Genomic DNA, 64293 nt, shown 5'->3' on the forward strand with positions numbered 1-64293 from the left:
AATAATTTGATTTTTATCTTCGAGGAGAAATCTGAAAGAGAGAAGAATACCATAAAGAGATGTTAGAAGTCCCTTGGATTTGAGTCATCCCTTTGCTAAAACACCAAGGTCAGGACAGACATGAGTTGTTGCTTTTTATTGGATATATCCTAGCCTTTCACCATTTGCTCTCCTCACCTCCTATCAAGGTCCTTTTTTAATAATCAGTCTCATGAATGTAGCCCTGTAATAGACACTGAGGGTTGGCAGCCCCAAAACCATTCATAATGGCCTGTTCTCTTGCCCTTTTCTACTATTGAGGTGGGAAAGCCAACTACTTGGTTTTCCCTTTTTTGCTGCTAGGGGTGGCCATATAATTCAGTTCTGGCCAATACAATCTAAGCAGAACTCTCTTAGACATGATTTCCAGGAACTTTTACTTTCAGATGAAAAAGGATACAAGCAACTCTCAGAGCCCTTCTTCCCCTTTCACTCTGCTGTCTTTTCACTTTTCTTCCTGCCTAGAAAACAGACATGAGACCTGGCATCAGGGGGTGACATGAGGTGACAAGCATGAGGATCAAAGCCCATAAGCTAAGAAAAGTGGAGCAGAAAGACTGAAAGAGCCTCAGTCTTCGTCAGCATGTCTTAGCGGCTGTACCAGTGCTGGACTGCCCAGTTCTGAGTTCTCATTATATGAGAAAAAGAAAACTCTCTTTTTGTTAACCTACAGTTACTTGCTGTTGTAAACAGGAGTTCTGTTACTTGCATCCAAAAGCACTCCTATCAAGCCAATTATAAGACTTCCATATTTTAAAATTATTTAAATATGTTAGGGTCAAAGTGGGTTTATTTTACTGTCAGGAGCTGCTTCTTGTGAAAAGACAGTTTATAGTTAATTGGTGTTTAAATTATTATACAATTTATTAAAGACACACATTTTCTTTAAGCCTTTAAATTTAATTTTAAAATATTTTATATTTCTTATTGAGAAGATAAGTGTCATACTAGAGATCTGTGCAGATATAAAGAAAAAGAAAACATTGCTTCACAGAGAAGCATTTTGACCTAGGCCTTAAAGAATGAAGAGAAAAGACAGTTTTAAACAGAAAGAAAGCAGAAACTCAGAGGCATGAAATGGTATGATGTGTTCGATGGGCCTGTGAGGCTGGAGAACGGGAGATGAGACTGGACAGCAAATTGAGGTCAAATTGTTCAGACTGAGCAGTTTAAATGTTATTCAATAGGAAACAGGATGCTTTCAGAGGTTTTGAAGGAAGGGAGTGACACAATCACATGGGTATTTAAGAAAGAAAAAGAGATTGGAGAAGGCCGTGGTAGAGAGGCTATTTGGAGACTACATATTGCAATAGAACCAATAAGAGACGATAAGGATCTGAACAGAGAGAGGACCCCCTTGCAGAGTCTGCAGTAGACCCCAGGGCAGGGGGCCAATGGAGGACAAACCAGAGATGCAGGGTCCACTGTCATAGGGAGCTGAGGAAAAGCCACGTCTGCGAGGGACAGGGGTCAATGTTCCCAGGAAGCATTGCCAAGGCTGTGAAGGACCACGTGAGGCTGCAGCTTCAGAAACCAGCAGGGCACATAGCAAACAGGTAGACAAGGGGACAGAGGAGGCAGAGGACCCTCCCAGCCCAATGACCATGACTCTCCCTGCTGTGACCAAGACTTGTAAGCCATACATCCTTCCTTCCTTTTCACAATTTTAGGAAAACAAGTCCAGAGAAGGGGAAGTCATCTAAGAATTATATTATTTTTATCTGAGCGAAACTGAACATACCTATTAAATTAATTAAGCCAAGAGGCCATTAGACTGAGTGGCTCTAATGCCATGGTGGCTTACATAAGTCCGCAAATTCCTCAATGTTATAAAATCAAAACCTAAGACAACTGGCCACAAACAGCCAACTGGGCTTTGCTTTGCTTCTTTCTGCCTTTTCTCTATAAAAGCCTCTCTCTAAGCTCCTGTTGAGGGATGCTACTGACTACTTTTGGTTTGTAGCTGCCTTGATTCCAATCAATTTTTGCTCAAATAAACTTAAAATTTTTCATATACTTCAGTTTATCTTTCAACACACCTGAAGGGATCATTTCTGTTATTGGCATTACCATGCTTTAAAACAATTCAGACATTTAGATAATCACCAACAACAACTAATGGAGTAGGTGGGAGCTCAGGATGAGCCTGGATCAGTTATAAACAAAATAAAAGGAAGATCCATTTTCTCTGCACAATAAAGTCATAGCACAAGTTAAATTTTGCAACTCTGATGCAGAAGCACAGAAAAAGCAAAGTTGAAATGCAAACATTGGCTGATTTTATTCAGGGTGCATCAGCAACCTGGTTATCAGAGATAACTCCCACTTGTGAAGCAGGTGTGTTTTGTGGGGTGTGGCTGGAGCCCTAGACCCTCCAGCTCCTTGCTTCAGTCCATGCTCATCAAATGACCCTTGATTACTAATTCATCGTCATCAGTTCTTCAATACTATAGGCTGGAAAAGAGTAACCACCTTTGAAAGAAAAAACTGGGTTTTTAGTTTATGCATCAGTCTTGTAAAAATGTAGTTGATATCAGTCTCCCTAAACCAGGACAAATCCTGGGATCCTGACAAGACTCAATGTCTTGCCTCACATGACTGAGTGTCTTGCCTAAAATGTCGAGGACCAGACCCTGGACTCTTGGGTCAATATACCCTGGTGATCGTTTGGCCAGCCTCTCTGATAATATACCACTACCTGCCTGTCCTACTCCTTCTATCAACATCATGTCACACTGCTGCCTCCACCCAAGATGGACAAGAACCTACATAGCAGTAGAACACAGGCCGGCTAGGTGCACATATTTCCTGTACCTGCCTTATTACATACTTCAGGTGCATTGGCCAAGCTGTCCCTTCACTGACTCATCCCTGAACCACTCCTCATCACCTCATCCACTTTCCTCTAATCTATCCTTAAAGTTCTGCCTGCTGGTTTTTATATTCCTTCTCATAATTTTTTTTCCCCACTGTTACCAGCAGATTTGACCTTGGCTGACTCAGAAAGCACTGGCTGACACATTCCTATTTCTCCCTCTACCCTACCCCTGAACAGAAGGGCTGCTCTCCCACCTGGCCTGCCCTGGCCTTACAGATGAGACTGAGACCCATTGAACGACCCAGGGCACACTTGTCCTGTCAGAAGAGGCACACATTGGCATCAACCATGCTAGATTCAGCATGAGATGTGTATATCGCAGCAATTTCCAAAACTGTTGGCTGGGCTGTACCCTAGGGTCTAGAGTTCAGCAGAAAGGCAGAGAAACATTCACTCAGCAGGACTGGTGATTTCCCAGGGGGCTCGGAGAAAGTAGCTGCTTCAGTGAGTAGCATCTGTGGGCTGAAGCTTCTCCTACTTGACATCAGAGAGCTGCCATCAGTACTGCCATCTCTAGAAGGGATGATGGAGTGATTGACACTCTGTACTGTGGCAGTAGCGACTTTAGCTCACAACCAAGTCACACCAACTCAACATGCTCTCTTTTAATTAGTTACCACTTTGAGGCAGGTTTTGGCATACCAGTCATACCCCTTTGGCCCCAGTTTTCTCTGAGTTTTAGTTTTCCCAGTCATGAAATAATAACGGTTATACCTCCCTCACAAATAAATCACACAGAAGTATCTAGCACACATTGGCCGACACACATCAGACACTGACCAGTGTTAACTCTTGACTCCTTTTCCTTTGATTCTGAGGCAGAATCTCCAGAATCCTAAATCTGCTTCACCTAAGGGTGCTCTGTACACTGCTGTAATTCTTCTTTGTCCTTAAATCAGAAGACCGCAACCTGCAGTCAGACATGGGCTCTTCCTTCACGGCACGATCAGTTGTTCTTCTGGAAGGGAGTGGTGTTGCAGCGGGTGGGAGGACTCAAGGAAATGCTTACTCCATGGTTCTCAGACTTCAGTGAGCATGGGAATCATTCAGAGAGTTTATCAAAAACACAGATACCCAGAGGAGGAGTATCTGCAGAGGAGAAAAAAAAAAACAACAAAACACAGATATCCAGGTCCCTTCCTCATGGACTGAGAGTCACTGAGTCACTGAGACTCAGATACAGGAATCTATATCTTTAAGTTTCCCAGAATATTCTAATGTGCACCAGAGTCTAAGAATCACTGCCCTTTCTGGAAGTTTCTCCCTTCTACTCCTTGACCTGGTTGCTCTGGTAGACAGAGTAGATGGTGGGGCCCATGGTGTGTATGTATATATATAAAATCAGTCTTTGTCTCCAGTTCCTGGCACAGAGCTCCCCAAACCCTTAACATGTCTTGAGTGACAAGAGTGTTATGCTAATGAGCTTCCAGGTTGATGAACCCATCCTGGTGCTGGGAAGATGGCGTGACAGGAGAGAGTACGAGAGCTCTGTACCAATCCCTGCAACTTGCCCTATGCATGTCTTCCATTTGGCCATTCCTGGGTCATAGCCCTCCTAATGAACCGGTGAAGGTAAGAAAGGTGTTTTTCCTGAGTTCTGTGAGTCATTCTAGCAAATTATCAAACCTGAGAGGAGCTCATGGGAACTCTCAACTGTATAGTCAGTTAGGCAGAAGTGTGGCAGCCTGGGCACCCCATCTGCAGCTGGTGTCTGAAGTAAGGAGAGTCTTGTGAGACTGAGCCCTTTAACCAGTAAGATCTGACCTGAATTCTAGATAGTATCAGAATTGAATAAAACTGTTGGGCACCCATTTGGTGTCACAGAAGTGGATGGTATGTATTAAAAAAAACAGACACTTAGTGTCAGAAAAATATCCATGCAGCGGCTCTGTTGCATTTTGTCTCCTCTGACTTCACTTGGCCCTTGTGCTTCTTCATAGAATGTGGTTAAACCCAGAAGAAACAGCCGATTCTGCTGCAATACTCTGACCTAAATTCAGAGGTGTAGACGTGGGGTTTAATCTTCCCCGTCCAAGCCTACCCAAAGGAGAGCAGGACTTGCCTGCAGGCCTCTGACCTGCCGTCAGTAGGGCATGCCATAGCGAGGGGGCAATCTCCAACAGGCCAGGGAGCAGAGGATGCTCTAGAATAGGAGACATGCCCATTTGCTGGAATCTGCTTATGGACTTGCTGACCACCTTCACACTGGCTGACCTGAGCCGCTTCTTGACTTTTTAAGCCTGTTTAGAGGTGTCTGCCAGGCCCCTTCTATCTAGCTAGATTCTTTGCCCTAATTCCACTTGGCTATTTATCAGTAGGCAAGACTGTCTTCATGCCCCAGAGTTGCTGCAATAAACTCACTCAGCCATTTCCACTAGCATGTGTCCCAGGAGCCCAGGGAAAGGCTTTTCGGATGTGCCTTCCCATCCCGGCTTCACTCCTGAGATGCCAGCTGTGCGGCTGTCCCAACTCTTGTCGTTAAAATGCTACCCCTCCCTTCCTTGCCTTCTGTTCCCTCTCCTAGAGAAGCCACACAGTTTTGCCAATCAATGTCACCCATCTTGGTATACCTGCTGGCATATTTGAAACTACATATTTAAACTAGTCTTTAAAAAAATGTGATGAGTTTTGACAGGGGCTTCCTCTGCTATGTGACCCTATCCAAGACCAAGTTAATCTAGCCACTGATGGTCTCACCCAGCTGCAGGGAGGGAAACAATCAATTTGGAACAAAAAGACACTAAATCAGGGGACATGATTGAGGACTTGATGGGCTGGAGAAGTCCACGTGGAATAAACTGGCCAAGTGCTTCTACTCTGAGCAGAGGCTCAGGCCATCCATGAAGGAGAAGCTTCCCTGGCACGAGAGCACTATTTTTCAGGGCCCCCATGAACTAGTGGAGAGTACGTTTCAACTACAAAGTCATCCCCGAGGACCTTAGCGGGGCACTACTTGGGATAGTGCCCCCCGCAGCTCCCAGTCACTTGGCCCCAGGAAATTCCTTACCATAACTATACTGGGTCAGCACTGACTCATCAAAACCCCTCCCTCCAACACTGGCTCAGTCTCCTCTTCCAAGACACAAACAGCCCACGTGGTGCTGGCTGACTTGGGGTTCCCCATGTCCTTCTTGGGAGCCAGTTCTGTGAAGGTTGTGGGAGGGGGAGGGGGAATCCTGTGTGGCTTGGGTTCTTCCTCCCTTGACAAAGCCATCACCATCAAAGTGGTTCTCCCCCTGCACTACCCACCTTCTGGGCGTAATGAACTTCTCCCACTAGAAATCTTTCAGTCCTTGATGCTATGATCCTTGAGTCTCTAGCTCTGTAGTTACAAATTCACCATCATCTCGAGTAGAATTCCTGTCTTCTTCCAGATCCCTGGGAATCATCTTAATCCTCTGGGTTCTCACCTTGTCAGTGTCTGAAATATATCTGATACCTGTAGTCTCTCCCCAGCCGTGTGCTTGTAAATATCCTGCTTCAACCAGACACCCTGCTGTTCTAAATGTAGACATGGTGGCATACCTCCTTGACCCAGTGGACTTCAGGACGTAACCTGCAGGTGGTAAAACAATAAATTAAAGGGTACCTATGTCCCAGATGACCGCATTGAGAAGAATTGCTATACTAACCTTGAATACCTGTTGAGAGAAGCAATCCACCATGGCCCAGAGCATCTCTGAACATCTTTCCTGGGTCTGCCAGGAATGCACACTGCTGACTGCTTGTTAGCTGACCATTTGTCAGGGTTGAGTCTGCAGTGAGCAAGCTCAAGGCATGAGGTAACATCATCTCTCAGACAAAGAGCAGACTTGCTTGCCACTTACTATAAAAGTGGTAGATTCCAGCTAGAATACAAACCCACTGTATGCAGAGTGCCCACCTTGGTCCTTTCATGTTGGCCTCCATGGGCCTTAGGGGGCATGGGGAACCAGCACCAACATGATGTGCTTGCTTCTTTCTATGCAGTGACTAATAAAATCCTCAGACCTAGGAATCTGTGTTGTCAGCCAGCATCTGTGAAACAGTAATTTATTAGCCTGCAAGTAGGGTGAAATCTCAGAAGCAAACATCCCTATCTCTGGACTGTTCTTAGGAAAAAAATCAACTTGTAGCTCTCTTAAGCCACTCTTATTTTAGATCTCTGTTATAGGCAGTCAAACCTAATCCTAACTAATCAAACAGTAGTAACTTTTCAATGTTTTGGTTTGGCAAAAAAAAAAAAAAATGTTTATAATATCTCATCAGAAATTTATTTGAGCCCTGGCTGCTGTGGCTCAGTGGATTGAGTGTCGGCCTGTGAACCAAGTGTCACTGGTTCGATTCCCAGTCAGGGCACATGACTAGGTTGCACGTCAGGTCCCCAGTTGGGGGCGTGAGTGAGAGGCAACCACACAGTGATGTTTCTCTCCCTCTCTTTCTCCGTTCCCCTCTCTCTGAAAATAAATAAATAAACAAACAAATAAATAATTTTTTTAAGGAAATTTATTTGAGCCAAATAAGATCCATACAAAAGCCAGAACTTATAAGAGTGAGACATGACCGTTACTTGGGACCTCTTGAGCAAGTTATGTAGAAATTAAAAAGATCAGACTATGATTGGTCCTTATGGTTAGTAGATATCAAAGGTAGTGAATCAAAGGTTACTGAATCATGCTGGCAAGACCATGACAGTGAATTCTCCACATTTATTTGAGTGAGATAATTTAAAAATACTGCTCAAATGTTTCTTTCTGCCATGAATTATATTAACCTATGCTTTTTGATACAAGATTCCACATTGTAAGGAATGGAGTCTAGATAAACTTGGAGAGCAATTAATTCCCTGTCCTGCAGAGATGACTCTGCTTCAGGCTAGGCTGACTCTGAGCTAACATTCATTCTAGAATGTTGGCAGCTCTTGTCCTTTGAAAAACAGTGGGGTGAATGAAAATGTGCAGAAGGGTTCAAGCAAGGTTGCAGCACTACCACATTAGTCAGGAGACCAAGGCAGACAAAGATAGAACAGAAATAGAAGTGAGGATGTGGCAACACTTGCTACTGAGCCACTGACAAAATGTTGAAAGCTCTTTCGAGAAGCAGATATCTTGATGTGTCAAAATAGTCTAGATGCTTTAACACTCTGATGAATTTAGCCCCATTACTCTTTTTGGTGAGTGCATGGTCTTTTTGCCTGATCAGCATCCCTTCTCTCTTTGGGAATAGGATCTAGATTTTCCCTTGGGGAGTCACCTTTCCCCACTCTCTCCGTTCGTATTGTTGAGTGAGGCTGACTACCATGCCAAGCACCAGGTAGTGAGTTCAGAATGGCACACAACTGAGTGAGAGTCAATGCTGGAACTTTCATTGCTTCTACTGAGATTTTTATTTGAATACCATAAGCCTGGGAATGCTAAAAATCATAAGAACAAAGAGCAGTCCTGAAAATAAGGCCATTACAGTGGAAAACAGAACCAGGAGGAAAAGAAACACCATAGTCTTAGCCCAGATCCAGCCATGCCTGAAGGCAGACCCATTCCTGGACTTTTCACCTTGTTAGCCGATAAGTTCTCTTTTTGCCTAACCCAAGTTTGAGTTGGTCTCTACCTTCCAGAAATAAAAGAGTACTGACCCTTGAAGGTACTGCTCTCACAGGGATACCAAAAAGTGGCTATCTAGTTTGTATAAAAGAAAAGAATGTGCTCAGACCAGTTGTGGCTCCAAATTTCTATAAGTAGGTGCCACATTCAACTCAGAGGGAATGGAAGAGGGACTCGTTCTGCAGCTACTTTATATAAAATCGATTAACATCTATTAACATCTTTGATATTATTCATATCAAAGAATGGAGGGAAGAAAAGACCCCCCCCCCTAGCCACTCCTTTGGCTGGCACCACCGCTGACTCATACTAAGGAAAGATCAATCAACAGGGTTTCCAGGGTCTAATATATGTCTGACTGTCAATGCTTACTAGAGGCAGGATGATATAGCGGAAAGTGTTCAAATCCTGGCTCTGCAACTTACCAAGCTAAATGGCCCTGGACTTGTAATTTAGATTCAGGGAGATCTAACCAGTTTTTGGCATTTGATATAAATGACATATTTGTGTCCTTCTGCCACTGCTTTTCCCCCTTAACATCATAATTATGAAATCCATGCCTGTGGACTGGTAGAGCCCTCATGCGTTCATTTGCCTGTTTTGTCATGTTCCATTACATGGATATACCATTACACTTTAATTCATTTTTCAACTGATGGACCTTAAGTTGTTTCCACATTTTTATTCTTACACATAATACTGCTATAAATATTCTTATGCCCATATGCAAACCATCATCTAGGGTATATTTCAAGGAATGGAATTGATGGGTAATGGCCATTGCTGAGTTATGTGTAAATGGACTTTATTAGATGTTGACAGGTTGTTGTCCAGAGTGGTTTTATCAACTGAGACTTTCACCAGCTTTGTATGAGAGATGCTTCACATCCTTTCTAGCATTCAAACATTCAGTCAACAAATATTTTTTAGCTACCTACTAATGTGTTCTAGGTACAGGGATATAGCAGTGAAAGTTCTCGCTCTCTTGGAGCTTCCATTTTCTCAGGAGGAGACATGATAAAAAATAAATAAATGGAGATATATATAAATAAAATAGGCCCAGAAGTGACGAGTGCCTTGTTTCCAGGGTATGTGGGTGCCAGGGACTAGCGCTTCTTCTTACGCCCTTCTTTACCCTTACTGTAGAAGTGAATGCAATAACTTATTGAGCTCAATGTGACCTAATTCCAGAAGCTGTTTTATAAAAACTTGTAATTACCATAAAAATTAGAAGATGACCATTTTACATTGATGTAATGTGTTAGAATTTACAGAGTGCTTTAGAATCCATGCTCTCAGTTGACCGCAATACTAGGCAACATATAAGGAAGTGGTTAAATGCTCCTATCTCTGCAGTCAAGCTGCTTGGGATCAAATCGTGGTTTCCTGACTTACTAACCATGTGACCTTGAACAAGTTACTGAACCACCCTAAATCTCAATTTCTGTGTCAGATAACAGTGCCTGACTCACAGGGATGCTTATCATGGTTCCCAGTAAATTTTTAGTACTTTATGTTTACTAGCAATCAATAATAATTGGACCGGCCAATCATGTGATATTACTTCCATTTTATAGAAGAGGAAACTGAGGTTCAGAGTAGTTGAAGAAATTGCCAAAAAGTTCTAGTGCCTCATAAATCAGGTCTTCTGACACCAGAACCAGTTCTTCACTACAGCATTGTGTTACCCAACAGCAAGTTAGGGTCCTGCTGCCTGCTGCCACCATCTGGGAAAAATTCCAGAGGCAAAGATTTGGTGATAAAGGAAAAGAGTCTTTATTCAAAAGCAGTTACTTAAGCCTATCAAGTCACAGCTTTAGTCACTTAAGCCTATCAATTATGGCTAAATTCTAACACCTGGAATTATAATTGACATCCTATTTCACCTGTGTGGTCTTCCACTTAGGGTCGGCCTCAAATCTATGGGATTTATCACAAATATATCTAGTTAAGTTGAGTTTACTATTTTTTTATTAGCCTGTAAATAAAGATGGCATCTTCTACATTAAAAAAATAATAATAATAAAAATAAAAATAAATAAATTCTAACACCTGGGTTTCCCTAGCTTTTCCCCTGTTAGTTTCTATAGAGTTAGTTTACAAACCAAAACAACATAATACACAAAAGTTACACAATTCTGGAAGAATGGCAGGCTTCTGCCTCACAGTCTGTTCTCTATAGAACGCCCAAAGAATAAAACTGCCATCCTCTTCCAGGCCAGCCCGATACTAGGCTGTGCCCGGAGTTCCTTCCCATCCAAAATACCATCTGTTGGGAAATGAAGGCAGCTGCAGAAAGATCATCCAGGCATCCTCAAGGAAGAAGAGCCTAAGAGCCAGAGCCAGAGGCTAAGAGAGAGCCAGCCCAGGAGCCAGAAAAGCTCATAAGCCAAAGAGCCAGCCCACTTTTTATTTCCATTGGCTCTGGAGGTATTCACCTTCTCAGCCAATCCCGTCATAGGCTGTTTTCCATTGCCTCAGCAAACTCCTCCTATGACGCCTCCTACTTGTCTCCAATGATCTTAATCAGATCTCTCTGTACCAATTTATGAATATATCATGTATTCATTCAATAATTATTTATCGAGCATCTAAAATTGCCAGTCACTGTGCTTGGTGCTAGGGAATTCTGAAATAATCCCAATATGACTGATCATCTTTGGGCAACCCTGAAATTATAACTACCTTGAGACCAGTATAGCACTTTGTTTCATCCAGCATGGACTAGTAATAAATTTTCAAGATTTTACTGAAGTTTTCATGGAGAATAGAGATGAGCATTTATTACATTAGACTGTCAACTCCTTGAAAGACAAGGATAATATTTTACTTATCAATATACAACTGACAGCACAATGCCTGGCACATACTCGCTGAATTTGACAAATGAACAACAGCTAAATTTAATCTATCCTCCTCAGTAACTTCTCACCTGCCCCCATAATATCTTCCCATCAGCTGCTCCAAAATTGTTAATGACATAGAATTTAATTGAATTGTGAAGAATTCCACTTTTCATTAACCTGATGGGATTCTCTCAGGTATTCCTGTTTTCCAGATACAAGTAGTTTCCATCTGAAATCAAGTATAGTGATGTTTAGGTTAGAAAAAAATATATACAAGTCAAAATATTGAGTCAGGGAGCCAAGAGTTGAGTAAACAATTGCAACAACAAAATGTACTCATAGGAAGATAAGGAATGATCTAAGACAGTGCATGCTGAATGCCCAGTGAAGAAAACAGGCAATAAATGCTACTGGAGTTCAAAGCAGTAAGAAAGAAAACAGGAAGGTATCAACTTGATTGAAAAGAATCTAGTCTAGGTCTCTTCAGAGATAGACTCTGAGATATGGTGAGCTGTTTTTATTGTTATATCTCAGAGTTTCCTCTGCATAGCAGCCTGTCAACAGCTTAAGGCTTCGGAGCCAGCTGCTTCCATGGGCCCAGAGTCTGACCGCTCCCAGGAACGCCACACCTGCAGTTTCTGTGTAGAATGAGGAGGTGGAACCCAGGGTCCTGGGGCTCAGAGCTCCTCATTTCTGGCTCCCCAGCGCTCAGCCCTGGGGGTAACCTCCAGCTGAGAACAGTGACAGATCTTATTCTTCACCTGCTCACCCATCTCTGATGGAAAGAAAAATTGTCCACTCTAAGTAACTCCTCATTGACATAAATGTCACAATTCCTGCTCCCTTCATCTCATAGCCTTACCCTCGACCCCTACCTCCAAAGTAAAAATAAATATCTCCTAGAATATCACAATGTTTCCTTTTCAAGATTACTACTTTGTTTCTGATCGAATCCAACCTTGGGACTAGGAAAATGGGCTATTTGGTGAGAAAAATCAAGGTTTGTGCCTCACAGATGCCTTCGCACAAGGCAGTTCTATTTGGCTCAATATGTTAAACCCTTAAAAGCAAAAGGAAAATGAAATCAAGAACTGTGCTCCTTACATCTTAGACATCATGGTAGGTTTCATTTTCTACCAAGCCAAGCTAAAAGACCTCCCCTAGCGATATTTGGGTTTGGCCATTCAAATGCATTTATTTCTTCCCGGTGACAACATGAGCTTGGAAGAACGTTGAGAACTGGCCGCTGCGAAAAGCAAAAGTAGTCTTCCTGCTCATAGAAGAGATTCAAAGACATCCTTGAGAACACACAGCATAAGCAAAAGGGCTTGTGTATGAATCAGCCATGAATGTTAAGCGGACTGATGAGAGCTGCAGGGTGCATGAGAATTTCTGATGAAGCCACATGCAATTGTGCTAATCGGTTATTGTATGTGTGGTGCAGGCTGTGATTTGACTTGTTTGGGCCTTTTTGTTTTTATGTGTTATGCTTCACCGAAGCCTGTTGCAAGCTCTCGTTTTCCTTTGCTCTCAGAATTCCCCTGCTTCATGAATGAGAATTGAGGCTTTGTGGCAAGAATGCTAAATATTCCTTCCCACTACACAGATAGAAAGGGCTAAGAGACAATTATGTTTTATTAGTATCTGATTCCAGAAACATGATTCCAGTTCCCCTAATTTCTTAGTCATAGACGCTTTTGGCCTTCAGCACAGTCTAGTTGGGTCCCCTCTGAAGCACTGAGGAACCAAACCAAAAGCAGCATCACGCAAAGATGAGAGGAGTATGCAGACAGTCCAGTGAAACATGTGTTCAGGCTTCCAGCACCCTTCCTTCCTTCCTAGGCCCAGACTGCTGGGCTTTGCCAGATTTAGCAAAGAAATACATACACAGGCTCCTGCGTTTTATCTGACAATCCTAGTAAGGCCTTTAGTAGCTCTATTTTGGTCCTCTGCTATCAGAGCCTATTGGGGAAGAGGGAGTATTAAAACACCGAGATTAGTCATCAAAACTTAGAGCAATATTTTTCAAGGTTTGTCTCCAGTTAATCTGCATTAGAACAACCTGGGGAACCTGAGAGAAAGACAGATGCCTGAGTCTCAGCCTCAACTCACAGAATCAGAAAGTCCAGGGACAGGCCTGGAAACATGCATTTTTTTAAATCTCTGCAGCCCTGACCAGTGTGGCTCAGTTCGCTGGGTGTAGTCCACAAATAGAAACATCACTGCTTTGATTTCTCATCAGGCCCATGCCTGGGTTGCAGGTTTGGTTCCGGTTGGGGCATGTGAGGAAGGAAACCAATTGATGTTTCTCTTTCATGTCAATGTTTTTCTCCCTCTCTCCCCCTTTCTACCCCTCTCTGACTGTGGGATCGGGGAGAGGGGACTCAGGGAGAGGAGTGGAAAGCAATGAGGGGGGGTATTGGGACAACTGTAATAGAACAACACAAAATAATAAAATTTTTAAAAATCTCTGCAAATAATTCTGAGGCATACTAAGGCATGACAATTCTTAAATGACTTCAGTGTCTTTCCCAGCAGTACCTACTTGACCCCTTTTCCTGTTTGTGGAAAGGAGATAATAAAAATACAGCATCAGAGGTTTATGAGGACCTTATTCAATATTTGTTTCCTTAATCCCATGTTAAAGGGACTCTGGGCTTCAGGAATGAGAGAGAGCAGATAGCCTTTCCCAGTCCCCTGAAGGCAGAAGGCTGCCTCTGATCACCTCCGTACACACCTGGCCATCTATCACTGGCCCTGTCCAGTCTGCTACTCCAGGCCAGCAGGCAGGAGAGCCTCTGGGCAGGGGTTCCAGCAGAAACATGTACAGGGCCTTGCCCTGTGTGACAAACAAACAGATGGCTCTTCAGTCAGTGTGCAGTGTGCCAAGAAGCCTGCAATGATCATACCTACCCCTTCTCTAAACCAGCCCTGTATTCTTTTTCCTCGGGATCAAAGAGTTAACTTAAAGCCAAAATTTCCCTCCAAGATCCGTTTCGCTGTCCCTAATTCTGCTCTCTGCATTTCCCAGCATTTAATCTGTAAGTCAGCCACTGCTATTAATGAACAGCTCACTCTAAATTGAGAACCTAGTGCCGGAACAGAGATCCGGGTAGAATCCTGCAGGCTCAGGATAGAGTTTAGTAAGACTACAGGCCCCAAAATGCAATTTCACCTCCCAAAGACTACCATTCCCAACATGCAATGCAGTCAGGGTTTGCAAAGGAAAAGAACGGCAAGCAAGGGTGGAAGTTTTGCATTCAGATGACGCTTAGGCAAATAAATTATTAGAAAGGCCCCAGAGGATATTTTTTGCAGGAGTGGTCACTCCCTGAATCCAGGCAAGGAAGGGGAGGAGTCTGCGCGGTGTCCCACCCCTTCTCCAGTAAACTTCTGTAGCTACAAGTTTGCCTGCAGGAGTTCGCAGCGCTAGGAGCAGCTGCATACCCTGAGCTTTCCCCATGGTTTCGGTGGCCAGATCCGTGTTTGGAGAGCTGCCCTCGGGGGCAGGGACAGTGGAGAAGTTCCGGCTGCAGTCAGACCTGCTGAGAGTGGACATCATTTCCTGGGGTTGTACCATCACGGCCCTGGAGGTCAAAGACAGGCAGGGCAGAGCCTCAGATGTGCTGCTCGGCTTTGCCGAGTTGGAAGGTGGGTTGAACTCTGCCCGGGCCGCCGGCAGCGGGCCTCCGGCCCACCCTGCACGCTCTGCGGATCGGCAGCTCACGGAGCAGGGATCAAGGGGAAGGACTGAGCATGGGGCCATCAGAAGTGCTTGGCTCCCGCTAACTCACTGTGTTATGACCCCGTGCTCGGAAAAAAAAAAAGACAAAATGAATGGAAACAGCTGTAAGACTTGGCCTCTGGTTATCCATTCAGGCTTTGCCTAGATTGATTTTAAAAAGTCAGTTGAGGGTAAGATTGAACTCCAGCAATCCTGGAGTGATCTTTGAACTGCCTGATCTTTGAGTGGGCAGTAGAAGAAAACTCCGGCTAGAGGGGGTGTGGCTCCCAGTCCCTTCCTGGTGCCCCTTCTCAAGCAGCAAAGTCAAAGACGTGAGTCTTCTACTTCCTTTTTCCTTGATCAGATTCTCTTTGAGGAGTGGTTGTCTCAGAAATGCTCAGGGGGTGCAGGCAGCTTATCCACTTGAGTCTGGGTGGGGTAACTGCTCAGCCCGTCCTGGCTGCTTAATAGCCATGCACAGAATAGAACGAGAAGATCTCATTGTCTAGAAATGAGGTCTCCATCTAACGAGGGTGGACTTCCATTCTGTTGGAATCCCTGGGTAATTAAGATCAAGTATTAATACATGCATTTAAACACTGTTAATTCAATTATCACATCCAATGAGACAGACAAGGACCCCACCTCCATAGACCTGCAGTTGAGCTAGAGACATAGCCGTTAGCCAAATAATTGCATAAATAACTAACTACAATTGCAGTTTGACCTCAAAGCATAGTTAGCGTTCTCTTTGAGGTAGGGGTGCAACTAGACAGAAAATGAGGTTTGAAATAAAGTTAGCAAAGGGACACTTGAGAATTAATGTCCTCTGCTCAGTGGCAGAGGCGTGGACAAAATCTGCTTAGAGAGGCCTTTTGAGGTTTTTCCTTCAGGTGTGCCTTTCTGTCTGTTTGGTTCTTTAGATCTGTAGCGTGACTCATGGTTGGAGGTCAACAGAAAACTCAAAAGAGTATCGTTTCCCCTTAGAAGGCTGAAATTTGCTCCCCATATCCTTAATGTATTATAAGAATATTCCTGAGGGTCCTATTCCTTGCCCTCTGGTTGTCATTAGCTGCCTTGGAGCTTCCACAGCTTGGCTTGGAGAGGGGACAGGTAATCTTCAGCAGAATTTCTTTGGTAACTTCAGCAAATCTCTACAGGAGACTCCAGGTGGGAAGGTGCAGGGGTGTGGGGAAAATCAGCTCCATGTCCCCTTGAATTTCTGGAGGTGGGGGTTCACCTCTGTCTTCAAAGTCAGAAGGCAAGAGGGTTGACAAATGGTGAAAGAGGATTCCTTAGAATCCTTTTTGCCGAGTCACCTCTTTCTGTTAGTAGCATAACTATTTTCTAGACTGAAACAGAACTGTAAAGAGATTACTTGACTGCTGCAAAATGGCCAATGGCATCAAAGAATTGGCTGTTTGGCCTACAGTTGCAGAACCAGGAAAGAATTGGAGACGATAAGCTCAGAGCACCTGCTTGTATCATCTCATTTCCATCTTTTCCTTATCACCTTTCAAGAGGCAACCATCCTCCGCCTATACACACACACTCAATTCACACCATTTTTAGTTCTGATCTGATTCACATGGATCTTAAAGAACAACTGTCTTTCTGGAATTCATATGAACTGTGTGTCACAGTGACATGGCACCTGGGAAGCACCTGTCATAGAAGTGCCAATTTGTGAGGGCATTTATGCAGTTGTCTCTGAGTCTATGACTCTTGTGGGAGTCTGGATGAAAGAAAATATTACCGCCGAATGTTCTTAAAAGGAAGAAAAAAACACTGATCCCCTCAGATCCACTGACTTGTATTATTCTACATGTTATTAACATCTCTTGAGAAAGTTAAATAGCAGTTTTGGTTTTTTTAAGATTTAATTTATTTTTAGAGAGATGGGAAGGGAGGGAGAAAGAACTCACACATCCCCAACCCAGGCATGTGTCCTACTGGGAATCAAACCAGCAACCTTTGGGTTCTCAGGCCAGCACTCAGTCCACTGAGCCACACCAACCAGGGCTAAATAGCAGTTTCTTAACCAGGATGCATCACAGTCTTCGCAAAAAGCATAGAGAGAGACATTTTCATTCCTATGCTATAATTTAGATCATTCATTTATTTTAAAAGGAAATCAAGCTGTTTTCAAAAGAGAAGTTGGAAAAAAGCCCTCTGGCTGTAAAGTAATACTTTCTAATATATGCAACCCTCTTCGAGGTTATTGCAGGTGGCCCCTTGTTCCCTTTTTAAGGACCTGTCCTCAATTTTTATTTTTTTGTAGATTCGTTTAGTATTTTCAATAATAAAGAAGCCTTCCTAACAGGAAGCATAATTGGCTCAATCAGCATACAGTCATAGCTGCATAATGATGTTTTGGTCAAGGTCGGACTGCACAGACTATGGTAGTATACCAACCATATAGCCTAGACGTGCAGTAGGCTCTACCATCTGGGTTTGTGTAAGTGCACTCTGTGATGTGTGCACAGCTACGAACTCTGTCGGTGTGTCCCCACCATTAATAAGCTGTGCATAACAGTGATATGAAATGGCTCTTGCTATTTCGATCAATTCTAGTGTATTAAAACCTGTGTTAAGAAATTGACAACAGTGGTTGTCCTTAAGCAAAGACTCTGGGTAGTTGGGGTACAGGGATAGGAAGGAGACTTAATTTTCACTATATAGTCTTTAAGAATGCCTGAGTACGTAAATGTTATATAAAGACACTGAGGCAAATATCTTAAAGCAACAAGATGTGACAGAGTAAGGGATTACCTTCATTACCATGTCTCCAAAAATGTTTTGAGCTATGGGCAAGAGCTAAGCATGGATAATTCCATGAGACATGGTCCTTTTGTAACTGCGGGGTGAGATGTGAACTATTTCCAACTTCCCGGATAGATTATATAAACTGCTTGGCTGATGGCCATGACCTGAGGTGAGAATGGTTCAGTTTCTCCCTGGGAAAATGAGATCTTTCTTCTGTTGAATTCTAAAGAGGTAGCTCATATGATCTTTTAGTTATAGGCTGGGAAAAAGTAGTCATGCCTCCTGTGAGTTTTTCTGCTATTTTTTTGTATTTAAAGTATTTTTAATATTTTTCATTTACATGTCCCACCTGCAATCATTATGACTTCTTTCAAAACTTGTGATGAGAATATTTGCTTATAAGCCATAGGTACAAACAACCTACCCATACAATCAATGCAACTCTTTCTCTTCTGCCTTCCTTCGCCCCAGTTACCACCAGACACCCAGCTATTACTGCCCTGAGAGCCATTATGGAAAAACTAGAAAAAATAAATTTAGTGCTCTTAGAAAACCTGAGTTCATAAGAGGGAGTACCCCTGAGGAAAAGGGACCAGCACAGAGGCTGCAGTTTAATATTATAAATGCCCAACAATGCCCTTACAGGAACATTGAAGATTCCCGGTTTAAATCTGCTCTGTCCCTTAAGGCACTGTGGCCTTGAGCCAGTTATTTAGCTTCTCCAGACCTATTTCCTCACCTAAAACAAGTGGATAATGATGATTAAATGTGCTGTTGGCTGTGATAGTGTCTAACTATAGTGAACAATTAATAATTTTTATCTTCTTTCCTTCCTTTGTCCACCCCCACCCCAAATATTTTCCCTCACACTATTTGAACTTTATATTTCACTTTGTTAACACCAAAAAAAAAAAAAAAAAAAAAGGCATAGAGAATCATGTGGGACAACCAGCAAGCCTTTTAAAAATATATAAAATATTTGGGATGCTTAAAGTGCTTGTCAATTAAAGTGATGTTTGTTTTCCTCAAAAAGCCAAAGGAAAGTGGATCAGGGTGTGGAGGTGTTGGCTGAAATTAGTGAGCAGTTTTACTTGAGACTTTAGGGCACTCTGGCTAAGGTTTGGCTGTCTAAGGTGGAGGTTGCAGCTGGGATCCTTGAGGTGTTTGAGGAATGGAAAGGAATGTACCCCATGGTTAAACATTTATGACTATATTCTGGCTGGTCCCTTGCTCAAAAAAAAATGGACAAACTTCCCCTGTCCTTGATTGTACGTTGGCATTTGATGCTATTAAATCAGCATACCTGGTTTGACCTAGAAACTTTCCTTTTTTCATAGAAAATAGTACTTTCTGCATTTCAAACAAGCTTTTTAGTCATGTCCTATTCATTCACATGTTGTAATTTTGATTTGATATAAAAGTTTAGTAACATATGAAGATAGTATAAAATCCATTTGTTCCAAAGAGTTTTCTAGCCCTGGCTGGTGTGGCTCAGTGGATTGCATGCCGGCCTGTGAACTGGAAGGTCTCTGATTTGATTCCCAGTCAGCGCACATACCTGGGTTGTGGGCCAGGTCCCCAGTTGGGGACGTGCGAGAGGCAACCAATCGATATTTCTTTCGTACATTAATGTTTCTCTCCCTCTCTATCTCTCTCCTTTTCCCTCTCTCTAAAAATAAATAAAAATCCTTTTTAAAAAAATTTTCCAGAGACAGTTGGGAGCAGTGCATTCTGCTGTCTTTACAGTTTAATCCTTAAAAATACTTCATCTAAATCAAGGACCAGCAAGTACTTCTTATCTCCGTGAGCTTATTATTAACCATTTCTAGAAAACAGTCTCTTCCGAGGAAGTTCTTGCAAGCCCGTGAGGCAGCAACCTTGATGTTGGATTTGTCAATGTTGCTAAGCATGTGACTGACAGGGAGAAAGGGCCCAGTGTGTACTTGTTGAATGAATCATTGTAGGAGTCAAAAATAGATACAGCCAAACAATTTTTGAATAGAAATTCTGCTTTCTTCCCATTTTTGAACTGAAAAATGAATGAATGCTCCACATTATGTGTCATCAGGAAAGTGCTAATTAAAATGAGACCTATTAGAATGGCCAAAGTTCAGACCACTGACACCACCAAATGCTGGGCATGGATGTGGAGCAAGAGGAGTGCTCATTCATTGCTGGTGGGAATGCAAAATGGCGCAGCCACTTTGGGGGACAGTATAGTAGTTTCTTATAAAACTAAACATACTCCAACTATATGATCCAGCAATTATACACCTTGGTATTTACTCAAAGGGTTAAAAATGTATCCCCACATAAAAACCTGCACATGAATGTTTATAGTAGCTTATTCATAACTGCCAGCACTTGGAAGCAACCAAGATGTCCTTTAGTAGGTGGATGGATAGATAAACTGTGGTACATCCAGACAATAGAATACTATTCAGTGCTAAGAAGAAATAAGCTATCAAGCCACGAAAAAACAGGGAGGACCCTGAAGTGCATATTATTAAGTGAAAGAAGCCCATATGATTCCAACTATATGACATTCTGGAAAAGACAAAATTATGGAGAAAGTAAAAGATCAGTGGTTGCCAGGGACTCAAAGGATGGGAGGGGATGAATAGGCAGCACACAAAGATTTTTAGAGCAGTGAAAAGACTCTGTAAGATATTAGAATGGAGGATACATGTCATTATACATTTGTCCAAACCCATAAAATATATACCACCAAAAGTGAACTCTAGTGTAAACTATGGATTTTAGTTGATAATGATTAATCAATGTAGATGTATCAAATGTGCCATTTGCTGGGGGATGTTGATCATGGGGGAGGCTATGCATGTGTGGGGGCAGGGGGTATATGAGAAATCTGTACTTTCTGCTCAGTTTTTATGTGAACCTAAAACTGCTCTAAAAAAAATAAGGTATTAAAAACAAAAACACATGAAGGAAAACCAACTGACCTACCCAGCCAGGGCTATTTAGTGCTCTTTAAAGGGCATTTTAATGTACTAATTGTATGATTTTTTTTTTTTAATGAAAAGAGAAGAAAGATGAGATTAGTTTCTTCTCAAGACTACACAAAAATGTAATTTTTAGTTAAAAAAATTGATCGGCCTAGGGAAAAAAAGCAGATTACCAAACAGCATGTATACTAAGACCCCAGTTTATATAAAAAGAAGAAGAAAAGCACTTGTAGGCATATGCTAGAAGACAGAAGGATGTACTTAAGAATATTAACAGTAGTTCTCTCTGGTGATAAAATTAGGATGATTTAAATTTCTTCTTTGAGCTTTATAAAGTTCTTTTAAAATGTTTACTACTCTTGGGAAGGGAAAAGTCCATGTGTAGAGAACACCATTTTTCTGTGCTTCCATGAGGATGTGCTCCCGGGAGAAAGTGGTGGGTAGCAGTGTGAGCCTCACGTTAAGTTTGAAGTTTTAGAAACCTCTGTCATGCCATGTCCTCGCAGGCTACCTCCAAAAGCAGCCCTACTTTGGAGCAGTGGTGGGCAGGGTGGCCAACCGAATTGCCAAAGGAACATTCACGTTAGACGGGAAGGAGTATAAGCTGGCCATTAACAACGGGCCCAACAGTCTGCATGGAGGCATCAGAGGGTTTGATAAGGTGAGTTGGGGCATTGGGCCGAGTCCTTACCTGGCACACTTCACAAAGTACCTCCAAGCATACCTTCTGTCTACCAGGCACAAACCTAGGCCCTGGAGCGAATGCGTGGAAAGGTGATTCAGGGAAGAGGTTGCTCCCATGGTTCAGAGGAGCAGGTGCCCTGGCCCTGTTCCAGGACCCATCCTTGTTCAGCTCATATGACTGTAATAGGCAGCAGAGCCCCGAGAGAAAGAAAGGACAGTGGCCCTTGACTTAGGAAAGATAGGGAAGGACTTTCTCACAGCATTGGGACCTGGGAATTGACCTTAAGCACAGCAGGAAAGTGTATTGAAAATAATACCTGAACACTTACTTATTAAACAAGGCATGTTCATGTATTCTCTCTCACCCTGTATTATCACCAGATGAGATGTTGGAGGCTCTGGAAGGCCACCTGCACCTAAGTCAGGCTGCCTGGCCAGAAGCCCTCATTCTTGCACTGCGTGTGCTGCTATCCACCACGGCCACCATGGGGCGGGGGTGGCGGGAGGAGGGGGGGGAGGCTCCAATCCACCCCTCCCCCTATGTCTGCCCGTAAGCCCTGCTGCATTCAGGCCTGCCCTCCCATGACTCCACATTACCTCATATTCTCCCCATCTCCCCCTTTCCACATTAAAACTCCCATTCCCCAAGTGCCTCCCTGGAATAAAAAAGGCCAGAAAAGCACATGGATCAAACAGCTTCTCCCTGAGGTGGGAATGCCTGGCCTTGTGCTTCCTGGCCAGGTGGGAGCCTGCTGGTTAACCCCAAGTGATTCTCTTACTAGTCTAATTTCAGGCTGTGGGGGAGATCATTTCGGTAGTCAACTTACCGTTCGATTATAGTACCCAGGTTATTTCCTGGAGAAGACAGGGACATGTATGTAGTTAGCGTCACAACTTCTTCTTTCCAGCCTCTTACTGCCAGTACCCTACAGAAGGAAGTTGGTCACTCTCTGCTTCCCCTGACCACCAGCTTCCTGTCTGTGGCCTGGAACCAGTCTGCCCCGTCAGTTTCCTTTTATTCAATGATTGCGACTCCTCATGCCAGGGAGGCACAAAGCCAGAGGGTCTCTGGAATATGCCAGGTCTGTGGGCAAACCCTGACCAGAGGAAGTTAGGGCCAGCTCTGCTTGGACAGGGTCTTCAAAGGAGCCTCAGAACAGCACCTTGTTCCAGCCTGTTCCTGTTCCCTCTGTTCTCCTGTGGCATTTTCTGTGATGTTTGCCCTGTATGAACGGAGCAAGTAATGAGCACACACATACATATCCTCAAATGCAGTGTGCCTGCTGAGCCCCTTCTGTGAACCAGGGCACATGATAGGATGGGGGTTTCTGAGGGAGTGGGACCCTTCCATAAACAACTGTTAGAGGGGGGCCACAAGAAACCCATAACATAGCCACCAGTGGTATGGTAGAGGAGCTGGGTATGAACAAGTTAATAGCAACTGGGGAGGTGGCATTTGAACTGCCCTTGAAGAAAGGAGAGAGTTTCATTCACTATGCTGCTCTTGGAGAGAATGGCTATGCAACAGCCCAGAGAAAAGTGGGGAAATACTTGGAATGTTATTATGGAGCCGCTGAAAGTTTTTGAACAGTAGGTTTCGATATAGTATCACGAACAGTGTCAAGTGAACTTTGTTTTGTGTTTCACCTCAACAGTTACTGAGTAATTGTTCTTTTGGAGGTATGTGTTTTCTATTTATTGAATATATCAACACATTTTTTAAAAAAATGTTATTCATTGGTATTTAGAGAGAACCATCAATTTGTTGTTGCACTTATTTATGTACTCATTGGTTGATTCTTGTATGTGCCCTGACCAGGGGTTGAACTCACAATCTTAGCATATTGGGACTACACTCTAACGAACTGAGCTACTCCTCCAGGGCCAACACATTTTTTTAGAGATGAAATTTGAATAACCTGACAGGATTAGAAATGGTATATAGACTTCCAGCCAAGATGGAGGCCTAGACAGACGCACTGCGTCTCCCTTCACAACTAAGAAGGAATACAACTACCTCAAAACTAGAGACAACCAGAAGTTCCAGAAAGTCGAGCTGCATGGAAGTCCAACAAACAAAGATATAAAGAAGAAATACTCATCCAGACAGGTAGGAGGGGTGGAGCCAGAGCGGAGAGAATGCGGTGTGGTGGCGGTGGTGGCAGCAGCAGCAGTGGCAGGCGGGTGGAAAGTGCAGTCACACATTTTAAAAAGTCAGGAGGGACAACAGGGGAGTGTTCCCAGCACCAAACCAGACCCCACAGCTCACGGTTGCAGAGCCAGGGAAAGTAAAGCCTCATTGCTTCTGACTGTGCAAACCAGTGGGGGTTGGGGCGGAAGCAGAAACTGCCAGTCTCTCGGCAGAGTCTGCTTGTTTAAAGGGCCCCCACTGTCCTAGAACGTCTGCAGACCCACCCACTCTGGGAACGATGGCCAGGGCAACAACTGGAGAGGTGCCAGTCCCATATGGAAATGGGAGAAGTGCCTGGAAAAGGGGCGGGTGCTGAGCAAGCAGCATTGTTCCCTCTCAGGCCCCTCACCCCCACACAGCGCCACAACATGGTGAATCAGGTTGCCCTGTACTGATGAATACCTAAGGCTCCACCCCTTACAACATAACAGGTGCAACAGCTCTACCTAAGACACAGAGGCAAACAAACACAGGAGCCTGTCAAGATGAGGAGACAGAAAAGTATGGCTCAAAGGGGGAAACAGATCAAGGTTCCAGTGTGAGAACTAAGCTACGAGGAGATAGCCAACCTAACAAATGTAGAGTTCAAAACACTGGTGATAAAGATGCTCACAGGCTTGACAGATATGCTTGAGTATGGCAAATGCATCGGGAAGAAGTGAAGGCTATGCTAAATGAAACAAAGGAAAATCCACACAAAACCAATGGTGAAGGAAAGGAAACCAGGATTCAAGTCAATGATGTGGAACATAAGGAAGAAAAAACAGTCAACTAGTATAGAATGAGGAAACAAGAATTGAAAAGAATGAAGAGAGGCTTAGGAACCTCAGGGACAACTTTAAATGTGCCAACATCCAAACCACAGGGTGCCAGAAGGAGAAAAGGAAGAGCAAGAAATTGAAAACTTCTGTGAAAAAATAATGAAGGAAAACTTCCCTCATTTGGCAAAGGAAATAGACGTACAAGTCCAGGAAGCACAGAGAGTCCCAAACAAGCTAGACCCAAAAAGGACCACACCAAGACACATCATAACTAAAATGCCAAAGGTTAACGATAAAGAGAGAATCTTAAAAGCAGCAAGAGAAAAACGGAGAGTTACCTACAAAAGGGTGCCTATAAGACTGTCAGCTGACTTCTCAAAAGAAACTTTGCAGGCCAGAAAGGACTGGCAAGAAATATTCAAGGTGATGAAAAGCAAGGACTTACAACCAAGATTACTCTATCCAGCAAAGCTATCATTTAGAATGGAAGGGCAGATAAAGTGCTTCCCAGACAAGGTAAAGCTAAAGGAGTTCATCATCACCAAGCCATTATTATATGAAATGTCAAAGAGACGTACTTAAGAAAAAGATCAAAATTATGAACATTAAAATGACAACAAACTCACAACTATCAACAACTGAACCTAAAAATTAAAAACAAAATCTAACTAAGCAAACCAGAATAGGAACAGAATCATAGGTATGGGGATCATTTGCAGGGTTATCAGCTGGGAGGGGGAAAGAGGAGAAATAGGGAAATCGTGCAGGAATTAAGAAACATAATTGGTTGGTACCAAATAGGGGGAAGTTAAGAATAATATAGGAAAGGGTGAAGCCAAAGAACTTATATGCATGACCCATGGACATGAACTAAGAGGGGTGGAACTGCTGGAGGGAAGGGGGCTACTGGACCGAGGGGAGAAAAAGGAAAAAGCATTGGGACTACTGTAACAACATAACCACTAGAGTATACTTAAAAAAGAAAGAAAGAAAGAAAGAAATGGTATAAGTAGACCTAAAGATGCAAATTATGAAATTTTCTAGAAATTTGGAAACAACAAGTTCCAGGAAATCTTTCCATGAACAGGAATTACACTTCCCACACTATTATACTTATCTGATAATATTGGTTTACACAAAAATCTTTCCATTGCATTCTTTCTCTAAAGGAGAAAAGCTAGGTAGCAAGCTAAGTACATGTTATTTCATTTCTAAAATTTTCTACTTGGGATTTCTTTTTTCTTCCTTTAAGCACATATGCAACAGGCTTTATATGTTAAGTGTCTTGAAAATTCAACCCTTTTAGGAGGTAATTAGGGTATAAAATTAATTTTTTACTAAGGTCAATGAATAAGTTTCAAATACCAGCTGCTTTCAACATGGGTGGAGGCAGAGGCCTTTGTTCCTGCTGGGCTCCCCTTCCTGGCAAGTCTATTTGGGATGACTGTTTTGGCCTCACCTCATGGAGACTTGAACAAAACATTCACTGAAACCAAGATGTGAATTTGAATCCCAGCTCTGTCACTAATTACATGTATGACCTTTTTTTTCCCTCCCTTTAAGCAGTGGACATGAAGTAGTAAAGGTGTCTACTCAACTCCCCTGGGATGTGGGAGGTGCAAGTGAGCAAGTTAACTCCACTGAACTCAATTTGCTCTTCTGTAAAATGGGGGTAATTATATTAATTGGAACCATGTGAAATTGCCACCGTTCAACTATTTTGACCTGCAAAGAGAGTTGTTATTGTTGTTATGTTCCGCCAAATTCTTACCTTGTGCAATGATTTGTGTAAAGCACCAGGTCAGTGACTGGTGAGCACTCAGCAAATGGCAGTCTCGTGTCTGCAAAAGGCCCCTTTACCCCAGGGCTCCCCAAAGGGACTGAGGGGTCTCTGGCCACCTCATCGTCTAATAGTGTAAAGAACGGGAACAGGGTCAGACCACTTGGTTCAAATGCAGTGTCTTACTAGCTGTGCGACCTGGAACAGCAGTTCAGCCTTTCTGAGCCTCAGTTCTCTCATCCCTAAATGAGGACAATGGAACCCATGTTAAGTCAGCTCTGAGACAGATAAGATAGTGTCTGCGAAGTTTCTAGACACCTGCCTTGGCTCATAACAGGCACTTAGTAAATGTTGGTTTTCCCTTCCTGGTAAGGGTCATCTTAGGGCCTCTAAGGCAGAGTTGAGAGGAACCACTGCGTTAATCCAAGATTCCTATTTCTATTTTCAAAAGCAAAAAACTTTTAGAAAACTTTTCTTCATGTTTTTCTTTCTACTCTTAGAATCATATTTTCCAGAATGAGAAAAAACCTTTGAGATCATTTTTCAACCCCTTTATTTTATGGACTGAATTGATGTCCAAAGTCACACCGTGGGCTGGGACGAAACTTGGCCCCCAAATCAGGACTCCTGACTTGTGGGCTAGAACTCTTCCTAATGGAACAAGTGTCCAGGGAACCTCATGGAGTTTGTTTATAAATATTTGTGAATAGTACCCCTAGGAGAGAGGGGCTGATTTATTAATGTTATTTTTAATAGTATTAGCAAATAGCAGATATTGCTATATTGCTACACTTAGAATATGGTGATGAGATTTCAAAAAAATAAGTTTCAAAGTAGGGGAAGAAAATGTAGACATACATATAAATTTAAGGGAAAACAGGATAGGAATTGTGAGTAGGTAAAGAGAAAAATTTTTTCTCTCAAATGCTTTATAAAAAAGAATTTTAGAATAATTAAAATCCAGGCTATTATTTTAAGGCTTATTGATTGTATCATCATTTCCCTTCCTGGAATCAGTGGTCTTGTAATACTGAAATGTGGCATTCGGCTTGGGGTTGGAGTTACTAACCAGCTTTGCACACACTTTTCTTCTAGGTCCTCTGGACCCCTCAGGTGCTGTCAAATGGCGTCCAGTTCTCACGGGTCAGTCCAGATGGTGAGGAAGGTTACCCTGGGGAGTTAAAAGTCTGGGTAACATACACGCTGGATGGTGGGGAGCTTGTGGTCAACTATCGAGCTCAGGCCAGTCAGACCACACCAATCAACCTGACCAACCATTCTTATTTCAACCTGGCAGGCCAGGTAAGTGACCTTGCCTCTTCTTTCCTGCTACATGCTTTGTGGAATGACCAGGGGGAGTGGGTGGAGAGACCAACCCAGCAGGAAATTACTCTGGATGATGAAGAGTGCCCAGCAAAGCATCTGGCTCATAGTAGGTGCTCAATAAATGGAAGTTATAGAGAAGAAGAGGATTGGTACATTCCACCACTGAGAGAATTATCTGTTTCCCAATTCTATTTTAAGAATTCCATCTTGCCCTGGTGGCCCAATTGGTTGGAGCATCGTCCTGTAACCAAAAGGTCACTGGTTCAATTCCTGGTGAGGGCATATGCCCAGGCTATGAACTCTACCCCCAGTTACGGTGTGTGCAGGAGACAACCAATCGGTGTCTCTCTCTCTCCCATCCCCTCCCTCTCGAATGAGAATAAAATAAACCTTAAAAAACAAAACAAAAAAGAACTCCCTTTTTATCTAGTAACATGTACTTACATTTGCTTCCCCTACTTCACTACTACTCCCCGAAAACTATTTCCAAGTAAAGTGCTTTCCACCCTTGGACTTTCAGAAATGTGCTCAGCCCAACCAACCCCTTTACATGTGCGTTCCTACCGTGCAGCCCACCATAAGTGTGGTGTAGAAACATTGGTAACTCCTTAGGTAATCTCATTCCCTCCTTTTGCTATTTTAGCTTGTTGAAGAGGTTATTGCATGAGACAATGAAAAAGCTTAACTGAACTTTGTAGATTGTATCTATTACTTCCTGTTCATGTGAAGTACTTACTCATCGTTGTCTACTATTCTTGAGTCACTTTGGTATGATTTTCTACCACGAGATGAAGTTCACAGCCAACTAGTAATATCTTGTCTTTTCACACTCTTTTAGGAGTTTGCTGATGATCTGCTGATATTTTTTTCCTAGGATCTTTTCAAATAGCATGAGCTGATTGGTTCTTATATAATTTCCAAAGTTCTCCCTTTAAAAATAAGAAAGATGTTTCTTCACTTGCTTGTTCCTTACCTTCAGGAACTTCCACCAGCCTTCTTGAGATCTTAAAGACAAACCAAAACACAAAAACAAAGCAAAGATGCCCAGCCATAGGAGGCTCTGCAATAATGTACATAAAGACTCTACTTTTTAAAGTAACTTCAGAAAGAAACTTCACAAAAACAGACCAAAATATTAATGGTTTTATGTAAGTAATAGGTCATGGTGATATTTCACTATTTACCACATTTTTATATACTTAGGACATCCTGTTTTATAACTGGAGTGGTCTAAAGGGATAGATTCAGAAACAGAAAGAGAAATTATGTGGGAAGTATTACATCTGTCATTGTGTTCCACTGGAGGAGACTTAATGGCAATGTGAGGTTCACTAAAGCTCTTTGCATTTACCTGGCAGCGGAATCCTCCTGACTAGAATTTTCACACCCTTCCAGTCCTACAGGGACTTGAAGTGACAGGTATTTCTGAATCTCTTTCCAGAGGCTAAATAGTTTCCCAGATCACAAACCCACCCCAGAAGGGGGGTCAGTGTCGGCTCCCTCCTGTATTCTGTCTTAATACGTGCAGCTACAGTCCCCAGCCACTGGCTTCAGGGTTGAGGGTGGGCAGGCAGGGGTTGTCAGCCTTCTAGGGCGCTCAGGTGGGAGTGGATGGCCAATCACCAGGCCTGGGCTCACAGGGCCTCTGTATTTTCAGAACATCTCTTGCACTACCCACGAACACATTATCATGTATCTTTAACACTCCCCAGGGAAATAGGTCAAAACTTGGTGTTTAAGGTGGTCAGCTCAACCTATATGTTTTCTTCTTTTATTTGTTTTATAAATTTAATAGCGGTATTTTTGTTCTACGTGGGGCCAAGCTTTGAGTCATTACTTCTGAGTTTGAGTATTGGAGGCCTGGGGGGAAGGGAGAACTGTGTTTTTCAAAGAATGGAAAAATTATGCGGCTTGCAGGTTGGTTGTTCTCTCTCTCTCTCTCTCTATATATATATATATCTCTCTCTCTCTCTCTCTCTCTCTCTCTCTCTCAGCTGTTCCTGCTTTTGCCTAACACAGAACAGGGAGAACATGTTTCTTATTGAAACTTTACCTAAAGAGCTATGAAAGCAGGCCCAGGGGAAATTGACATGAAAAGCAGTGACTGTGGTTCCGGTGTGACTGGGCAGGTGTGTCATCAGGAACGCAGGTTCTTCCATCTTTCCATTCTGCTGCTTCAAGGTTTTGGCCTTTGCTCCCTTAGGGTCACAAGACGGTTGCCACAGCTCCAGAAATTCATAGAGTCACTTCTAGAGACAAAAAAGGACCTACCCCTTTTTTTCATATCTTTTATGTTCCATTTTTATTTATGTTTTTAGATTTTATTTATTTATTTTTAAAGATAGGGGAAGGGGGGGAGAAAGAGAAACATCTATGTGAGAGAGAAACAGCAACAGTTGCCTCTTGCACACGCCGTGACCAGGGGCCGAACCTGCAACCCAGGCATGTGCCCTGACTGGGACTCGAACTGGCAACCTTTCGCTTTGTGGGACAATACCCAACCAACTGAGCCATATGCTCAGGGTACTAATGTTCCCTTTTTAAGAATAAGCAAAACCTCCCAGAAGCTCCCCACCAGGATTTCCCTCACATTTTGTTGGCCTAAAGAATGACCTATTCCCTATCTAACCCAATCACCAACAAGGGAATTAGACCATGGTGATTGGCTTAGACCAACCAAGATTTGCCCTCTGGGGCCTTGGGAGGGGTTCTTTCCCTAACTGTCTATCTAGCACAGGATAAGTCAACAGGTCAGGGTTCTACCAGGGGAAAGTGGGGGTGCTGGTAGAGGTGCTGCTATGGCTTGGGTGGTAACCAATAGTGTCTGTTATATCCTGCTGGAGGTGATAAGAGCTGAATTAAGGCAGTGGTAGTGACAATGCACAACAAAAAGGTCTTTAAAGCCCCATGCAGGCCACGGTGAGCTCTATAAATGGTTAATGTTACCGACTTGTAACGGCCAAGCCAAGCTCACCAAGACAAACACTGAACTCAGAGACAGACCTGAAGTTCTGTTTGTGAATCAGCATTCCTGGCCAAGTTGTCATCAGCCTGGAAAGGAATGACTACGACAGTAATATTCCACCACAGTAGATCACGGCATTATTCCAGGTCAGAGTGTCATTAAGTGAGGCATGCTTCCCTCCAATGAAGGAGTGTCAGTGCTGCTTAGTGACCCAACAGCCATGAAGAGACTGGGTGCCTAATAAAGGTTTTTTTCTTTCTTCTCCCAGGCTTCTTCCTAACATGTCAGATGCATCAGTTTATTTGGTGTGTGATTTTCATATTGAATCATTTTTCTTCCTGCCTTAGTACTAAAAAACAAACACACAGATAAAGGAAATTCCTAAGCAGTTTTATTCATAATAGTAAAAAGCAGAAATAACCCAAAAGTTGGTCAGCAGGAATATGGATAAACAAGTTGTGATATAGTCATACAATGGAATGCTACTCAAACTTGAACTGAGAATTGAACAGATAGAGCAAAGGAAGAAGTCTCAAATTCTCTTCTCTCATCAGAGAGAAGATGCCCCTCAGCCCCAGAGGCCTCTTTGGGGCTGGCAGTACCCCTGAGGCACGAGAGGGCGGCAGTATGGAAAGCCATGCAGGAGATGGCCCCTCTAGGCTAGAGCTGCAGACCCCTCCAATTTGGGGCCTGCCTTCCCAGGTCAGAAAAAGGACCAAACAAGTGGCAAAGAGAGTATAAGCAGAAGAGGCCTGTGCCCCAGCCATGCCTGCCCCCCATTCCTGCCCCTGTACCTACTGGGAGAATACAAGAGATGTTCTTCAGAAACAGACCTTCTCCATAGTGCAATTAAAACAATTTCTTCTTGTCTAGACATAGATTCTCAAGGTCTCTAAAATCTTGGCCTTTCTCCTCAGGACAACTCCATTTGATTATGTGGACCTGTGACTTTATGACGATGGAACCTTTTTTTCCATGAGCCCACAATGCTCCCTCTCTGCTGACCTCTCAGGGACCCAGTAGAACTTTCAGTGTAGCTGAGCTCACGGTTTCTCAGTCTTGGTGCTCTTGACAGTTTGGACCAGATATTTCTCACTGCAGGGATGGGGAGACTGTCCTGTGCATAGTAGAATGTTTAGTAGAATCCCTGGTCTCTTCCCACTAGGTGCCATTAGCATTACCATCCCCAGTCATGATGATCAAAAATATCTCCAGACATTGTCACATTTTTTCCCAGTAAGGCAAAATTGTCCCCAGTTGAGAACCACTGGTTTAACTTATTTTTGAGTACTTACTAAAAGCCCTCACCTAGTTTCCCTTTCATATCTTCTGCCATGAAGCTTTAAACTGTTAATGATAAAAAGAATCTCTTAAATTAGAAATGTACTCGTGTATCTTCCAATTGGCAAGCAACACAACATGTCTTTACTAAAACTGTTCTTCACAAGAACACTGGCAGAGGTGAGGGCATTGTTAGCCCAGTTTTGCATGGAAGGAAATGAGATTCTAGGAGGTTTATGTGACTTCCCCAGGGCCAGTCAGTGGGAGCTGGAACTAGACTCCAGGCCTCTGACCACTGACCAGTCTTTAACTCTCCCAGTAGAGCAGGTGCATTTTTATGGAGGAGACAGACAAACTCTCAAAAGCAAGGACCCCAGTTCTGATTCCTGGGCTTCTGTCATGGGGCTGGGAGTGTCTGGGTGGGGATTGGGACAGAGAAATGATGACATGCCCCACCTCTAGCTAGCTGAAGGCGAGGCCTTGGCCATCTAGCCCCTGTGCTGCAGGCCACTGGCCTTTGCTCTTCTGTTTGCCTGGCATGTGAGGGGGGCGGGGGGAAGAAAGCCCTCTGCTAAGAAGCCGAAATACAAAAGGCTTTCAAATCATTGGTGTCTCTCTGACTTTGCACCTTTACAATTTCATTTCGTAAAGAAAATGCATGCTGGGGTCACACTTGAAAGCACCTTCCAAATGTATCAGCTACTGTTTTGAGGACCTGTCTACCCACACTTAAGTGAAACTATCAGTCATCACCATAGGTCCAGTGAGATTTCTAAAGTTTTTGTCAATGCCTGAAACATTTCTGCAGGAGACATTATAAAGCAAATGTATGACATTAAGACTAAGCTTTAAATCTTTTCTTCTCTATCTTTTCCCTCCCAGGGTTCCCCAAATATATATGACCATGAAGTCACTATAGAAGCTGATGCTTTTCTGCCTGTGGATGAAACCCTGATTCCTACAGGTTGGTGAATTTTAACTTTGTATAGGAATGTAGAGCTGGGGTTTGATTTGAGAAACATCGAAACTTCATTTGCCTATATTTATTTTCCCTGTTGGCCTACCAAAATGCCTCTACTTACCAGGATTAGTCATTTGTTTGGGTTAAGGTTGGGTGAACATAATTAAACAGCCAAACCAGGACCATTTTGAGAGGGATAGGGGGTACTATTATTAATAAGCCAAAGCAACAAGCATAAACTGAGATAGTCCCAAATACACTGGGTCTTCTGGCCTTCTTAGCCGAGCCTGAGGTTCCAGAAGTTCTTTACTAAAATGTAAATCTGTTCATTGTTAGCACCTTAGCAGAGATAAATTTACCTGAACATTACCTCACAAACGCAGGACACTGATAGAACACCACATGGTTTTTGATAGAAGAAGGAAGGATAGATAGAATGAGTTGTACCGTGGGCAGGACAAATGCAGATAAGTCGCCTCTGGGACATAGTTTGGGGAATGAGGTGGAATGGGAAAGCAGAGTATCAAAGGGGTAGGTGACATAATGCCAAAATCAAACTTCACGGGTGTGTGTGATCCTAGGTTACCTAGATTGAGATCACCTCGGTTATTATTTGGGATCAAAAGTACCTTGGTTCAGTCCTGGCTGGTGTGGCTCAGTGGCTTGAGTGCTCGCCTGATAATCGTAAGGTCACTGGTTCAATTCCCAATTAGGGCACATGTCTGGGTTGTGGGCCAGGTCGCCGGTTGGGGGCTTGTGAGAGGCAACCAATTGATATATCTCTCGAATGTTTCTCTCCCTCTCTTTCTCACTCCCTTCCCCTCTCTCTAAAAGTAAATAAGTAAAATCTTAAAAAAAAAAAAAATGTACCTTGGTTCAAATAGGCAAATCCATAGAGCTAGAAAGTAGATTAGTGAGTTGCCAGGGGCTGGGGCAGAGGGAAATGGGAGTGACAATGGGTACAGAATTTCTTTCTGGGGTGATGAAAATATTCTGGAATGGATAGTGGTGATGGTTACACAAGCGTGTAAATATACCAAACCCCACTGAATTGTGCACTGTAAATTCGACAGGATGTGAATTACATCTCAATTTGAAAAAAGAAAGAAATAATGTGTTATCTTGGTTCATGTATTATCTCCAGAACTGGGTGGTGTAGTTTTGTACTCAATCTCGGATGCTCCCCCTTCTTCCTTCAGGGATAGGTGGATGACCAGATGACTGGCAGGGGAAGCTGTTGTCTGTGGCAGTTTATGGAAATTAACTTTAGTTACCACAAAACAATAGACAAATATTCTTATTGGGATTTCATTAAAATCAGAGATCAGGTGAGTCTCTGATTTTAGAAGGCATAGTCTTGGAAACTAAAGTAAACAGAAGTAGAGAATGAAGGGAAGAGCAGAAATCCTGAAAGACACAAACACTTCCGCATCAGCTCCTCTTCCCCTGGGAGGAACGGCCGCCCTCACTTGGCCCCTTGGCTGATCCAGGTCCCCTGCTTTGTCTGACGGCAAAGTCTCAGAGGTATTACCTCATGGCACCTCTGTCAGATTGCTGACGTCCTGTGTTCCATGCTCTCAAGCAGTCAACTGTGGAAGGTCAGGAAGGCCTTTCCCTTCCATCACACCTCACCTAAGGGTGCTGCTACTTCAGTTGTCCTCTCTGCTCCAAGAAAGAGCTTAGAATGACAGCATATGAGCCATTAGAAGTCAAGGGCATCATCCTAACCAAGTAAACGAGGTTTACATCACCAGTGGTAAAACATTTGGATGTTATCCTCCCCCTCATATGATGCACTGAAAAAGCACATCGCCTGTGTGGTGTTCTGTCAAAAACGCATAACCTCAACCCCTTCAGGGGAAAGTATCCCATGAACCCAACTGAGGGACAGTCTCCAGAATAATGCACCAGTACTCTGCAATAGGATCAAGATCATGAAGTCAAAGAAAGACTAAAGAACAGTCAGAGAGGAGATCAAGGAGATAAGACAACAAAATGCAACATGGGATCCTACAAGGGATCACAAGGCAGAAAAGGGGCAATAGTGGGAACTCTGCTGAAATTCTAGTGAAGTCTATGGTTTAGTTAACAGTATTGTTCCCATGTTAAATTTCTTAGTCGTGATCATTGTACCATAGTAAGTCTGAAATTATTTCAAAATTAAAAAAAAAAAAAAAGAAGAAGAAGTGAAAAGAAAAAACAGCCCAAGGCACCAAGTAAGATATTACTTTAAGTTTACTGGGTATCTGTCTTACTTTAGGGAACGGCTTTTGTTTTATTTTGGCCTCTTTAAAACAATGGGGTTGTGTTTATGGCTGCTAGATCACCATGTCTAGGAGGCAAAAGGTAAGAATGTGAGCCTGCATACTAAGCAGCAACTTCAGTTAACAGCAGGAATTAGAAACTCCCATAAATGCAGTGACTGTGAAACTAATTAGAATAAGAATGAGAAATCAAGATAAATGGATTCAAATTTTTGACATCACAGTGTTGAATGTTTCCTGGCTTTGAGACTGGGTTTAGAGGTTTTTATATTTGTCTTGGTAACATGTCTTTAAAAAAACGTTTTTTTTATTGACATGGCTCAATAGTTGGGTATGAGTAAGCTGGCCCATCTTGTCCTAGGTGCAGAATTAATGCATTTCAACTATGTTTTGAACTGCAAGGAAAAAATAGTGGCGGCAGCTGTGTTGTGATTGATAAGGAAGGAAATGAACTAAGTAGCATATAAGGGGAGGTGGTGAACTAAGTGCATATTTATTTGTATATATTTATAAAATCTTATGCTTTCCTGTTGAGTTTTGATCAGACAGAAATCACAAAAAAAAAAAAAATGTGTAATTCATGCTGCATAAAGGTTATTTGTCATGACTGGAGATGTAATTATGGCAGAGCACCGTGGAGCTTAACATGCCATCTAACAGACTATAAAATCGTCTTCCTCTCAGTTTTGCACTGTAGGTGGTTTTCTGATCAAATTACATACTCTGCTAGCACTGAACACCTGTGAAGTTGAGTAGGTTGTAAGAGCTCCGGGCTCTGGGGGACAAGAGCCCTGGTTATAGTCCTGGCTTTGCTGTTAAGTAAGTAGGAGACCTTCTGTATATGTATAATGCTTTAACATTTAACCCTCTACACTCTCATTTTCTTTTGTGCAAATAGGAGGTATGTTGAACCCAATCCAATTTTATGGACCAGAAAATTTTCTTTAAAAAACAATTTGGGCCCTGGCCAGGTAGCTCATTTGGTGGGAGCATTGTCGCAATGTGCTAAGGTTGTGGGTTCAATCCCCGGTCAGGGCACATACGGGAGTCAACCAATGGGTGCATGAATGAGTGGAGCAGGAAACTCGATGTCTCTCTCTCCCTCTCTCTCTCTTCCTCCCTCTTCCTTCCTCTCCTTCTCTCTCAAGTCAATAAATAAATTTTTTTTTTAATTGGGAGACTTATCTGGGGTTGCCCAACTTTTCATTTTGCCAAGTTAGAAAGCTATCATAGATTTAGGACTACTAAAACTAATTAGAATGTATATATGTTATTTTTCAATACATATTTAAAAATTTAATTGGGATATTAATGAGGAACAGAGATAGACTACACTTATTTCTTTAAATTCCAAACTACCATTTATAATCACTATCTTTTCATTAAAAAAAGAATATTTTAATACCACAAAAGTGGGGAAATTTTTATCTTAGACTGAAGAACAATCCTTTAAATTGATTTCATCTTGTTTTTTAAAGAAATGGGATAGGCCTGACTGGTGTGGCTCAGTGGATTGAATGTTGGCCTGTGAACTGAAAGGTCACAGGTCAACGGTTCGATTCCCAGTGGGGGCACATGCCTGGGCTGCGGGCCAGGTCCCCAGTTGGGGGTGTGTGAGAGGCAACCAATGGACGTTTCTCTGCCACATCAATGTTTCTCTCCCTCTCTTTCTCCCTCACTTCCCCTCTCTCTAAAAAATAAAATATTAAAAAAAAAAATAGATAGATTATCCAAATATATCTCAGTTTTCTGTGGATCAGTGAAAACTTTATCATGGACTCATGATTAAGAATGAATAGTTTATAGGGCCACTGTGGCTCTTACGTTCTGTGATTCTACGAAGCTCCGAGTAGAACATTTTTCTGCTATTGCCACCACCCTTCACATCCATTAGAACTCTACCATGAAAGTCAATGAGTGTCAGAGGTCAGAGGTCGGCAATAAACTTTGGTCTCTTTGTATGTGAATGGCTTTTACTCCATAAATCTGTTTCTTTGCTCACCATCCCCATCCTCTGCTTTCTACCCCAAGTCCTTGTTTGTGTGTTTGTTTTGTAAATCTATTTCCCAAGGTCATAAAAATCCTCATTATTTTTACTTGGAGCTCCTAGAGAGTAAAGTGTTTTATCATCATTGTACCAAAATAGAAGCCAAGAGCCCTTAAACTGCACCCAGGATCACAAGAGCAGGTAGCAGCTAAACATGCCTGAGAAAGCGGCTCACGCAGGAGCATTGTGGTGGATTCGGAGGAAGCCTGGGGCCCCATTTTAACCCTGAGGCCTTTCGTCTGCTCATTCCTCTATTCCTTGAATCGCAGGTGGGCTCGTCACAAATGCTTAATATGACACATTGCTATTTCTTAGCCTCACTTGGTCAGCCTTCTGTGGACTTTCAGCCGACTCTCCTAGGCTGGCTTCCACACTTGTCATACAAAGATGGTTAATAGTCCCAGGCCCCTGCCTTCTGTGGCTATTAATTTGTACTTATATTTGTTTTTCAAGTCCTTCTTTCAGTTTGCCCTTTTTAAGTTTACCTTAAAAGCTGTAACCTGAGTAGTTCTTGAGGAAAACGCTGATGCAGATCTAACCTTTGGGGGCGTTTTTCACCTTGGTTACAGACACTTGGTAAATAATTTTTTAGGTGATGGGAAAACCCATTGTCAGGAGAAGATAGCAACCCTTATTTTACAGTAGGTGACAATCTGGGCCGGTGGTACTCAGTGAAAAGGGGCCTTCCCCAGAGTGTGTTTGAGGGAGGGGTGAAACCCTGGCCTCCTTGTCTTTGTCATTGGCTTACTGATGGGCTGTTATCACAGAGGAAGGAAAGGGATTTGGTACAACCCCATCTGGACCTTTGCCCCAGGCAGGCCCACAGGCCTCCGGCAGCCTTGGGCACCCACTTTGCCCTGCCTTTTCCTGTTGGCGGTGTTTGGGGGCATATAAAATATGGAAGACAACAGCCTGTGTTACATGGCTTCTTCTTTCATCCCCTTTCTCTGCTCTGCAGAGAAATGCCTCAGTTAGTATGGGGGTATCAGGAGCCTTCAAAGGGGCACATTCAAAGGAAAATGGGTCACCCCCATTTCCCCATCAGAAATTTCTGCCATTTTGTCAGCTCTGGAGGCTTCCTAACACAGGTGAACAATAGCCCCTGTGTTTTCTTAGGCTAGAGGACTCTAGCATCTTTGCTTTTTTATAGGAAGGAAGGAAGAGTTTGAATAAAAGTGTAGAATCCATCCGCTAGCTTCCGAAGCTACTGCTCTGGATGAAATTCCGGGCACTTGAGAGTCAGCAGTGGTTTTTGAGCACAAGATCCTTGCTCACTGGGCCCCTCGCCTGTGCTACAGCCGCACCGACAGAAGCCTCTGCAAGGCTGAGAGCTCGTTTTAGCCGCAAACCAGGACCAACATTTGCAGCTGAGCTGTCAGGCTGGGTTTGCATGACACCAGTTAGTTTAGCTTTGTTTCTTCCAAGCCATTTTTTTTTCCTTACTTAAAAAAAAAATTACAGACCATAAAGCACTTGCTTATACTTAGGATAGGCACACGCACTGTGTTAATGGGGCATGTTCTGGTCCTCTTGCGTACGTATGTGTATGTGTGTGTGTATGTGTATGTGTTGTTCTCAGGGCTGTCTCTGTGGTCCCCAGAAGTGGAACTCCTGGAAACCATTTACCAGAAAAGACAGGTATATAAGGAATGTCCCCAGAGAGAGCACTCCAGGGCCAGATCTCTGTGCTGCCATGTCAGGAATTTAGCTTGGGGACCTGCCTCTAGTGTCCTGCCTATGGCAACGTGGGGAAACTGGTCCCTGGTGCCCTGCTCAGATACTGAGCCAGCTAGATGCGAGCAGGTGAGAAAATGTAATCCTCTGTTTCTCCAGGGACACATTCACTCCCAGGCTGTAAATATTACATGTCACCCTTTCGCCATACACAACTGTGAGACTTGGAGGCAGCTTGGGCAACCTGCCCAACAAGACATTATGATGTAGACAATGCCGTGTGGAACTAAGCATGTGTCTTAAAGGCATTTACAGCACATAGCTTTTCCTTTTTTAAATTTTGCTGCACTGTTTGCAGATAAGGAGTTAGAAAGCAAAAAATGGATGCTTTGACTAGGTCCTTTGAATCTTAAAGTTACATTAGAAAAATAGCATCTTATTCTTGAGAAAAAAGATACCTTTTGTTTTTATAAAAATTAACCCATCCCACTCTTTCCCCAGCCCATCTGTGTTCACTTGCTATTCTTGCAGCATTCTGTTTTTGAAAGCTCATTCTAAAATTACATGAAAGCAACCCTATTTTGACAAAATTAGAATTCTGGTAGGAAAGGCTTACCACAGGCTGTGGGGAGAGACCCAGCAAGATCTGCGTATTTTATTTCAACCTCACTGGGTTCAGCCTGCAGTTCAGTCAATTTTATAATTACTTCCCTAGGGCAGGTGTAAGTCTCTGCCTTGGGAAATAACAAATTCCAAAGTAGTCTCCTGGTTCAAAGATGGCACAAATGGAGACTCTTTTGATCTACATGTTTTAATCTTTCTGGAGCTTGTGCCAGAAAATTTCTTTAGACTTCATAGAATTCTAAAATATTGGACATACTTGTTTCAACCTTCCATCAATATGCTTCCTCTTTTCCCCCACCCAATACTGTTAGTCATCAGGTCCTGCTGATTTTTAACTCCTAGGTATTTCTCGAATCTGCTTCCTCAATATGCATTATTGATTATATGGCTCCATCTTCATCGTCACTGTCCTGGTTTAGGCTCTTCTTATCTAGATCTGTACCTGGCTTATATTATGAGCTTCATAAATTTGGATCAGTGAATACACAAATGAATCTGGACTATAGTCTCCATTTGAGGGGAGAAATCTCATTAGAACTATTCTCCATTCAGTTACTAAAGTTATCTATAAAATGCAAATCTCACTTTGATACTCTCCAGCTTAAAAAACCCTTAGATGGCTACCAGGTCAGACACCAGCTGCCTCCCAGCCCCATCTCCCACCATGACTCTCTTACACCCCTGGTTCAGTACCCTCCTCCTACCTATAGGGGCCACCCAGTACCCCCTACTCTTTCTTCAAGGCTCATACTTTCTCCTTAGAAATCTTTCCCCCACTTCCTGGACACAGCAGATGCTTTGTTGCTCGGGGGTTTTGTAATGACATAAGCTGTTTAGAGATCATCTTGTGCCAAAGTTCCCTCATCTTCCCCAGCACAAGTCTACCTCAGAAGATCTTTCGGATTTAGTTACAGCTCCAAAGTAGGGAGCCAGCAGGGAGCCTCAGGCTTGGTCTCTTTGCCTTGAAGCTAGAAAACCAACCTAGTTAACTAAAAAATGAAACCAAGTAATTGCCGGTCTGTACAGTCTAGGAATACCTGCTCCTTCCCCCCACCCCCAGTCAGTCTCTTTCCACTCTTCTCCCTTCTTTACATTGGTTTTTCAACATAACACATTAAAACAGTACCGTGGAATAAATGGGATTCAGAAAACCTGGATATCTGCAAGTCTTAGTTCTGCTAGCCACCAACTACGCCGTTCAGTCAGCCATGAAGACTCTTCGGGCCTCATGGCCTCATCTGTAAAGTCTCATTAGATTACATTTACATGAGGTGAACTGTGAGGTCCTATCAATTTCTAACACTGATTCAAAGACCACACACACCTCTAACCCAGATTTTTCTCAGACAGGGTCCGTACTTGTATGTCTGGGAAGATGATGAAAGAACTTCAAGGGATTCATGAGCCCCTGAAATTCTGTGTAATACCTGAGTGAGTTAGTCACATCATCTAAGACCACAGAGGGGTCTTCTGGTCTTTGTTTCCGCCCTCAACTTAATGATAGCTTATTGTTATTCTGTGTATGATTATACATAAATGTCATCATTGTTTTTGAGAATAGCAATAGTTTGTTTTCCCTTTTGTAATCTATAGGGTGGTTTTTACACTTTTGTTGCTGTTGTTAATCACCATTGGATTTTCTGAAGTGAGCTGGAAGGCTAGCTAGGGGGGAATATGGCATACCAAGAAGAAAAGTAACTGGTTCTGCCCAGAGGAGCAAGAGCAGCCGGACTCTGGGTTGGAGAACCAGCTTTTCTGTTTCTGCTTGGTCAGAGGAGTGGAATTGCTTCCCAGTGTCCACCAGCCCCTGGTGCAGTTAGGATTCCAGGCCTGGCCTTCAGTCTGTAGAGTGTGGGGGCGGGCAGGAGCACTGGGCCTCACTGTAAGTGTGAAGCCAGAGCATGGTGTTCTGGTTTTCACTCTTGGCTCTGCACTTCTGCAGATGAGCCCCTCCAACTCCAGGTCCACCCCCCAGTCTCCTTCACCCCTTATCCTTCACCTTCTGATATCAAGTACCTCTTGCATGCCAGGTACTATGCCAGCCCTGGGGAAGGGGTGTTGAGCAAAACAGATATGGAAAACACATAGCCATGTACATAGCACAGGTCTTGTCCTCAAAGAAATGAAGCTGGAATTAACCAAAGACTTGAATAACACTAAAAAAGGGAAACTCGTGATATTGGATCTTCTGGCATGTTATTTACCCTAGAACTGATTCTTCTCTGACACGTCCCTCTGAACAGAGTTCAAGGAAGTTCAATACAGAAACTCTAAGGGCCTCTCTTGGTAGCAATGATACTCTCCAAGGGGGTATATTACTGAATCACTCTATAAAATGATCCCAAGAAGAGTTTTATGAGGCCCAGGAATAACTCCCAAAGCTCCTCGTATTCCCTGCTAGAGGACACATCACTGCTGAGAGATTGGCAAACGTGAGCCATCACAGTGGAAATTTGGCAGGAAGAAGGCTCAGAAATTAGCACTTGGCCGGGCATTGTGTAATTCCTATGAAAAGTTGAGACTGACATCAAGTAAATTTGTCAGGAGAGTTATTTGCTAGAACTCTGACTACTGCCCTTGGAGAGCTGATGATTTAACGCCCCCCTGTGCCACCCCAGGTCTGGATGGGGGCTGCCTCTAGTTCATCCCTCGTGCACAGCTGTCCTTAGAGGTCACCCCATTGTGAAGGGGCTGGAAGGCTGACTCAAGCGAGTTCCCAGGGAAGACTTGCATACTGTTTAGCTAACATTGATGGAGCATGACTGATTGCTACATGCTGCCTCAGACACTGGTCATAGAAAGGTGCCTGAACACTGTCTCTGCACTAGTGTGCCCAGACCATTTAGAAGACCATCCAATGTGGTCAGGACAGTGACAGAGATAACGCCCAGGGGACTAAGGAAGCACAGAGGCTAGGGTACAGGAGGCTTTCTCGAGATGACCCTCAGCTGCAAGAAGCTTCTCAGCATCTGTAAAGATCTAGCCACAAGGTGGGTGAGAGTTCTAAAGATAGACAGGCAGCTGGGCAGGGTGGAGGCTAGGGTGAAACAGGAGATGTGCAGCGTCTGGGGTGCAAAAGTTAAGACAGCACTCACTCCCAGGGTTGTGCACCTGCCCAGTCAGCGCCCAAGAGGGAGTGTGTCCTTGAATTTCACATCCTAAGTCCTCACTGGCCTCATCCTGGCCCCAGCCCTGCAGTTGGATGCAGTCATGATGGATCTTCCCTGCCATCCCAAGGAGCCAGGACCTATCTTTAGATCATGGAGTGCTTTGAAGTATTTCAAGCCAGGGGACTGCCCTAACAAGACTGGCACTTTAGAAATACCACCCAGCAACTGTTGGGGGTGGGGCTTGACTGGAGACCAATGAAGAGGCTACTTTAGTTCATCTAAGCAAGAGATGAGGACCTAAACTGGAGGGCAGATGGAAGACATGTAGTTTTGTAACAGTATTTAAGGAGGGAAATCGGGAGGCCTGAATTGAATGTAGTAGATGAAAAAACAGGAAGGCTGGATGACTCCTAGGTTTCTAGGGCAGCTCCTGGGCAGGAGAAATGGAGATATTAAGGGAGTCATGCACTGGCTGGTGTGGCTCAGTGGACTGAGGGCCAGCCTGCAAACCAAAGGGTCACCAGTTCAATCCCAGTCAGGGCACATGCCTGGGTTGCAGGCCAGGTCCCCAGTTGGGGCCACACAAGAGGCAACCACATGCTGATGTTTCTCTCCCTCTCTTTCTCCCTTCCCCTCTCTCTACAAATAAATAAAATGCTTTTTTTTTTTTAAAGACAGGAGCCATAAATAGAGGAGAAAGAGCTGGTATGGTGGCAGGATGGAGGACAGGGAGGAACAGGGGGAGCTATGGATTTGGTCTGGAAAATATTTGAGATTAAGGTGCCTGTGAGGCATCCAGGTGATGTCCAGCAAGCAACTGCACAGACGGGCACGGTTGCTGGGAGAGAGATGAGAGCAGGAGATAGAAAACAGCATGTACTTTGTAGACTAAGTCATGTGTATTTCCCAGGGAGGAATCTTAGATGGAGAACTGCACCCAAGGGAACCCGAGAAAACCACCACCAACATTTAAGGTGCAAGGTAGTCCCACACACACTAAAGGCACCAAGGGAGATGGTGAGAGGAAGAGGCAAAGGACAAGGGGTGACCGAAAGTCTTGGAGTGACCAACAGCATGAGCATTCCAAAGAGGTCAAGCCAGGGGGTACCTGTGCTATAGTGGCTGTTCCTGCTGACCCTGTTTCACAGAATACAGTGGGTGGATGCCAGATTGTGACAGTGGAAGGAGTAACTGGAAGTGGGGAGAGAGCCGGGGAGTACCAGCCAATGAGCAGTTCCCAACTAAGGCCCCTTCCTGGAATACGGCCCCGCAGGCCCCGCCCCAGAGGTTCTGATGCATTTGCTGTACCACGGGGCCAGGGAATCTGTATATCTAGAAGCCATAGCAGTTGAATATGCTTTCAAAAATTTGTGAAAGGAAGAGAAGAAGGTGCCTGCATAAGGTGGAGATGTGAGATCAAGGAAGAGGTTTTTTAGGGGAAGAGGAGCCGATTGAGGGCAAGTAAAATGTTTGAAGGTGCTGAGAATCTGGGTGAGGACTGAGACCATCAACCTGTGGTGGCCTCAGTTGGTGCTTCCATGGGTTTTCTCCAGTTTCAGCAGCATGGAACGATGATCAGAGAAGGTGGGTGATGGGACGATCCAAAGCTGGAGGTTTTGTCAGGTAGGAGGGGCAGCAGGACAGGTGTCAGGTATGTCAATAAGAAAGTTACTGATTAGGGAGGGGGGAGAACAATGAGGGGGAAAAGTGGGACAACTGTAATAGAAAAAACAATACATTTTAAAAAAAAGAGAGAGTGTCACTAACCAAGTGGCTCAGGTCACGGACTGTGGGCCCAGGCAGGTAGCGAAGGACATGGGGGACATGGGGACCCGATGGACCCCATGGCAGGAGGCCCTGAAGACCTGGAGAGCATGGCAGGTATAATGGAAATACCCTGAGGAAGGCTGCAGACAGACAGTAGCAACTTTCAAATGGCAGCAAATCCCTGGATGCCATCTTGATGGGAGTCCAGAATGGAAAACATCTCTGCATGAAAATTTTCTGCCTTCCATGAAGTGTAAAATTGCCTTCTCACCTGAAAACACCATGTAACTGGGTTTAGCATTTTATGCTTCAGATGGCATGTCGTATCCAGAAGCAGTACCCTCCCCCTCTGCAAGTCAAAGGTAAATCAAAGAACGTTCAGTGGAAAGAAAAAAAACACACACAACACAGCAGTAGCATAAAGCAGCAAACCCCAAAAGCATCAGCAGAGGACCGGGGAAAAGCGACAGCAGAGATAAGCTTTGACATTGTGTGATCTGTGAGAATTTATAGAAATGTTACTTTACAAAAAAAATCCTGAGGTGCTCTATTTGCCAACCACTGGAATGAAGTCAAAATTCCCACCTAGAGTGTTACTTTTAATTATCATTCTCTTTATGTTGTTTCCTAAAATAATAACAGACATTCTAGAGATGATTTAACCAAATTTGCTTAATCAGGTGTCAGATGGGTACCTGTGCCCAAGAGCCCCATTACCTCTGGCTTCCTTATGCAAATTTGCCTGACTGTTCTGAACCCAGCCGGATAAAGAAACATAATCAGAGCAGCTGGGCTGGAAGCACAGCTGGGCCATCGCCATGGAGACCAGACTCCAGCGCTCTCCCTGGTGCGCCAGCGTTCCTTCCCTCCCTTTTTTGCTGAGATGAATGCACAGCACGTCTGAGCCTTGGTCTCCCCTAGGTGTCCTCCACATCAGTGCCTTTCACCTGTAACGTATACACAGATCACCTGAAGAACTTGCTAATATGCAGATTCTGACTGTTGGCCTGGGGTGGAGCCTCTGGGTCCAAGTTTCTGACAATCCCTAGGGGATGTGGTGCTGGGTCTGCTCTTTGAGTAGCTATTTAAAAGGCTCTACAAAGCTGTCTAGCCTCAAGTGACCTTTATTGCTTTTTCCTTTTTGGCACCTGTTTGTCCTCATTTGCTCCCCTCCCCAACAACCCTGTGTCCTCCTGCTGCTCTCTTGGCTACCTTTATTTCTCTCCCCTCTCCACACTTCACACACCCTACTCTGGCCCTCTCTTATCAAAAGCCATGTCTATAGGTCATTCTGCAAAGAGCTGCTCTCAGCCAATGGCCTCAGTAGATAAGACAAGCTAACATTTTGACTTAAAAAAGAGGGAGGAGAGATCACTGTGTGTCCCTGAGGGGAACAACCTACTTTGTGATGTTTGTCATGTGAGCCAGTGGTCCCACAGCCCTGGAAAGGTCACAGTTGCAAAGGACCTTATCTTCTCCAACCACCACCCACCCATCCAGTAGCTGAACCCCAGAACTGTGGGCTCTGCTGGCATTTAGGTGCCTCTGGGTCAGGAAGTTCTCTGTTCATCCCAGATCAGCGCATCAGAAATGCCTTGCTGGTACGGAGTTGAAATCTCTCTCCCCAGAGCCGAGCCCCCTGGAGCTAGTCGTTGGGTCCCTACAGAGCAGGCTTCAGGCCTTCGAAGGCAGCTACCGTGTCTCCTTGAGTCATGTCTTTTCCACACAGCACACCCCTGGGTCCTCAGCCATTCTTATGCCGTGAGTTAGCCATGTGCTCCTTCTCTGGGCCCGCTTCTGTGTGTCTGGCAGCCTGTGAGGCCTGTACTGAAACAAGTAACCGAAAACTGTCCCACCTCACTACACCCTACGTAACTCCTACTGAACTTGCTGCCAACCACATCCTTGAAGTCATTTTCACACATGCTGTGGCTCAGCTTCATCTCCCTAGCCAGTAATAATTAGACTTAACATTTAGGAGTGTTAGTATCAGGAAGAACCATCCATCTTTAGCTCTCAATATCATGATCATCATCACTGTCCCTTTGCCTCCATTAACTGTTTTAATCCTCATGACCATTTCATGAGGTAGGGGCCGTATTGTCCCCATTGGATAAATGAGGAAATGGAACCTTGAAAGACAACAGCCTAAATGAACCTAAGCAGTGTCCTTTGTTTTTTTGTCTTTTTTTTAGGGCACAAGTGCAGGACCTTTTCTGTCGCTGTTATCCATAAATTTCATCTTGTTGTAATCAGTGCTTTACCCCTACTTTGCGCTGTCTTCTGGATTCCTGGTTCTGTTATCCCAAGTGACTGCCTCCTAGCTTCATCTTCATGCCGTCTGTCCTAGTTTGAGAAAAATACCTTCAACATCTTCATCTAGATCACCCACAGTTCAGAGGCCACTTGAGAGCTTCTTATAGATTCTGCTCACAGAAGCCCAGATGCTCAGTCTCCAGAAGTCTCGAGAAGTTTGGGAAGCTTGCTAAGCCATCAGCCTTGTAACCCAGTCAGAGAGGCCTAGAGGGTGGCTGGGAAAGACTTGTATTTGAATACATCCATATCAGGCTCCTGGTGAGCATCTTCCTCTTCCCTTTCAGACCTCCATTCCAGATTCTCCCCGGGAGGGACAGAAGCTCCTAAATTTATAGTTTGTGGAATTGACCCTCTGGGCAGGCCAGATGCAAAGGACGAGCAGCATGCAGGGTCTGCGAACACACCTCCTGAAGAGGATGCCAAGCACGCTGTGCAGATAGAGATCTAGAGGGCTGGCCCTGCATGTCCTGGCGCCCAGCCTCTGACCCCACTTGTACAAACACAGGCCCTCTATGTCCCCCCTAAACCACAGGAGGGTAAGCCGCTGTGATGGAGTGGACATTTCTGTGTAGGGGGAGTTTGAGGCAGCAGTGTCCTTAGAAGAGAGACTGGGGCATGTTCTGAAGCCAAGATTGCATGTTTACATAGAGCAATTTGCAAGAAGGGAGAGCACTGATGGAAATCGGGGGGGCTAAGTCCCCCATATAAAGCCATTACTTGGTGCTTCCACTGTGCCAGCTGACCAGAAAGGCTGGACTGATTTCTCCCCTCTCTCCTTGACCTGGTTCTCTTCTCTGACCCTGGGTCATTAATGTAACTTGGCTATGTTCAATTGGCATCCTTTTCATGGTGTCAGGACATCAGCCACCTGTTCCTGGTGTTCCCCTCGGCTTTCTGTGAACTGTGACTGGGGGAGCCTGTGACTCTCGGAGAAGAGCAGGAGGCTGAGGGTCTACCATGAGCTGGAGCTCTTCTGTCACACAGTTGTCGCTGGAGCCTGCCCGAGCTGCTGGGAAGCGGCCAAACAAGCTTGCAGGATAATTCTTCTGCCCCAGGGTGTTCCCCTTTCAAAATCATCGAGCAAACCCTTTGTGTGGTCAGGCAGAGTGGCTGTCCCTCTCACACCCATGCCATTAGCGGCCATTGACAGACTGAGCCCATGGGAGCCAGAGGGATTTGGGGCAGGCGGTCTTGGGTCTCGTAGATCCACATCCGGCCCAGTAGTGTGCCTGGTTTTGGGCAGTGTGTCCCCTACATGCCGTGAAAACTGATGGGGGCAGGCAAGGACACTCCAGCCAGAGGTGGGAAATGCTTCTGACTTAGTAAAGCGAGTCTTTGGTATGACCCTGAATGGCTGTTTAAAAGAGCTGGTTTTGACCCATTATCATCAGGAAAACGCAGCAGCTGAGGGCATGGACTCAAACCTTGACTGCTTAGGCTTAAATCCTTATCAGTTCTGTGAACTTGGACAATCAATTTAAGCTCTGTAGACTGCATGTATCAAGTGGAGATAATATTGGATCTACCTCATTGGTTGTAAAGATTAAATGAGGTAATACATGGGAGGTGCTTAGACTAGTTCCTGGCATAGTTCCTAGTTAGGGCTTTGTAACTAGTAACTATTATTATTACCATCATCATCATCACCATTTACTCAGTGTTTAATATGCACCCAAAACTTAAGCACATTGAATTACCTTTTCTTAAGAGATTTTATTTATTTATTGTTTTTAGAGAGAGTGGAAGGGAGGGAGAAAGAGGGAGAGAAACATCGATTGGTTGCCTCTCGAATGTGCCCCAATCGAGGATTGAACCCGAAACCCAGGCATGTACTCTGACCGGGAATCGAACCAGCGACCTTTTGCTTTGCAGGACGATGCCCAACCAACTGAGCCACCCCAGTCAGGGCTGAACTATCTTTTGAAATAGATGTTGTGCTTCAGTTATTCGTCAGTTGAAGAAACACATTTGGAGAGGTCAAGTAACCTGCACACAGTTCAACAGGTGGAACCAAGTTTCCCTAAGCCCGAAATCTATGCTGTTATCACCTTTGGCTACAGTCCATACTCCCAGCAATATTGCAAAGTACTTCCTACAGACTGTGCAGGGTGCTGAGCACTTTACATGCCTTACCTTAATTTTCATAATCCCATGACGTAAGATACTCTCATTATCCCCATTTGACAGACAAGGAAAGCAAGGTTCAGAGAAGCTGAGCAACCTCTACAAATTTTTACACAAAGGAAAGCCAGGCTTTAAATGCAGGCTTGCCTGGCTCTAAAATCCATTCTAATATCTATGGACTTTGACTGCCAAACAGGTGAGCAGGATGCTGCTGGGAGGCTGAGACAGTAATTGGTAATCATGACTCCTGATATCCACTGCCACACAGGGGGACACAGTTTGCCTAATCAGCCCCATTTTCTGAGCTGTCATTAGGAGCAATTTCCGAAAGGTGTTGATTTGCTCAGATTAAGACAACCTTCTGTGCCTTTCACATGTTAGTTTGTTGTACGCACTGCAAGAATATGGAGGAATCATAAGCAGAAGGAGGCCCTGATGTGTTATGCAAAGCCTCTGCTGCACTGCAATAGGAGGAATCTGCCGGCAGACTCCAGGCTGCATTTCTTGGCCAAACACCTGTGGTTATGTGACTGCATCACTCTAAATGTGCATTTCAGTATGAGGTCATGAGAGGGCAACTTGTCCAGTAACATGTGGCAGTATAGACAGAACATACTCACCAGCCTGTAGGTCAGTGATTTGTAACCAGGCACACATTGGCTGGGCTTCAGAGGGGGTGTGTGTGTGTATGCAGTTTAAAATCAATCGTTCTAGATTTTAAAATATGTAAGAAAGGAAGCTTGAAAAAACAATTATTTTTAATGAAAATGGCAATGCCCCCTAGAGGCAGGAATGCACCTTTCTTTTGCATAAATGATTCATGTTATAATGAACAATTGTTCTCTCTGTTCTCTGTATTTTTGAAGAATGTGTGTGCAAGTGTGTGACAGAAAGAGAGTAGGAGAAGGAGGGAGGGAGGAAGTGGGGGTAGAGACACACACAGAGAGAGAGAGAGAGAGAGAGAGAGAGAGAGAGAGAGAGAGAGAGAGAGAGAGAGAGAATGAATTATATGCCAGGTTCTAGCCTGGAGATATGACCTCCACCATAGCATTCTCTCAATGAAACCTCACAATATTTGTATTAGGTAGGTACCAATATTACCTCCATTATATAAATGGGGACATTGAATCTTACAGAGGCATACAAACTTACACAAGGTCAGTTAGTAAGTCTGTCTGAATCCTAAGATATTGTACCTAGATTTGTAAATCAAAATATAGGATAAGTCATAGAAAATTACTTTTAAATAATATTTTTAAATATTTTTAATGGAAAAAAAGTTATTGCAGAAAATATCTCCCCACCCACCCACCCTCAATTTTTCTAGAAAGTCTATGCCAGATTTCCTCTTCTTTTTTCTCTCTTTGCTCTTTTCACAAAATCATTTTAATTGTTATTACAAACAGTACTTCCCTGTGCTAAGGACTGTGGTGGGATGACTATCACTTTATTCCTGCAATGGTGTTGGTGGGTGTGTGAAGATGACACAGAAAGGGACCTGCCAGGAAGGAAGGGGCTGAAATGAATGAATGTGGAGATTCAGTGACTCCTGCAGTGGCCATCTGTTCATCTCAGAGTCAGGCATGAGGGCCACAGGGCAGAGGAAGGAGCTATTTCAGTGATGGGAAATTAAAAGCTTTGAATTAAAATTCATCCCAGGTGAATTTTTCTCAGACACTGAGGCAGTGTTCATGCCCAGGCGTTACAAAAAAACAAAACAAAACCATTTTACCACATTAGTGTTTGATCAGAAATCCACAAGAACTCATTTATTCACTTCCTACCCCATTTCCTAAGTCTGTTGCACAAAAAAAATTAAATCAGAGCTAGGAGCCCATGAAATGTGTGTAATATAAATGCATCTTGCCTGTGCCCCAAATACAAGTCCACAGGTGGCAGGAGTCCATTCCTGTGCTTGTGCCCTGTCCAGTTAGCCAGTCCCGACTTATCCTTCAAGATTAGGCTTCTACCCCCACCTGGGGAAGACCTTTCCTGATTCCCAGGGCTACATTAGATGCCGCTTCTTTCTGCTCCACCAGAGCTTTTGAGGGCCACTCATTGCCTTTGTTGCTCTCTCCTGTAAATTTTTACTTTTTATGTCCCTTTGATCAGATTCTAGTCTCCCTGAGGTTAGTATCACGCCTGGTACATAAAATATGCTCAAAAATGAGTAACCTAACAGATTTGTATTTGTTTTTTCCTCATCCAAAATTAATTGCAAGGATTAGTGTCCTTAAGGCAGAGCCATTTAAAAGCACCCTGTCTTTAAAAGGGGGGAGGGGGGAGGGGTGCATTAACCTCCCACCAGGACTTAAGTCAGTGCCAGGAAGTGAAAAGATCCAAAGGCAGTGTACTAGTTATCTGTTGCTCTATAACAAATTATTTCAACACTTTGTTTACTGTCTCTCTTTGTTTCTGTGGTCAGGGATTTAGGCAGCACATTATCTTGCCTCTGCTGGATGATTAGAACTGGGAACTGGAATCATCAGAAGCCTTCATTCACTCACATGTCTGGCAGTTGGTGCTGGCTTTTGGTTGGGGACTTGAGCTGGGGCTGTCAGTCGGAACACCCAACACCAGGCCTTATGATGTGATTTGAGCTTCCTTAGAACATGGCAGGCTGGGGTCCAAGGGCAGATGTCTTGACAGAGAGAGAGAGCCAGGCCAAAGTCATTCTGTATTTATAACCTGGCCTCAGAAAACATCTAGCATCCCTGTGCCAACTTCTATTGGTTGAAGCAGTTGTAAAGGTCCACCCCTCAGTGAAGGAGTGTCAGCATCACACTGTAAGAAGAGCATGTAGGACGGGGTATATACTGTGTGGTCCTCTTTTAAAAATGCTACGTGCCATAAGCAGTCATGGGGAAAAGCCAGATTCCTCATAATAGAATATGTGTGAGAATCCCATATCATAAGAGATATGAATCAAGGCAGATGGATTTCATGAAGGTAGCGAGCTTTTCCTTTATTTCCAGAGGACGGGTAATTATAACTCCACCAGAAATGCAAATAGAAAGAAGAAAATGTAATGCCTTGTGACAGATATCAGAAATGTTAGAGCTTTCTGTTTCTAATTATCAGGTCTACCTCATCTTGCATGAATAAGGCAGCTTTACTTGCCAGAGGGACACTCACATGACCTCTCTTTGTTGGGGTCATCTGTAGACCCTGCTCCAAGTCACTCCTCATTCCTTGCTCATCTCACTCTATCACTCCTGTCATAATTATTATTTTGTTATCCATATTGATGGTACCCTGACCTCTCAGCTTCGTGACATCCTCTCTTCCAATGACCTTCCCTTCCACCCTTCTCAGCTACTGACTCCTGGGGTCATTGGCTCACACCCTTGATGCTGTCATTACCTCTCATTGCAGCCTTCCATGGTCACTATTTAAGATGTCTATCAGCTCCAATAATTCGTCCATGCTACAAGAACCTATAATTGGTGATCCTACCACCTTTTCATTGTCCCTCACTTCCTCATAACTTCACTCCCTCCACATCTGCTCAGAAGTCCATCGTTAGAATCACATCTTTGCAGGTGTTCTCAACTCCCTTGCCCCTTTCCTTTTCTTTTTATTCTCCTAACAAAACTCAGCTCTGATTAATCCCCCCGCCCCCCAGCTGCCAATACGCAGCGACTGGTCTCACTCTAAGTCCATGACAGTAACCTCAGTGGGTCCTTAGTGGTGCCTGCAGTCAGACTTTTCCCAAAATGGGGAAGCAAATGCTGCCGCAGGTTGCTCCTGGGCCCCAGTGCTGCAACCCCACACCTGTGGGTCAGAGCCTGCCGTCTTCTCGGCATTGCTGCCCGGACCTTAATGCACACTGAGCCAGCCTTCAGGAGAAAAAGAAATCCTCTTTCGAAAAACAGCTTTTCTCTGCTCACACCCCAGCTTTCTGGTGGCTTCAAAACCAAAGTCATGTGATGTGACATTGTCTCGGAGGGCACCCTTTCCATTTCCACATTCTTTTCTGTACACTCAAGAGTTGCTGAGAGAGCTATTTTGACATCTTCTATTCTTAGCACCAAAGCACAAAGTTAGAACTGCACATTCATTTTTCAATAAAAAAATCAAAAAGCCCTGACTGGGTAACTCAGTTGGTTAGGGCACCCTCCCAATGCACCAAGGTTGCCAATTTGACCCTGGGTCAGGGCACATACAAGAGTCAACCAATGAATGCATAAGTGGAACAGCACATCAGTATTTCTCTTTCTCTCTCTCCCCTCCTTCTTCCTCCTCCCTTCTTCTCTCTCTCTTAAAATCAATTCAAAAATTCAAAAACAAAACAAAACAAAACACAAGAACACTTGGGGGTGGAGGTGGGAGTGGAAGGGTCTGTAACTAAGTCACTCCAGGGTGAAATGGAAAGCACCTGAGTAGGGTCCTGAAGACTTTGATACTATAATGATGTGTCACGTTGGGCAAGTCCCTTTGGCTGTCTGGATCCCAGCCTCATTATCTGCAAAGTAAGGGAACTAGGTGAGGCAATTCATAAGGGTCTTTCTAGATCTTTCATTTTGACTTTTGAGAGGATGCTACACCATTCACCTTGGCCCCTGTTTTTTCATTCATTAGTTTTTCCATCCAGTAAAGCCTGTGCTTCATGCCTGGAAGGTACAAAGATAAATAGGACACAGCTCTGGCCCTCTAGAAACTCACATGCCTTATAGACAAATAGCTTGATGTAATCTTATAATTATACCACGTGATGAATGTTTTGGGGAAAGTATATTCAAAGTATGATGGGAATAAAGAGGAAAAAGGAATTCGTTCTTACAGTGGAGGTTACAATCCACAAAGGAAATGGCATTAAGAGAGGACTCTGAAATGATCCAGTGGACTTTGCCAGGGTGTGCCTGGGGGTAGGGGGTGCAGAAAGGACATTCCAGTTAAGCAAAAAGGTCCAAAGGTTTGGAGAATCTGGGGGACAAAATCCAAGTTTTCCATATGCCTGACTGTTATGCACATAAGGATTGTGTCAGGGCATGAGGCTGGAAAAGACAGATTGGAACGTTTCCTCCTGTTTTTGTCTCATTTCACAACAATCTCATTTTAGAATTATCCCAAGTTTCTTATTTTTTAGGTCAGGACTGCTCTGCCGTTCTTGAAGTCTTACCCTCTCTACTCTTTGCTCTCTGTGCTCCATGTGTTAATCTGAAATTTGGCTCTTTTTTAATGCCATCCTCTGATATATGCTCCACCAAATCACTGATCAAATATTTCCATGTGATCTAGAAAGCAGCAAATAATAGCAGCTTCATTTTACAGAGAGAAAAGCTAAAGTAAACACAGCTTTGTCAATTGCTCCATATCAGGTAAACAGACCAGAAATTGACCTGGGTCCATATGTCATGACAACCCCATGACTTCGTTTTTTCCAAGTCAAGTGAAATAAATAATCTTGACCAACCTAAGCAATCACCTTGGGACTATCATATGGGTTAGAATTAGAGTCAATTATAACTTTAGGGAAGAACTAAATATTGAAAACATGATATAAGGGAAGAAAGCATCATAAGTTACCACTCAGCATATGGGTTGGTAAAATTAAAATCTTCTTGAGCCCATGAGAACAGCTACTTCTTTTCCCCGTCTAATTGTTTCCTAAAGAAATAGTGTTGCCTTTTAAAAAGTCACTGTGGGAGGTGGGTGGTCACCCAGACTTTACAGGACAATAGCACCCAGGTGGGTCAGTATCCAAGATTTGGACTCTGGCCTTAGAGATCCAGAAAGTTCAACTATTAACTCTCCCAGAACAAATCAGGGGTGAGAGGACAGACTAAACTCAGAGGAAGATGTTTATTTTATAAAGCAAACTCTTTATTATATTGTGTCTCTAGCACCATCTACTGGGAAACAAAAGTCTTTCTTAAGAATATACTTGAAAGCATCAGAAACCCAACTCAGCAAAAGGAGGGAGCAAAGGGGAGGAAGGAGAAGCTAGGCAGACTCTGTCTAAGGAAGAGATAAGTATACATGTATTACATTCAAGTTACTTATATATAGATGTAACCACTATAAAAAATACACACTTTCTAAATGATCAGAAACAAACACAGACTATATAGTAAAAGATTTTTTTTTAAATTAACTAGAATTTATAAACATAGAAAGCATGCCATAAAATATAACGACAGAACTAAGGACACTTAGAACATATATGTCATATTAATGCCATACAATGTTCCTATTAAACAAAGTCTCTCAGATGGAATCACAAAGCAAAACCCAATGGAATGTTGTGTACGAACCACAACTCAGAAAGGGAGAAAATAGAAGTCAAAAGCACAACAAACAAATGAAAGCTAAAGTAGCAGTGGTCTCAACCTAAATGGCTGATTTTAGCCAGAAAGCATTAAATTACCTAAGAGAAGACACCTTGTAATGATCAAAGATGCAATTCACAAAGAAGGTTCACCCAAGTTCAGCATATCTAAGCTCGTTAAGAAAACCTGAGGCAGTTTCACAAAATACAATACAGCCAATATTGACCTCTTAATAATTCTTGAATCAAAACAGAAATCAACCCCCCCAAACTAGGAATATATAGAAAGTAACTAATATAATTATATTATATATTGGACTATATAATAAATGGAAGTGTTATAATATAGATAACCTTATAATTCTATGTAATGGAAACTCCCTATCACCTGTATTCAAGGTGTTTGCCTCCACATCTTCAACCTTCCTCACCCAGTCAATGTAATATGATCTCACCTCAAGCCTCAGCTCAGTTGTCATTTCTTGCATGAAGTTCCCCCAGTGTGCCCCCTCTAAGCCCGCCCACTCACACTGTCAGCCTCCTTTCTCCCAGCTGTGCCATCACTGGAGAATTCTTCACTCTGGGATTATGAGCTGCTCCTATGTCCATCCCTTCCCTCAGACTGCAAGCTGGTTCCATGCCCCATTCATGTGTGCATGTCCCTACCCATCAGAGTGCCTGGCCTACAGCAGGCATTTAATAAATGTCGATCGAGCAAAAGAGTGACCAAGTGAACGGCTTCTAGTCCATGGCTCTGGCTCTGACGCATTCCAAGAAATGTGCCAACGGGAAGAGGGAAGGGTGCTGGGCTTCCCCACATTACTAAACTAAACTAACTGAACTGACTTCAAAATATTTGTGTTCCCTGTTTGAAATTGCTCGGCCTAGCATCTAGGCAAGAACAGACCTGGAAGTTAGGAAGAGAATGAAAGGTGATAAAGCAAAATGGCACTGTTTTCAGAACAATGTAAAATCCCTATTACAGCCTTTGGCAGACATGTCTGGAGGACTGCCTGTTGAGAAATTATTTCTCCCTTTAGTATCTAGTTGAAATAACTCACAAAATAATGCTGATTTCTCTTTTTTGCTCTCAAATCCCTGATTACTTGTTCAGAGGTTTTAGAAGAATGGAGGATATGGCAAACTATTTTTATATGGTTTAATCAATTCTAAGATGCCATCAGTTGTAAAGTTCATTATTTTACATCCTGTGAAGAAAGAAAAACCTGCTAAACTGTAACATGATTTCAGAGATTTTAAAAGATGGAAATGAGTGTCTTAAATTAATGAAATACAGTGTGTTCATACCATAGGTGATTGCTTGATGACATCTGTTGATGTGGGTCTCATTTTCCTCATCTGTTCCATGAGCAGTGTGGACCAGATGAGCTCTGAGAAACCCTTCCGGTCCCAACACCCTGGAGTTCTGTGACACCAGGAGGGATGCTCTTGACTGGGCACCGGTTGTGTGATGACCACCAACACAGGGCTCATGTCCATGTTCCTTCTGTGCTTTGATACTTTAAGAGCTAAGGGACCACACACTGCAGTGTCCTCCCTCAGGACTGACCCCACTCACAACACTGTGAAGAAGCTTCAGGATGTCCCGCCTTGATGAGAACACATACTACATCTGCTGACTATAACTCCTCCAGGAATCACTCCTGGAGGCACAAAGCTTTCATTCAAAGGATTGACTCTAAAATTGGCAAATGGTGGAGTGGCTGTGCATCCCAGTTTGACCTGGACTGTCCCAGTGAACTCATTTGTCGCAGTATTATAATTAACAGCCCCCACTACAGTTTAGAATGTGTCTACAGGGAAGAGGTTGGGGAAGGGTGGTTGCTGGGGTCCCTTTGGCTAATAATGGCCACAAATGGTTTAAGAATCACTCTTCTCGGGGACATGTATAGTGTCTGGTCAGCCACTGCCAGGTGCTAATGCTTGGTTATGAGCCCTGGGATATTTCAACAATAAAGCGAGACATGTCAACAAAGTGATTGACTCAATGGTTGGAACAACCCTTTATCCACCTTAGCCGTTAATGGAAATTATGCATTTCCTTGATCTTAGCATTTTTTTCCCATGTGATTCTGAATGTTACGACCACTACATTTGCCATCAATAGCCTCTCACAATTAAAATAATCTAATAACTCATAGTCCTTCTTAATATCTGGGCTCCCATTCCCTTCAAAAATCAACAGGAAGCCTGAGAGGGTAGACCAGCGGGTCTTCAGGACACCTGTAACAATTTGGGCATTTATCACCCTTTTTTCTGCCTCTTTCCACCAGGAGAAGTTGCTCCAGTGCAAGGAACTGCGTTTGACCTGAGGAAGCCAGTGGAGCTCGGGAAACACCTGCAGGAGTTCCACATCAATGGCTTTGACCATAATTTCTGTCTGAAGGGATCTAAGGAAAAGCGTTTTTGTGCACGGTAGGTACTTTCACTTCCTGCCTCCATGGGGAAGAAGAGCTAGCAACGCTTATTGGAGGAGCTTTCCTCTGGCCACATTAATACCATTCACTATGCTACTGGGACCAGATACCACGCCCCACATCTTTTCAAAGCTTATACTCCGCAGGTGGCCACTGCAGAGCTTTTCACCCCAACCCCACATGCCATCATCCCTGCGCCCCTGCCCAGCTCCCACCTCTCTCTGCTCCCACTTGCCCTCTCCGCCTGTTCCTTAAGGCCCAGTTTCTGTTAGAAGCCCTAATACCTTGCGATGGAAGTCACTTCTGCCTTCCTTGAGCTTCCAGAGCCCTTTGTGCTTCCTTGGCTTGTGGTTTTGGCCCGGCCCACATCCGGGGAAGGTTGGAGGTTGCACTTCCCACCTCCAGCCAATTCTGAGCCTCTCCTGCCAGCTCATCTTTGCGAATCCTTGCCTCCACCTGACACCTAGTACTGTGCTTGGCACTAGCAGATGAACCATAAATGTTGATAGAACAAATGGATTTTCGATAACACAGAGAAAATGACTCAAAGTCTAAGAGAACTTAAAAATCCTTCTTTCCCTTATCCCCCAGCACCAAGGCCCCAGCTGTGTCCTTCCCCCTCGGGTCTGCTTTTCTCTTCTGTGCCCACTATTCACACTCCTTCCCCAACGGCTCTCACCCAAGGAGACCCCGAGCCAGTGCCTTCTCTCCTGGCCCGCCTCTTCCCGAGCTTCTTTCCCTAAGCCTCTAGGTTGACCGTACATTGTGGGGATGTTTTACTTCTTGGAGAGATGGTGAGACCCAGGCTTTCTTTAGCGATATTCCTTTAACACCAAGTACAGGACCAGGTAGGTACTCACCTCTGTAGAGGCCTGGTTTGAAAGAAAAAAGAAGGAAACGGTGAACCTAGCAGAAACCCCAGCAGATATTGTAGGGGAGAGCAAGTAAAGAGCACGCCTGCTCTAGTCCCAGAAAGGGGGGCGTTTAATTTGGCTAAGCGTCTCCTCTCCGTCAAATAAAAGCTGGTTGTTTCACGAGGCTAAGCAGAGAGCTCCAGGTCTTTATGAGAGAATCCCAGCCCCTCCAGGACCCTAAAACTGCCTCTCTCTCCTGCCTGGCTGCCCCACCCACGCGCGCACACACATCTGGCTAGGGTGAGTCTGTTTTGTCCTTCCTCAGAGAAATCAGGTGAGAAGTTGCTGTTGAAGATCCTCAAAACCACTTGCTACTGCCTCACCTAGGAGGCTGTGAGAATTTCCCATGATGCTCCTCCCACATATATCTTGTAGCGGCTCTGTGACGGGTCTGTTTCCTCTCAAAGCTGCTTCCCAGCTCTGCCAGTCCCTGCCTGCTTTTCTGCCCTGGACCTTATGTGGTTTGGCTTTATCCCCAGGGTGCATCATGCTGGAAGCGGGCGGGTACTGGAAGTGTACACGACCCAGCCTGGGGTTCAGTTTTACACTGGCAACTTTCTGGATGGCACACTGAAAGGCAAGAGTGGAGCAGTCTATCCCAAGCACTCCGGTTTCTGCCTTGAGACCCAGAACTGGCCTAATGCAGTCAATCAGGTAAAGCTACAGGTTGACCTGTTATAATGGTGGTGTGTCCAAGGGCACACTGTATGATGGATCATGACACGAGCTGGGTCTGTATGATTCAAAAGTCTATGTGTGTTCTCTTCTCCAAGTCATGATAAACACAGGGAACACTTGGCCACATTACTAATATGGCATTGACATGTTTTTTAAAATACCTCTTTTGTACCTTCAAAGCCTTTATTCAGTTTGTTTCTCATCAATACCTACTCATTTACTGCAACCACACTTCTAAGATGATCCTTAGTGTCTTCTTCCCTTTTGCTTCCTCATAACTTTTCTACCTATTTCCTAGAGTAAATGCTCTGCAAAGCCCCTGCCTATAAGACACTTCCAGCTTGCACCAGAATATGAGTGTGCTTGGTGATATAGTTCATTTTCATTCTAGCTCAAATTCCTGATCTCATTGGACACCAATAATAAACAGTTTACATTGGCATCTGGTTCTCAGAGCTGACCTAAAGACCAGTCCAGAAGCCATCCAGGGTAAGGGCTCAACCTGGACTGGCAAGGTGTGACCTGTTTTCTCTCCCCTTCACAGCCCCACTTCCCTCCTGTGCTGCTGAGGCCTGATGAGGAGTATGACCACACCACTTGGTTCAAGTTTTCTGTGGCTTAAGGAAGTGTAAAGATATAACCTGCTCCAGGGCCAGGCTGGGAGCACTTTCAGTAGCCTGTCTTCTATTCAGAAAACAGATGAAGATTTAGAGGTTTTAAAAATGATCCTGTGATTTTAAATCATACAAATGGTAGCTGTTACGATAACCAGTCTGAATATTGATTTCCTTCCCAATGACTGGCTCCAGGCCAGGTCTAATGACAGCTCTATTCTTTGTGTAGTTGATGATGCAACTAGCAATCATCATGCAAGCCCTAACCCTAGCCCAGAAGCGGCACCTGGACCCCCGAGCTCTAGTGATTCCACCTCTCAGTCCTGCCTCTCCCTTTTTTACTTTCACCCTTTTCTTTGAGCTCTCATTCCTTTTTCCTTTTTATAAAAAACATCAGTCTGAGTTTGATGAACTGCTCTGAGCCTTAGAAGTGGTGTGACGTAAAGCACAAAAAAGAATCTGTAATTTTGATTCTCTGCCTTTGAAGTTAACTGGGAAGGCCCAGCCCAGCCAAGATATGGAAGCAAGGAAGCCACTGAGTCAGGAGCTGTGTCATTGTGAGGACAGGGCCTTTCCTGAGGACTGCACATTGCACCAGGGACAGATGCTGTGTTATGTAGATGAGGCTGGGTCTCCCTCTTTTCCTGAGGTTGAATAATCAGTGATGGGTGTGGGTTGGTGGTTTTTAAGGAAATGTGTTTGTTATGTACTAGCAATCAGTTGAAATAAAAAATTAAATTGGCACCTTCAAAACTCCGTTTCTTCACTTCTTTCAATCTGTCAGGCATGGCGCTTCAGTAACTGGACCAAGTACACAGTGTGTTCTGGAGCCTGCAGTGCTCTCCAATACAAGCCCCAGCATCTTCCTACGGGAAAGCTACCTAACTGGCAGCCAACTGAGCTTCCATTCTTCCTCTTTCTTAGCAACCAACAATAAACCAAGGAGAGTGCTTATATCTTAATCCATTTCAGCATACGTTTTCTGAGTACCTATTTTGCATAGTTCTCTGCTGGGTCTTTTAAGGAAATCAAGAGGTAACATCTAAGATGTAGTATGTTCCCTCAGGGATATCCTTCTCCCTGGTAGAGACAAGGCCAGCTGGGAGCCCTGGACTGGTACTAACTTAGCTTCTGGCACTTACTACCTAGGCAAACCATTTAATTTCACTTGGCCTCTGTTTTCTCACTTGCAAAGTACTTGGTTTTCCTGTTTTAAAAAAAGAATTGTTTTTACTATAAGCTTAGTCACTAGTATCCCAAATAAGGATATTCACCTTTAGGGCAGTTGAAAGGAGTTACTGGTATTTGAATTAATTGTGTTTATGGAAGACAATAAGGGGCAAAGTTTGATTGTCAAGCCAGAAGTCTGATGAAAGTAAAATTTTAGAGAAATTGATCTTTTGTGGCCGCAACCAGTCTTTCATGAAACACACACATAAAAGAGAACTTTGATGATGCTACATAGTTGTGAGACATGCAGAGTATGATGTGAGCATAACTAGTATTTTATGATGAAATCACTGAAAGTGTCAGCAAGAAACAATTTTATACTAAGAACTGGACACTTCATTCATGTGAAGTGGTGAAAACAAACATGGTATTTGATACAGAAAACATCATGTAACTACAGTATTAAAGTCTTATTGAAAATGCGAAATCCACTAAAATGCAACACGTACCTCCAAGAATAAGTCTCCAGGCCCCTAGGAGTCCAAGCCTTTATTACCACACGCCCCCTTCCTGCAACCAGATTAGTGCTTTATTATTCTGAGTTCTGATCCTTCACAGGTGAGCATATTATTGATTCAGGTCAATGATCTGTGGAATCCTGTTTGTTTCATATTCATGGGGCATTAAGTTTTTACCATTAACTGTGAGGTTTTCACTTTTCTAATTTCCACTCATTTTGCCTAACAAGAAAGGTGTCATATTAAATAACTGCACAAACACTGCTGTAGAGACTAAACTAAGATGGCATGCTTAGAGGTTGACTGTTGTGACTGTTAGGTGACCAATGACAGTCCACCCCAGCAGACTAAAGGAAATTAATGTCAGTGAATAAATGGATAGTCTGTGAAAGGTAGAACATGAAAAAATTATAGAAGACAGGAGGGAAATACAACATACATCCTGTTCTCTAGCCAGGACACATTATCAGTCGTAACCATTTTCAACAACTGGATTACCAGTTTGCAATGGGCTATTTGGACAGTTTTGACAGAAGTGCAGACCTTTTCCAATCAAGGTATTGATCTTTTCCCTTTAAATCCCAACTTCTTCAATCCAATTACTCAAATCAAAACTTGCTTGGGGCTGTAATCAAGTGAAGTGCTTAGCAAATCCTCTCCTCAAAAAAGGAACTATAATGCTGGAAACAAACAAACAAACAAAAAAACAGCCAAACAATTTTGCTGCTCTGGAAACTTAACCAGAAACACACAATCTGAGACATGTTTATATTTGAAAAACTGAACTTTGAGAAGGAACAGTTGGGAAACTGTGGCGTTCTTTCCTGGGTCTGCTCCCCTTCCCCTCACTTTCCCAGCTCAGTCACTGTGGGGGTTCTGCCCTCAGGTTGCTGTCATTGATGCGGGGGGCTCCCTCACTTTAGAGTGGTGGGTGATACCCATGTCCAAAAAATTTATCAATACAATGAAAGTAACCATCTCAGTGCTACGTGAGCATGAAGGGCTGATGGCTCTACTACCCTGAGGTTGTAATCATGACTGCAGCACAGGTACTGGCTAGTCAGGGCTGCGAACATGCAGTGACCAGAAAGGGTCCAAGCTATTCAAACAACTGGCCAACTCTGAGGCTGCATGCATTTGCAGAAAAAAATAAGAGGGGGCTCAGCAAAAAGTAAAAGCCAGGACAGACTTGAAAACAGCCTGAACACTGAATTCACTCTCTACCTATACACAGGTCCATCAGCAGAGGGAAAAAGTCTGACTGGGTGAGGTGTTTTTGTCCAGTTAATGGCTCACCACCAAGCCATGCAGACGCAGGGTACCCCCTAATAAGCTGAGCTTAAAAATAAACAGATTTAAAATATAATAACCAGCCATGGCTGGTGTAGCTCAGTGGATTGGGTGCCCGCCTGCAAACCAAAGGATCTCTAGTTTGACTCCTGGTCAGGGCACATGCCTGGGTTGCAGAACAGGCCCCCAGTTGGGGGTGTGCGAGAGGCAACCACACACTGATGTTTCTCCCCCTTTCTCCCTCCCTTCCCCTCTCTCTAAAAATAAATAAATAAAATCTTTAAAAATTAAAACAATAACCAAAATAACTAAATAGATTTAAAAAAAAGTGAAATTCTGAGATTGGAATATACAATGACAAAAAGTTCACTTGAGAGGCTCAGAAAGAGATTCAAGATCGCAGAAAAATAATGACTTGAAGATTGAAGATAAATAGAACTTACTCAATTTGAAAAACTGAGAAAAGAAATTGAAGAAAATGGCCTGGCTGCTGTGGCTCAGTGGATTGAGCGTCGGCCTGTGAACCAAGTGTCGCTGGTTTGATTCCCAGTCAGGACACATGACCTGGTTACATGCCAGATCCCCAGCTGGGGGCGTGTGAGTGCAACCGAACATTGATGTTTCTCTCCCTCTCTTTCTCCTTTCCCTTCTCTAAAAACAGATAAATAAAATAAAATAAAAATAAAGTAACCTTGTTAAAAAAAAAATTGAAGAAAATGGAAAAGAACCTGAGACGTGTAGGACATCAAATCCATCAGTATATGTATAACAGGAGTCCAAAGAGGAGAGGAGAAAAAGGAACAGAAAAATATTTCAAAAAGTAATTTGGGAAAAAAATCTCCCCAAATTTGATGAAAACCATTATACTATACATCCAAGAAGCTCAACAAACCCCAAGGATAAATACAAAGAGATCCCCACCTAACTACAAGATCATATTTAAGCAAGAGAAAAATGACTCATCAGTACAGGGGACCATCAATACAATTAACACCTGACCTCTCATCTCAAACAGTGGAGTCCAGGAGGCAGTAGAACGACATAGTCAATGTGGTTAAAAATCATGGACTCTATGTCACACCAAACTTCCCTTCAAAAGTAACGGTGAGATAAAAAATTTCCACATAAACAAAGAGAGAATTCATTGCTAGCAGACCTGTCTCTCAGCAAATACTAGTGGAAACCCTTTATGCTGAAAGGAAATTAAGATTGTAACTCAAATCCATGGAAAGAAATGAAGAATATCAGAAATGATAAATACGTGAGTTAGTAAAAAAGTGTATTTTCTCATCACTTCTTTAAAAGATATGATTGTATAAAGCTGTAATTGCTATAATCATAACACAGTACTGTATTGAGTTTATAACACACATATATATAGCACAAGTGAGGCAAGTTCAGGAAAAAATATTTTGGAGCGGAATTTCTGTATTTTATCAAAATATTAACCTGAAATAGATTGTGATAAATTAAGATGCAACTACTAAGAAAATAACTCAAAAATATAATAAAAGAAATCAGGAGTTAAAATGATACACTAAAAGCATTTACTATAAAACAAGGCAGTTAAAGAAGAATAAAAGGAAGACATAGAAAGCAACAAAATAACTGTGAATGCAACCATATTAAATGTAGATGATTTAAACACCATTAAAGGTAGTTCGTCAGACTGAATTAAAGAGCAAGATCTAGTAACTAACGATATACTTGTACACCAATAAGCTAAA

At 43.5% G+C, this 64293-nt stretch overlaps 1 protein-coding gene across 1 annotated transcript; it reads left to right on the top strand.

Moving 5' to 3' along the window:
• The first annotated feature begins 14701 nt into the window (after positions 1-14701).
• Positions 14702-59828, top strand: GALM (galactose mutarotase). Its single transcript, XM_090281175.1, has 7 exons — positions 14702-14993; positions 21305-21459; positions 27310-27516; positions 32669-32750; positions 57239-57380; positions 58776-58950; positions 59519-59828. The coding sequence occupies exons 1-7, from the start codon at positions 14804-14806 to the stop codon at positions 59594-59596; spliced, it is 1029 nt and encodes a 342-aa protein (XP_090137301.1). The 5' UTR covers positions 14702-14803; the 3' UTR covers positions 59597-59828.
• The last annotated feature ends 4465 nt before the right edge of the window (positions 59829-64293 follow it).

This window comes from Furipterus horrens, unplaced genomic scaffold, assembly GCF_987537825.1.
Source record: "Furipterus horrens unplaced genomic scaffold, mFurHor1.1.pri manual_scaffold_6, whole genome shotgun sequence".
NCBI lineage: Eukaryota > Metazoa > Chordata > Mammalia > Chiroptera > Furipteridae > Furipterus > Furipterus horrens.

Bases quoted from the DNA above. Each gene is read 5' to 3' on its own strand.
- GALM (XM_090281175.1), top strand. From the start codon at position 14,804: ATGGTTTCGGTGGCCAGATCCGTGTTTGGAGAGCTGCCCTCGGGGGCA. The intron at 14,994-21,304 runs GTGGGTTGAACT...ATGTCCTCGCAG, and splicing joins CGGCTTTGCCGAGTTGGAAG to GCTACCTCCAAAAGCAGCCC. The intron at 57,381-58,775 runs GTAGGTACTTTC...CTTTATCCCCAG, and splicing joins GAAAAGCGTTTTTGTGCACG to GGTGCATCATGCTGGAAGCG.